General features: G+C 43.0%; 1 protein-coding gene across 1 annotated transcript; it reads left to right on the forward strand.

The window, feature by feature from the left end:
• Window positions 1-10,884: 10,884 nt before the first annotated feature.
• Window positions 10,885-59,638, forward strand: GOLPH3 (golgi phosphoprotein 3). Its single transcript, XM_064139999.1, has 4 exons — window positions 10,885-11,356; window positions 37,962-38,093; window positions 52,658-52,772; window positions 55,822-59,638. Exons 1-4 carry the CDS (start codon window positions 11,144-11,146, stop codon window positions 56,244-56,246), a joined length of 885 nt encoding a protein of 294 aa, XP_063996069.1. The 5' UTR covers window positions 10,885-11,143; the 3' UTR covers window positions 56,247-59,638.
• The last annotated feature ends 12,451 nt before the right edge of the window (window positions 59,639-72,089 follow it).

A 72,089-nucleotide genomic window follows, 5' to 3' on the forward strand; every position in this document is an offset into this window, starting at 1 on the left:
AGAGATTTATTTTTTTCATCCAAAGATAATCTAAAATTCAGACAGATAACGACTTACTGTCAAGTTACACAAGTGAAAATATTGATATGCTGTGCAGCTGTTCTCATTCCTTTCCACAGCCAAAGGCCTTTCTTGCAGGTTTCATAGGTTCCTGGGCTATGACGAGACCACCTTCTCAGGCTGCTGGATGTATTTCTCTTGCCAATCATCAGCCAGGTTGCTCATTAAGTTGTTGCCCCTAACTTCCACCTTTGCAATTGCTAATAATTTAGCTGGTAATCCTTTTTTTATCTAAACTCTCCTCCCTGGAGAAGTCATTGGAGTCCTGAAGGTCTAATCCGGGCTTCCTTGACATAGCTAATTGCTGCATGCATCAGACCATCTCTAGCAGCTGTGGAAAGTAGATTTGTGGAAGGTCCAGAAGGGAGGCTATGTCAGTTAGTTCTGCATCAGCATGGGAAAGTAGTTTGACAGATACTTGCCTTGTTACAGATACTCTTTGCAAAGGGTTTTGAGGCAGACAGGTTTCAGTCTTCTGCCTTAAAGTTCCATTTCAATGATAAATGAATTCAAGAAAAAAAGGAAGCTGCTTCTGCCCTGTTCAAAGCTAAATTCTGTGATGAGTTCATACCTTTAAAACATCCCCAAAGATAATGCAAAAGGAAGGGGCAATCAGCAAAGCACCAGATCATATAACTGAAGAAGCAATGCAAGTACTTCTTGACACTTTCTCTACTTTTACTTTTTGCTTCTCACTTTCTTTCCTTTGAGGAACACTTTTTTTCCCAAAAAGTATTTTGTGGAACTTTTCTCAGACAGTTTGTTGATGCTATTTTTGTCACTCTCATGAGCTCTTTCCTAGTGCTGCTGCATGTCTGGGCACTCAGTTGCCAGCTCATTCTGGAGTTAGTTAGGCATTTGCTTAGTGAGACCCTCTTCCTCATTCCAGGATCCCTAGGAAAACAAACAAAAAAAAACCCTCATATAACATTTGCAGCTATCTTGTGTACTTCTGGTGCTGTTCTAGCCCTTTGGGGCTTAAACAGTGAAGCCCTACATCCCTTGTCATCTTCCTCAGTCTAGTTTTCAGGCTGAGAAAAGGTCCACTGAAAAGCAGAAAGAAGAGCATGCTCTAGATGTGCAAGGCTGGTTGTAAAATTACAGAATTGCAGAACTTTAGAGGTTGGAAGGGACATTCAGAGATCATTGAGTCCAATCCCTCTGCCAAGGCAGGATCCCCTAGGGTAGCTCACACAGGAATGTGTCTAGGAGGGTTTTGAAGGTCTTCAGAGAAGCAGACTCCACAGTCCCTCTGGGCAGTCTGTTCCAGTGCTTTGTCACTCTCACTGTAAAGAAATTTCTCCTCACGTTGAGGTGAAACTTTCTGTGTTCCAGTTTGTAATTTCTGCTTCATTGTAAGTGTTCTGTCAGTTGACTGCTAGTCAGGTTCCTGACCTGTTCGAATCTACTGTAACTACTACAAATACTGGTATTAAAAACTTGGAGATATTCTAAGATCACCTTGCTCTGTGTCTTATGCTTAGATCAAGGAATCATGAAATCCTAGAATGCATTGTTTGGAAGGGACCTTTAGAGGTCATCTAGCCCAACCCTCCTGCAGTAAACTGGGACATCCTCAACTAAATTAGGCTGTGCAGAGTCCCATCAAGCCTGACCTTGAATGTCTCCAGGGACATGGCCTCAACTACCTCCATGATCAACCTGTTCCAGTGTTCCATCACCCTCACAGTAAATAACTTCTTTCTAATGTCCAGTCTAAACCTACCTTTCTCTAGTTTAAAACCATTGCCCCTTGCCCTAGTGCTACAAGCCCTTGTAAAGAATCTCTCCTCAGCTTTCTTGTAGACCCCTTCCTGGTACTGGATGGCTGCTATAAGGTCTCCCAAGAGCCTTCTCTCCTCCAGGCTGAACAACCTCAACTCTCTCAGTTTGTGCTTGTAGAAGAGCTGCTCAGCCCTCTGATCTTTTTTGTGGCCTTTGTCTGGATCTGCTCCATCAGATCTATGTCTTTTATTTTTTTATGCTGAAGACTCCAGCTTCAGAGTAGGACACAGTAAGGGCAGGTGTGGGCAGAGAAGAGTGGCAGAATCACCTCCATTGCTCTAATTCTCTTGATGCACCCCAGGATATGATTGGCTTTTGGGGCTGCAAGTGTGCGTTGTTGACTCATAGAATCATGGAATGGTTTGGGTTGGAAGGGACGTCCAAAGGTCATCTAGCCCAATCCTTCTGCAGGGAGCAGGGGCATCCTCCACTAGATCAGGTAGCTCAGAGCCTTGTTCAGCCTCACCTTGAGTATCTCCAGGAATGAGACCTCAACTACCTCCCTAGACAACCTGTTCCAGTGTTGCAGCAACCTCATGGTAAAGACCTTGTTCCTAACATCCCACCTGTTAAAGAATGTTAAAGAATCTGCTTTTCTTTAACTTAAGCCCATTATTCTTCATTATATTGCTACAGACCTTTGTAAACACTCTCTCTCCACCCTTCTTGTAGGCTCCCTTCAGGTACTGTGAGGCCACTATTAGGTCTCCCCAGAGCCTTCTCCAGGCTGAACAACTCCAGCTCCTTCAGCCTGGCCTTGCAGGAGAGGTGTTTCAGCCCACCTATCATCTTAGTGGCTCTCCTCTGGACCTGCTCCATCAGATCCCCATCCTCCCTGTGTTGAGGGCAGCAGGTGAGGTCTTACCAGTGTAAAGTGGCAGAAACTTCTCTCTCAATCTGCTGGCAATACATCTTTTGATGCAGCCCAGGGTGCAATTTGCCTTCTGCAAGCACACACTGTTGGCTCATGTACCAACCCAGGTGTAGGACCTTGCCCTTGGCCCTGTTGAACCTCGTGAGGTTCAGCAGGACCCACTTTCCTAGCTTGTCCAGGTCCCCCTCAATGACATCCTGTCCCTCTGCCATATCAATCACACCTCTTAGCTTGGTGTCTCCTGAAAACTTGCTGAGGATGTGCTTGATCCCATTTTCAGTGGTGAAGATACTGAACAACATTGGTAGTAGTTTGGACCTCTGATGGACACCACTTGTCATCTCTCTCCATCTGGACATCAAGACATTAACCACTACTCTGCGGATGCAATCCACTGTCCATCTGTCAAATCCATATCTCTCCAACTTAGAAGAATGTTGGGGGGGGGGGGGGGGGGGGATTGCAACTGGACTGCAACAAGTTTTTAAATAACTACCTAACCTGACAGGCAATGTTGTGTTCTATGCTTAAATTCTCATCAGTCTACACTATGCAAGTAACATCCTATACAGCCTTTGCCCCAGCTACTCAGATTAGGACTTTATTTTGAACTACAAATATGATTTTCAGTGTAGATATAAATATTAAAAATAAGCAATTCCCGTAGAAGAGATTTGTATGACTAACAGCTCCTTTTCATCAAATATATTAATAAATGTTTGCATGGATGGTAAAGTGTTAGCCAGTGAAATCTCTTTAAAAGCCATCACATACAAATGATCTAGCAACAATAACAGTTTACAGTGCCAAAGATAGATGCTGCTGCACAGATGCAATCCAATGAAAAGTTAATCCCTCAAAAAAAATCAATCCACATTTGGCTTGTCTTAACCCCATGCAAAAATGTTCACAGGACAATATTCTCAGTATTTCTGCCTCGCAGTTAATGTGCCCCTGGGACAAGAGTCAAACCAGAAAAATAGTGTTGAAGGAGTGTTCTGCTGTTTACAGGATCACAGGATGCCAGGGGTTGGAAGGGAGCAAAGAGATAATGGAGTCCAACTCTCCTGCCAGAGCAGGACCATACAACCTAGCTCAGGTCACACAGGAACACATCCAGGCAGCCCTTGAAAGTCTCCAGAGAAGGAGACTCCACAACCTCTCTGGGGAGCCTGTTCTGGAATTCTGTGACCCCTACAGTAAAGAAGTTCCCCCTTGTTTTGAGGTGGAACCTCCTGTACTGCAGCTTACACCCATTGCTCCTTGTCCTATCCCAGGGAGCAGGTGAGCAGAGCCTGTCCACCCACACACTCCTGACCTCCCAGCCCTCAGATATTTATAAACATTTATTAGATCCCCCCTCAGTCTTCTGAGACTAAAAAGCCCCAGGTCCATCAGCCTCTCCTCATCAAGCAGTGCTCCAGTCCCCTAATCATTCTTGTAGCCCTCTGCTGGACCCTCTCCAGCAGATCCCCGTCCCTCTTAAACATCTTTGCTGAGCCGCTATAACCACTAGTTCCTGGAATCCTTGACTGATGCCATGTCTCTGCCTCACATTTACTGTTCTAAAATTACCACCTGTTTGATTGTCTTCTTGTGGGTCTTTGGCCACAACAAGAGAGCATAAACACACCAGATGTAATGAACAGTTTTTTCTTCACACGCTTCTGAATGGGCAGAAGTACTTTCTTGTTAGACAATAAGAATACTCTTCTGATTATTATTTTTATCTTGTAAATTGCAACTGCATGGAAACATTTACTTTGCACTATCTTTTCTTTGTTTTTTAATGCCATGGTAAGTATCTCTATACTTTAGAAGGAACAGATAGTAACGCATTTGTTACATTTGGAAGTGAAACAAAGATTTGGCAAAACTGAACTAGCACAAAATTCACTGCATTAAACATCTTGAATTCTGCCAAAATATCAATGACAGATTTGGTTGAGGCTTCACAGGATTCATTTTACTCAATGAATATCTCTTATGAAAGCTTTTTTCCTACTGATGCTGCTTGACTTGGACCTCTGTAGAAATGAAACCACACCTTCATTACAAACAGCATCTTGACCAATGCTTTTGTCCTTATGACATGAGGAGTAATGGTTTCACTGAGGATGACAGAGAACTGGAACAGGCTGCCCAGAAGTGTTGTGGAGTCTTTCTCTATAGAGATATTCAAAACCTGCCTGGATGTGTTCCTGTGTGATCTGGTGTAGGTGATCCTGCTCTGGCAGGGGGTTGGACTGGATGATCTTTTGAAGTCCCTTCCAGCCTTTGACATTCTGTGATTCTGTGATTCTTTTCTGCCAGGCAGCTCTCCAGTCTGCAATGTCACTCCTAAAACCAGAGAGAAAGTCCCAGCTGGTCTGCATTGGTCAGTTGCCAGTTGCCATTGACTCTTGCTTCTTCTGACTTACTGCTTCACACATTAGTCCACTCAGTTCTCCTGTACCATATCTCTGAGTTCCTCTTTCTCTTGTCTTGCTGTACCTTTTAGTATCTCAGTTCTTACTGGAAGTGAAAATTCTGTTCTTGGACTCTGAAATCTCAACATAGTTTGTTACTTCCAGTTGTTTTCTAGCACAAAAGCCTACTGTGTCGCTCAAACAGCATGCTTGTAAATCAGCACGGGTTTAAAGATGGTTTGGCCCTCAGAAATACCTGTGTCCCTTTGTTCCTGGATGTTAAGTTCCCTATTTTATACTCCAGTGCTCCTTCAGTAATGACACAGTGCCTGTTTGCAAGGCTACCCCATCAATAGATCCTTGAAATTATATAGGTAAATATAAACTTTTTTTTTTTACCCTTGTTTGTACATTAGATGCCTACAGGGATTGAGAACACAGCTCCACCTGACACTTGTGTGCTAGTTTGAAGCAGGGTAGAATGTTTTGGTGAAAAGAACTAGATCATAGGCTGTGAAAGGAAAACAGTGGTGATGTCTACTCCCCTCAGACTCTTGCTCAAAAAGAAAGGAAAACATTAGATAACACTCTGGCCATTTTGTCGCACTCTGCTTTGGGCTTCTGACTGAGCTGCAGCTCCCTAACCTCACCTTCCACTCACCTTTGCTTCTTAACCTCTTGGCTGAACCTCTATTCTTCTTTGGGACTGGGGTAAGGTTGAGAGGGGCAGGGGGAAGGTGCAGGGATGGTTGAGAGCCCTTCCTGGGGACTCAGGTTTCAGGGAGGGGAGTTGTGTTTCTGTATTATCTTTTACCTTGCATATTTCTGTCTATAACTGTATATACTGTAAATATCTGCTTGTATATTGTGCTAGCTGTAAATAAATAGCTTCATTTATATTCCCAGAGCCAGCCGAGTCTAGGTGGGTATTTCTAAAGTGGGAAGGGGAGGGCAACACCCAAATCATCACAACTTGTCTTTAATGGTGTAACTGGGAGTGGCAAACTTTCACTGAGAGGGAATGGAGGACACAGGCAGGAATGTAAACAAGTTTGACTGGTGAAATGACTGGATAGTGGAGCTGTACCACAGTCGGCACCATCTTCCAGAGCACCACTTCTGTACTCTTGCTGTCAACTTTGACGTACGCACATGCTAATCATCTTTCAAGAGAAAAATCTCTCAAGCTGCATCTCATTTTGATGCCAAGAAGGGTAACACTAAGCCTTGTCTGCTGTGTCTTTAGTAAAGGTGTAAAGATGTCTGTAGACTCATCGGCAACCACTAAAAGGAATTCTGCTGTATATGGTGTACTGGAGGGCCACACAGGCCCAAATAGGCTTACATATGCCTTGCCTGGACATGTTTCTCAGCCCAAAACAGAGGTAAACATATTAATGGACAAAGGGGCACAATAAATCTGGTGCCACTTTGAGTACTGTGTCTATCTTGAGTACTGTGTCCAGTTCGGGGCCCCTCAATTCAAGAGAGATGTTGAGGTGCTGGAACGTGTCCAGAGAAGGGCGACAAAGCTGGTGAGGGGCCTGGAACACAAACCCTATGAGGAGAGGCTGAGGGAGTTGGGGGTGTTTAGCCTGGAGAAGAGGAGGCTCAGGGCTGACCTCACTGCTGGCTACAACTACCTGAAGGGACATTGTAGCCATGTGGAGGTTGGTCTCTTCTCCCAGGCAACCAGCAGCAGAACAAGGGGACACAGTCTCAAGTTGTGCAGGGGGAAGTCTAGGCTGGATGTTAGGAGGAAGTTGTTGCCAGAGAGAGTGATTGGCATTGGAATGGGCTGCCCAGGGAGGTGGTGGAGGCACCGTCCCTGGAGGTGTTCAAGAAAAGCCTGGATGAGGCACTTAGTGCCATGGTCTGATTGACTGGCTAGGGCTGGGTGCTAGGTTGGACTGGATGATCTTGGAGGTCTCTTCCAACCTGGTTGATTCTACGATTCTATGAAGTCTGGCCTGCCCAGGGCCCAGGTTGTATAATGCAGTTGTGTAAGTGCTTGTGCAAGGCCACGCACTTAGCTTATGGCCCTCCAGGTGCAAGGCCCATGCTATCTCCATATTTGGGGGATTCGGCCTGTGGACCCTTCCTAATTTGGTGTGTTTTGGCTGACTGCCAGAAGCCTATTGGACAATACTGTGGCCAAAGGACCATCAATCTCAGCCCACATCTGACAAATAGGACAATCCAGGTGAACAAGGTGCTCTGCCACTCTTTCCGCTTACCTCTCCCTGGGGCCGCTACCTTTGTTGGCTTTATGTGATCCTTTGTTCCACGACACTCTGCACCGATCCAGTGGCTAATCGAACAAGCGTTCCCGGCTGGCTGCCGCATCAGCCTGATCATGTCCATGGAATCTGCTCGGACAGCGCGCCCCAATTCGAATTGAGCTATCAGCTCCACGTGAAATCAGCCACGTGGCTTTTGCTGTATATATTCTGGGGACCACAGACACTGAGACTTCCAACTAGTGAGTATTTGAACTCTCTTGATTCAAGTTGCTAGGGAATTTTACTAACTTTACCCACGGCACTTTATGCCGCAAGACTCTGACCAGAACACTTCTAAAACCTCAACCAAGTTGCTTAATTTGGCTGTAAATAGACACTCTGCAAAATAGTTTCACCAACTGCGTACAAAGGATTTGTGTGGGTTAGCTGTACATAAGTCTGAGGAAAATTCTCTTTGTATGTATTAATAAATTATTCAGTAACCTTTAAACCGGCCTCACATTTCACCCCAAACGCAGACTCTAACCCCTCTGCAACATATGGACTTTGGGACAGAAAAGGATACTACAATTTACTACGAGCCAAATAAAATTATTTATAGCCTACAGCTCCTGCTTTTGCATTGTTACTTCTTAACAGAATGTTTCAAAGATTTAGGGCTTGAGCTGTCAGGCTGGATGCCACTGGCACTGGGACTGGTGAAGGTGGGGAATCTCTACCCAGTGACATGCCCAGTGATAACCCAAACAATACGAACCACACGCTGCACATTCAGTGCCTAACACAGCGTTGGAGGTTACAGCCTTCTGAACTCCTGATAAAGCTACATATGACTCTGAAATAATTTTCAAATACAGCTTGGTACTGTAAAATAAACTGCAAGTAAGACAGGTGTGGTGCGATACATTAGGTCTGTCTAGGTAAAAATCCAACAAGCCAAGTGGGCCCTGTTCACACAGGAGTTCTTGGCTGTGTAGAAAGGTTCAGCAATAACGTGTTCTTTGCCATCCTTTTCGTTCACATTTTGGTTTTGTCTATTGGTTTTACACTGGTGCAAAAAAAAAAAAAATCTAACTGTCTCAGAAGTCAACCATATGCATTCTTGATTTGATTCACACTGAGCTCATTAGTTTAGAATCATAGAATCAACCAGGTTAGAAGAGACCTCCAAGATCAACCAGTCCAACCTATCATCCAGCCCTGTCCAATCAACTAGACCATGGCATTAAGTGTCTCATCCACTCTTTTTCTGAACACCTACAGGGACAGTGACTCCACCACCTCCCTGGGCAGCCCATTCCAGCGGCAAATCACAAACTCTGGGAAGAACTTCCTCCTAAAATCCAGTCTACATCTTCCCTGGCACAACTTGAGACTGTGCCCCCTTGTTCTGTTGCTGGTTGTCTGGGAGAAGAGACCAACCCCCACCTGGCTACAACCTCCCTTCAGGTAGTTGTAGCCAGCAATGAGGTCAGCCCTGAGCCTTCTCTTCTCCAGGCTAAACACCCCCAACTCCCTCAGCCTCTCCTCATAGGGTTTATGTTCCAGGGCTCACACCAGCTTTGTCACAATTCCGTTCAATTTGTAAGGTTTTAAGCCAGAAAGATGACTGTCAAATATAAAGGGCTTCATAGTACGCCTCATCCAAATACAAATGGAATTGACCGACTAAATTAAAAATGTTACCAAATTACAAGAGATCCTATTTTAATCATCCTCATGCTAAAAAAAAATCGGGAAAGTGGGCAAATCCATAACTTAAAAAAAAATATTTTCACAAAAGCAAAAATAATGATGAGTCCTTTGACACCTTTCAGGAAAGGACCCAAGTTTTAAAAGTGCAAGTTAGGAGTTGCTAATGAACATCATTAGGTTAACTTCTAAAAGTGAAGTCAGGACAAAATCCAAATCCAGGTAAAACGTCATACTAGTGTGGTGGGAAAGTGAAAATAATTGTAACAGCCCAGGCAGTGCATTCTATTGATAGAGAGAAAAAAAAAAAGGAAAATAGAATATTGCTTTATTAATTAAATCTAGGAATGAAAGAAAATGTGATTATGAAACATGTTTGTCAACAGGAATCGAATGCAGATGGAAGGCAAATTCTAACAACGGTATTACTAAAGAGAAGTTATTGTTAACAACGCTTTTTAAAAACGTGTTCATCAAATAGCTGGGGAAATTGGTAAATACTATCCCAGAGGACAAAGATTAAATACTTCTGTAATAGGTGATTGTAAATTGTTTAATAAAGAAACATTTTAATAGAATTGTAATAGGTGATTGTAACTGTTTAATAAGGAAACATTTTAATAGAATTGTAATAGGTAATTGTAATTATCCAATAAATAAATATTTTAATAGAATGTTAAGCATGCTTAGCTGCAAAAGTCAGTGTATATACAGCTGTTGCAAATCAGGAGATATGCCTAACCTAGAGGTCATGCTATAGATGGTAATGTGCAAAGAATAAGCTAGCTAATTACTAAGTATTTCAAAGACTAAAACTTTAGGTACATCCTTAATTTTGAGATAAGAAAGAACATGCCATATGTGGGACTCGGGACATTAATCAGTCATATTCCAAGGACTAAGCTTTAGGTGCATCCTTAATTTTGAGATAAGAGAAAACATGCCACATGTGGGACTTGGACATTAATCAGTCATGTTCCAAGGACTAAGCTTTAATTTTGAGAAGTGGGATTCGGGACATTAACCAGCCAAAGGAAGTCCATATATGGAGACGGGTTAACCGGAGGACACCTGAGGAGGACTGCTTACTTCATCTTCAACGACCACCAGAAGGGAAGGAAGACCCTAACCCAAAAGAAGGAACATGCGCAGAAAGGATGGATTTATGTAATTTGCAGGGCGGAACAACGCAGACAACATAGTATAAATATAGGCTGATTAAGAGACCTGACACGGCAGTTGGCGGAGCGGTGACTCCCCTGTCGTCCAGCGCTGTAACTTTGCTCATATTCTACTTGCCTAATTGAATAAATTTGTAATCTGGACACTTTGATTTTGAGTCATTCTCAATTTATAACACTTCCACAAAGGGTGTACTTTAAACAACAGCATTCAAGCTAAGTAGTTTTGTATCAGTAAAGCAGGATAATCCGCGTAGGGGGTTTTAAAAGAGTTTTTCGGAACCTCTTCTTTAATCTCGTTATGACTTTTAAATCTTTGTGAATTCTACAGAACAGGAGAAGATGAGTATGTTGATAATGTTAAAAGAAGGTGGCTCCCACATGACTAAATTATTGTAGAATTGCCGGTGAGAAAAGGCACTTAAAAACCCCAGACCTGGTAACGCTACCGCGGTGAGACAAACGCTTACCCGACAAAGGCAACAGCGCAGGGACAGCCTCTGCTTCGGCTGGACCTGCCACGGCAACGCCCCCTCCGCGGCCCTGCCCCGCCCCGCCCGGTGCCGCTCCTGCCCGCGGCCCTTTCCGGTGCCCCCCCGCGCCCGGCGCTGCCACATCCTCCGCTGACATCAGCCCTCGCCGCCATATTGGAGCAGAAGCCGACTCCGCCAGCTCGCCCGCCGCAGCAGGGGGGACGCTGGACCCTGCTGCCTCCGCCTCCCTGGCTGCAGCCCAGCGTCGTTCTCCATGACTCCCTCCGGTGCGCTACAGCCCCGGTGCGGCTAGGGCAGAGGCGAGAGCGGCTCCCGTCCCTTTTTCTGCTCCTCCTACTCCCTGTCCCGAGTTGTCTCCGAGCCCCTCTCCCCGCGGCGGGCCTCTGCCCTCCCGCTGCCTCCAGCCATGACTTCCCTGACCCAGCGCAGCTCCGGCCTGGTGCAGCGTCGGACTGAGGCCTCCCGCAGCGCCACCGCTGACAAGGAGCGGGGAGCGGGAGGCGGCCCGGAGGATGAAGGCCGCCGGGACGAGTCCGGCGACGACGAGAAGGGCGACTCCAAGGAAACGCGGCTCACCCTTATGGAGGAGGTGCTGCTCCTGGGCCTCAAGGACCGTGAGGTGCGGCCAGAGCCGCGGCGGTGGGATAGGGGCGGGCCGAGGTGAGGGGCGCTGGGCAGGGGTTGTTTGAGGCCTGGAGCTGTTTACAGGGGGCTTCGGAACGGGGACGCCAGAAGCACCGGCCCAGGTGCCTGAGTGGGTTCCTATTGTTCGGGTGCTCGCGGAAGGAAAGGGGATTCTAAGTGGTGCGAGTGCGTGGGTGGTTTGCAGGAGAGGGCACTGCTTTGAGAGTGTTGTGGCCGGTTTGGGGCAGAGGCGTTGCTGGGGACGGGGATTGTGAGGGTGCTGGGGGCTAGTGGCATATACTTGAAATAGGCTCAGTGTTTTGGATGAGGTGAGGAAGGTGCTTGGACTTTAAAGAGGGGGAGCCCGGCAGAGAGTTAGGATCGCCATTGGATGTGGTGGTAGTAGAGGGGCTCCGGTATTTGTAGCGCCTGGAAGAGAGGCAGCCTAGCGGTTAGAACAAGACGAGGACAATGGCCAGGGCCCTCTGGTGTGCGTTGATGGTTTGACCTGGAGGCATGGGTAAATAAGCGGTATTTATAGGCCTTCACAACTTACTCATGGCTCTGCTGTGAAATATTTGTCTCTTAAGCGTTTTGTCATACCGAACCCTCTTGTACTTAAGGAGTTCTCAGGTGCTTTAAGAAGCCCTTTAGCAGCCCTTTCAGTTAAGACTTCCAAACTAATGCATGTGAAAAAATGGCTTTAAATTGGTCGATAGTGGGCAAAACGTGTACCTTGGGTAATAAGCATGTGAAAAAGACGAAATGGCGTTATTATATAATTCTGTCGTTTTGCTGAATTGAAATTGATAGCTCAATTGTCATGATAGTGCGAGTAGCAGTCACAGAGGAGGCTGTACTTTATACAGGGTGTCAGATTTTTGTTTAATTTGAAAGAAATAATGTAATAACCATGGATGCTGCGGATGGTCAGTCCTGTTGGAGGAACAGAATGTGATATATGGTGAAACATAATACCCCTTCATTCTTCTTGTGAGTTATTATGTGAATTTCATTAAATAACTTGCTTTTTTGTTTTAGTGGTAAGCAAGTTGATAAAGTCAGTTCATTGATTTGGGGTGAAATCTCTTAAAACTATGTGTATTCGTGAAGACAGAATAATGGAGGGAAACTAATATTATATTTTCTTTTACAGTATGTTACATCTAAAATAAACTTGCTGATTGATAATGAATGGGTAGTTTTCTTGGTTAAGTTTTTTTGTTTCTTTAAGACATGTGAATATATCTGTATTTATACCTGCTAAAATAACATTTTATTTCTCCCTCAGATTGCATGTTTTAGGCCATATTCCTGAAGTCCTATTTCTTCACATGGACCTTGTTGGTGGCCACCTAATAAAATCAGTAGATATTCACAGGATGTATGCTATTGAATTGAAAACTTGTGCTTGTGTGCATAATTTCCTTTCTACACACCTTAACAGTTGTGGGAAAGTAAGTTATGCATGACAATACTGATACCTGAGAAGATTGTGTAGAAATTCTAGCCTTGAGGAAGGCAGGATGACCTAGGTGATCTTTAATTTTTTTTTTCCTTTGTGTGCTAAATCTACTGAATTTGTGGTGATAAATATTTCAAGAGAACATTCTGTCTGCTTAGAATATGTGGTGTAGATCTTCCTAGAATATCGAAACTATTAGCGTTGGGTGTAAAAATTCAGCTTTTGGTATGCATCAAGATTACAAGTCATCTAACTTCACAAAGTGTGGCAGTAGCACACAGTGCAGAAGTTCTAATATTCCTTTGTATGGAAAAGGAACTGCTTGCAGTGGCATGGATATCCATAACTCCCTGGGGATTTTGAAACTGAGACATCAGACAGTAGGAATGATAATGTTGTGTCTAGAGTAGGGGTCTTAGATTCAGAACTGTAGCATACTCTTGTTTCTGGGCTTTGTTATACATGACTCACTAGGGTTTGTACTTTGTACTAGGGCATTGGGTCTGCTTATATCCCTAAGTACAGCCTATGCTACGAACCAATTCATCGTGTTGTTTTTAATTTAAAACTGAGAATAAAGCTGTAGACCTGCGTCCCAAGATGATTTTTTTGTTGTTGTTGTGATTCTTTAGCGTTCTAATGATAAGTCAGGAAAACTTTTTTGTGCATCTGGAAATGCTTTTCACAAAGTTTTTACTTCTAATAGAATTGATTTCCCATGACATTTGTGTGAGTCTTTCTCATGACAGCAAGCAGAGAAAAGCAATGTAGGATCTTCAAAATACAGTTGTGAAGCCACAAGAAGTCTTAAGGGAAAAGCAAAAGCATGTGTCTGAACTGTAAGTTCAACTGAAAGTCAGTAAACTGAAAGCAGTAACATCCTTCCTGTTACTCCAGCAGGCTGAAGTAATTTAAGTATAAGATTCAATTGGCTAAAGAACATCTTTCCCTAGGAATGACTCTTCTCTCAGAGAAGGGTCTGATACATGCATTGATAAGTTAGTTTTCAGATTGTGCAGGTTTTTTTTTTTTCTAAAAGTAAAGGCTGGTGAATATCTTAGCACCGTGTATACTGTATACAAAATGTCTCACATGTACGGAACTACCATTTATAATTTATAAGCGTAGGTGGCAGAGTTTTTCAGGAAGCTGCAGACAGTGATGGGTTGACAAGTTCAGTTTTTCCAGGAGTTTGTTAGATATTTATGTGAATTCTGCCTTCAGAATAGTGTGATGATTGTTAACCAACACACCAAAACTTAATTTTTTTGCAGCCTGGTTGTCGCTGTGCTATGGGTTTAGTGATGGGAATGTCTGGTTGCCTCAGTCCCGTTCTTCATGCCTGAATGTCATGAGCTGCATTTGTACATACTTCCTGGACATGGCTTCTCCCCACCATTTGCTCTAATTAACTTGTACATGTACTGGTTGCTCTTTAACACTGATGGTTCCTTTTCTGTTGATATCATCTCTGTATAGATAACTATTTCTGTATTCCAAGGTGAAGGTAGGTTAGAAGGGATATGTGCTGAAATGTGCGTGGTTTCATAACGTGACAGATACAGTGTCCTTGGAGGATCAGGTAATAAACTGTAACAAAATACATTACTAGAATTCTTCAGGGAGCATCACAAGAACACCAGCACTTATTTGGAAACCACTCAGGAACATAGCTGGGAAAGAGAGTTGTTCATACTTTTGGAGCAGAGCAGCAGCTTGTTGCTATAGGAATAAAAAGTGCTCGCTGAAATCAAATACTTTGCTCTATTACATTAGAAATAGTAATGCAGTAGGATAGGTCAAAGATGCAGCAAAAGGAAGGCTATTCAATAGAACTCCTGAAGTATCTGGAGTCATCCCTCCCAGCAGGAGGGAGGGAGGAATATTAAGTTGGCATATTTAAAAACAACAGCTTAGAGATGGGTACAGTTCAGTTTGTTCTTTTTAGCTCTTCAAAGCATCATGTAACTCAGACGCACAGAAAACTGAGAGCTTGCTAGATGTCTATGTTCTGCAACTGTTGCTCTGATTAAATTCAAGTAAGTTTTCATACCTGTAGGAATTTTTTTTTGCGTTTGTGGGTTTTGGTACGTGTGTGTGTGTTTTTCTTTCTCTTTTTTGGATCACTGTCTGTATATGTTGGGGACCTATTAAAATACGGCAATGCACACAGCTACTCTGAGTTTCTGTACAGTGTGCTACAACTAAATAAATGGAAGTAGCTATAGAGACATAGAATCATAGAATTAACCATGTTGGCAAAGCTCAAACAAAGTGTGCAGAAATAACTACCACGTACCATGGTCTACTGCAACAGTAAATATTTCTGGCTTAATTTATCTTTTCTTTGGCAAATGCTAAAATCTCATTTGTGAGGGAGAAGGAATGTTAAACCGCCTTGTTACGTACAGAATTATCTTGAATCTTTGCTACTCATGTTTGTCCTTCAGAAGTTTAATTCATTGCTGAAGATAGAGTGTTGCAGCATGACTTTTGTGTAAATAGTTCATGCGGAGGTCTCTAGCTCATGATATTTTTTGTTGCATATGAAATACGTTGTTAAGGAGTTAGTTTGCCTGATTTAGATGTGCTTTCTTGTGTTAATTAGGTTAGTGCTAAAACGTATTTTATTTTTCTTTCTTAAAAATGTAACATCTTGATTTGTTACTGTTTTTTATATTTTAACCCTAAAGAGATCTTCTCCTGAAAGATTAATTTGGAAAACATTAAAATTGTAGGTAGCATTTTCTGTGATACTAAGATTTGGCTTTGTAAAATTCATATGATACAGAATTGTGAGGTTTTTTGCCTATGTAACAAATGATCAAAGTTTTGAAAAGTCTTTTTCATGTAATTTTAGGTTTAATATTTTTTTTCCTTTGGTTCTCCGTGTTAAATTTCAGCAACCGTCTGAATGCCAACTCAAGAGCGTCCAAGTTTTACTGGAAAATTTCTGAGACAAGTAGTGAAACACGAAAAGGCATCTACTGGGAATTCACATTTCAGTTGAGGAATGATGTATGAATGTGTTGAAATTTTGACAAAGACGTGCTTTTTCTCAAGTGCTCAGCTTAATAACAAAGTGTGTAATGTCTGTGCTGAAAAATTCTTTCTTTCATAGTTGCACACAGTTTTGTGGTCTTTTTTATTTTGTTTATTTTATTTCATGTCCATACATAAATTACAGGCCAGGAGAAGATAGGGAGGTGTGGGAAGAGGAGCACAAGGAGCATCCCAATTCAGTGTTACAAGAGGGAGCAAAGTGTCTCTCTACTGTGCTTCTGAATGTATTCTGCTTTGGGGCTCTAAGTTGACTTTATGTGCTGAAGTAGTGTTTGTATTTCATGGTTCTACGTGCAGCTAGTGCAGCTGTCCCTGCTCCTACAGCATGGCTCATCTGTAGTCTATATTAGTTATTCGTGGATAACTTTGAGTTTAGACTAGTGCCTTGTTTCATGTTAAGCCTGTCTACTGTAGGGCAGGAACAAAAACATTGTCAGAGCTTTCCTAGAGTTTTTCTTCCTATAGCAACCTGGTTTTATTTAAGAATTTGCATGAAGTATATATAAGAAAGTATTGTCATAATTGCTAGAAGGAGAGTAACCGTGAAACTGAAGACTAACGTATTAAAGTGTTATTCCAGCTGCTCTTGGATCCTAAAGTAGTTCAAGTACTGCAGCATTTATTTGGATGAGTTAAAGTTACATGTTAACAGGCCTTTTTTGCAAGGCATTGCACCTGGGAAAGAACAACTTCAGGTATCAGTAGAGGTTGGGAACTGACCTGTTGGAAGGAAGTGAAGGGGAAAAGGATCTGGGGGTCCCAGTGGATGGAAGGCTGACCATGAGCCAGCAGTGTGCTCTTGTGGCCAGGAGGGCAGATGCCATTCTGGGGCGTATTGGAAGGGCTGTGGCTAGTAGGGTGAGAGGTTCTCCTCCCCCTCTCCTCTGCCCTGGTGAGACTGCATCTGGAGTACTGTGTCCAGTTCTGCACCCCTCCAGTTCAAGAAGGACACAAAACCTGAGAGAGTCCAGCACAGAGCCACAAAGATGATTAAGGGAATGGAACATTTCTCTTATGAGGGGACACTGAGGGAGCTGGGGCTCTTTAGCTTGGAAGAGACTGAGAGGTGACCTCATTCATGTTTATAAATATGTAAAGGATGAATGCCAGGAGGATGGAGCCACTCTCTACTTGGTGATACCCAACGATGGGACAAGGGGCACTGAGTGGAAGTTAAGGCCTAAGAATAAACATGAGGAGGGAATTTTTTCACAGTGAGAGTGAGAGAACACTGGAACAGGCTGCCCAGGGAGGGGTTGTGGATTCTTCCTTTCTAGAGATATTCAAAACCTGCCTGGATGTGTTCCTGTGTGATCTGGTGTAGGTGATCCTGCCCTGGTGGAGGGGTGGACTGGATGATCTTTCGAGGTCATTTTCATCCCCTGCCATTCTGTGATTCTTGGAAATTGACCAGACTAAGTATCCCAGACAGTACATTCAAGAATGACTTTGTGCTCTAGTAATTATTTATTTTAAGGGTAACCTACTTCCTCTGTGTGGCATTACTGGTGGAAAGAGGGGCTAGTCTGCAGTAAATGTGGTTTCCTCTGTGCAGACAGCATTCTCAATCTGCTTTCTCAAAATCTAAAGAAAAAAAACTAGTCAACTTTACCATGTGCCACTTTTTACTGGGTTTTTCCTGGCTTGCAAACGGCTCTTAAAAAATGTTTAATAAAATATTTATTTTCTTTCGGAAATATTCATTAAGTGTTGCTGTAGAATAAATTCACATACATTTTCAGACATAAAAATTACAAAGTTACACATAAAAATAGCACATGGCTGTCTTTGCCCTCTGAGTGCATTGTATGCAAGCCTAGATGCCTAGAAGCACAAGGATGTGTGGTACTATTACTAGTTGTTAGTCTGAGTACAGACCAGTCTTATGCGTGCTGTCTTTTCTACCTCTGTCAGTATATCCTATACTAATCTGCTGCATTTCAGTGTTTTCATTTTTTTTCTCCTGTTTGTGACAGGCTCCTGAAGGAATTGGGGGAAAAAAAGAAGGTGTATCACCTTTGGAAGGAGGGGAAGGCTTCTCCTGACGTGTTTAAGGAGGTAGCCAGACTATGCAGGAGAAAAATTAGAGAGGCTAAGGCCCAGTTAGAACTTAGGCTGCCACTTCTGTAAAGGATAACAAAAAGCACTTTTATCAATGTATCAATTCTAAAAAGAAGGGCAAGAAGAGCCTCCACTCCTTACTGGACCAGGAGGGGAACATTATAACTGATGACGAAGAAAAGGCTGAGGTCCTGAATGCCTTCTTCACCTCAGTTTTCAATAGTAAGGAGGGAGGAGTTCAGGGCAAGTGGCCTCTTGAACTGGGGGATGGGGTCGGGGAGCGGTGTGTTGCCCTGGAAATTCATGAAGCATTAGTTCAGGACCTGCTGAGCCATCTGGACACCCACAAGTCCATGGGACCCGATGGGATCCATCCTAGGGTGCTGAGAGAGCTGGCAGCTGAGCTGGCCAAGCCACTCTCCATCATTTTCCAGCAGTCCTGGCTCACCGGAGAGGTCCCAGGAGACTGGAAAATGGCCAACATGGTCCCCATCCACAAGAAGGGTGGGATGGAGGAACCTGGGAACTACAGACCTGTCAGCCTGACCTCAGTGCCAGGGAAACTGATGGAACAGGTTCTCTTGGGGGTGATAAGAGCGCACCTGAGGGATGGCAAAGAGCTCAGATCCAGCCAGCATGGATTTAGGAAGGGCAGATCCTGCCTCTCCAACCTGATCTCCTTCTATGATCAGGTGAGCCGCTTGGTGGCTGTGGGGAGGCCTGTGGATGTGGTCTATGTGGACTTCAGCAAGGCCTTTGACACTGTCCCCCACAGCAAACTGCTGACTAAGCTGTCAGCCCATGACTTGGATGGCAACGCTCTGTGCTGGGTTAGGAACTGGCTGGAAGGCCGGACCCAGAGAGTGGTGGTGAATGGTGCCACAGCCAGCTGGTGGCCGGTCACTAGTGGTGTCCCTCAGGGATCAGTGCTGGGCCCCATCCTCTTTAACATCTTCATAGATGATCTGGATGAGGGCATGGAGTCAGTCATCAGCAAGTTTGCAGGTGACACTAAGCTGGGGGCAGATGTGACTGAGTTGGAGGGCAGAAGGGCTCTGCAGCGGGACCTTGACCACCTGCACAGATGGGCAGAGTCCAATGGGATGGGGTTCAATAGCTCCAAGTGCAGGGTGCTGCACTTTGGCCACAACAACCCCATGCAGAGATACAGGCTGGGGTCGGAGTGGCTGGAGAGCAGCCAGACAGAGAGGGATCTGGGGGTGCTGATTGATACCCGCCTGAACATGAGCCAGCAGTGTGCCCAGGTGGCCAAGAGAGCCAGTGGCATCCTGGCCTGCATCAGGAGTTGTGTGGTCAGCAGGAGCAGGAAGGTCATTCTGCCCCTGTACTCTGCACTGGTTAGACCACACCTTGAGTACTGTGTTCAGTTCTGGGCCCCCCAGTTTAGGAAGGACATTGAGATGCTTGAGCGTGTCCAGAGAAGGGCGATGAGGCTGGTGAGAGGCCTTGAGCACAGCCCTACGAAGGGGAGCTGGGATTGTTTAGCCTGGAGAAGAGGAGGCTCAGGGCAGACCTCATTGCTGTCTACAACTACCTGAAGGGAGGTTGTAGCCAGATGGGGATTGGTCTCTTCTGCCAGACAACCAGCAGCAGAACAAGGGGACACAGTATCAAGTTGTGCCAGGGGAAGTACTGGCTGGATGTTAGGAGTAAGTTTTTCCCAGAGTTTGTGATTTGCCATTGGAATGGGCTGCCCAGGGAGGTGGTGGAGTCACCGTACCTGCAGGCGTTCGAGAAAAGCCTGGATGAGGCACTTAGTGCCATGGTCTAATTGATTGGCTAGGGCTGGATGCTAGGTTGGACTGGATGATCTTGGAGGTCTCTTCCAACCTGGTTGATTCTATGATTCTATGACATTGGGAGGTCCTTTCTGGCCCACACCATTCTATAATTTACTCATCTCACTGACAAATTAGTCTGTGGGGCTTTTTTTGCATTCCTCTGTTGCTGACATTCTTTTGAGTACCTGTAAGCTTGTTATAGCTATACACTTCCTAGTCATCTGTCTTTACGGTCTTCCTAGATAGGATCATGTAATAATATTATTTAGTCCTTATCTGCCAGGCTAGGTGTCTTTTGTGCATGGTCTGTACTGTGAGGTTTCTGTTTGGCCAGTAATTCCTGTACAGCATTCTTTTTTTACTTCAGTAGACACTTGATTTTTCATTGGCATTTATGCACTTGACATTCTCTACCATGGGAGAAGCTTTCTGCATGTACCACATTGCTGTTTCAGTCTTCTGTATTGCAGAATGGAGAAAACAGGTACAGCGCTTATTGAGTAGGTTAAGGTCAATGTTCACTCTATGCTAGTCACTTAGGAAATACCTATTCAAACTATTTTGCCTGTGATGGATCTTTAAACAAGAATTCAGCTTTAGGAGCATCAGCAGTCTGTAGCTGAGACAGTTTACAGGTAGTGCATGTTAAGTATGAGTGAAAGAATGTCTTCCTTTTTATGTGAGAACAATGCAGTGAGCGGAAAATTTTAGATCTGTTTCATTTTTAGTCTGTTTCTTGAAAATTTTTTGCACTTGGATAAGTGAGACAAGTGAGATATCTGTACTGAAAGGAAACCAGGGAGAGTGTAGATGGAGAGATAAATCCCTATCTCATATGTATACTTTTTTTTTAAAAAACCCCGAACTTTGAAAATCCATCCACATTAAGGACCACATTAAAGATGCAAATCTCTGAAAAGGAAGCATTGTACAATTCCTCAACTTGAAATAATACAGTGGTTTATACAGTATTTTAAATTCTGGCCCCTGTAGAAGAAAGAGTAGAAGGGAGGGGTAGCTGTTGTATCTGGGGCAGGTACAGTATATTTATAAGCTTGGAGGCAGTTGGAGTTTTAATGTGGCCTGGTAGGTCAAACTCAATGGAACTTCTACCTGTTATTTAGTCAGTCAACATTAGACCCACTTTGTCTGTATTAGAGCCATATACCTTATGCTTTTTGGATCAGTTGACTAGCTATAACAGGGATAGAACTAATTTTCTTCATAGTAGTCAGTGTGGTGCTGGTTTGCTTTGTTTGTTTCTTTTTATCCAAAATAGTGTTGGTAACACACACATGTTTTATCAGTCGCTGAACAGTGTTTGCATAGTGTCAAGGCCTCCTCACCTCTCCCAGTGAGTAGATTGGGGTGCAGAAGAGGCTGGACGAAGGTCAGCCTGGTCAGCAGACCCTAACTGATGAGAGGGATAGATAGTGTTTTATACCGTCATGATCAGCAATAAAAAGGGAGTGGGATGGTGGACAGGTGGTCTTTGCCTGGGATTTGGCTGGGCATCAGGCTGCTTGTGGGACGTGATGAGTGAGTGTTTTGCATCACTTAGTTTTGTGGGTTCTTTAGCTCTTGCTCTTCGTTTTCTCCACCCCTATATTTCTGGGGAGGATTGAGGGAGAGGTTATGTGGGACTTAGCTGCTAGCCAAGGTCAACCCACGACTAGGAGACAGTAACTATGGACAAGGTTTGTTGTGCTAGTTGATAGATTTAAGCAGAATGTATTTTTCAGGTCCTTCTGTGTTTGCTTACTGCCCTGGGTGGGGTGTTTTGAGTGAAATATCTGATGTGGAGCATTTAAGTACTGGTTGTAATTAAAGTTTGGAGTTTTTTTAAAAGTGAATGCATAAACTCAGTGGCAGTTGTTAGTAGCATAGAAGTCAGTTTGCAGGTTGTGAACAAAGTAATTGCATCCTTACTTTGCACGAATTATGAAAAATAGAGATTAGACTCTGATGGAAGGTGGCTTTTCAAGAGCCATGCAAATATTTGTATTCAGCATACAGAAAGACTTCTATGTTTGTCTTTTCATTCCTAAGTGAACAGTCAGACTCGAAGTGTATGTTTCTTCAGGAGTCTGATAAGGGCTCAGCAGTGTACATTTATTAATTGCCTTCTCTTCATAGTTACGATTTTTTACCTTGTTTTCAGTTAAGACGTGTCTGTGTAGCATGTGCCTGTATGCATGCTTGAAAAACGTTTAGGTTGCTTTCATTTTTACCTTTTACTTTCAGTACCTGATAGCAGTTGCTTGTTGCTACTTATTCTTAAATGCATCTGCAGGTTAATCAAACACCTCACAAGTTTCTTGTCAATGATACTGTGCTTGGTAGAATATGTATTCTTGTTTTCCTAAAGTGTTTCTAGTGTTTAGCTGTCAGAACAATTCAGAGACTTTCCTAACTTGTCTGCTGTTTATAAATAGATTGCAATTTACTTTCTGCTAAAATGGCAGTTGCATCAAAAGAGGAAATTATGAGGAACCACGGTCAGACAAAGTCCACACAATGTAGTATTCTGATGATAAACACTTCATCAGTGGTTTGCCTTTTTTTCTTAAAAAGATACTAATTTTCAGAGTGGTGTAGGTCAGGATTTATCATTAAATGTTACTGAAACTTGGGTGATAGCTTACTTGAAAAGTAGCACTTACAGCAAAACTAGGTATAGGTTGGCATAGGCCCTTAATCTCCTGTGAAGGAGAGGGAAGATGAATCTGGTTTATTCTAGAATCATAGAATGTTTCCGGTTTGAGGTGGCCCATTATAGGTTATCTAGTCCAACTTCCTGCCATTGAGCAGAAACACCAGACCACCTTGCTCAGAGCCCTCTCCAAACTTACCTGGAAGACTTCCAGGGATGGGGCTTCTACCACATCTCTGGGCAACCTGTGTGAGTTTCTGCACCCTCGCTGAGAGGACATAGTATTCCAGGTGGGGTCTGAGCAGAGCACAGTAGAAGGACAGAATCACCTGCCTTGAGCTGCTGGCCATGCTATTGACATTCTGGGCAGCAAGCACATAGTGTTGGCTGGCATCCAGCTTTTCATCCCCCTGTACTCACAAATCCACCCTCATAGGGCTGCTCTCAATCACATACTCCCCCAGCATGTACTGGTAATGGAGATTGTTCCAACCCAGGTGTAGGACTTTGCACTTGCCTTGTTTAATGTCATGAAGTTCACACAGGCTGAGCTCTACAGCTTTTTTAGGTCCCTCTGGATGACATCCTGTCCCTCAGACATGTCAGCTGCTGCACGGACCTTTATGGTAGTCTGCAAGCTTGCTGAGGGTGCAGTCAGTCCTGCTGTCTGTATCACCAGTGAAGATACCAAACTGCACTAGCACCAGTACAGACACATGAAGGACACCAGCTGTTAACCACTTCCCATCTGCACATCAGGTTGTTGACCACTGTTCTCTGGATGCAGCCATCCAACCAATTCTTTATCCATGAACAGCCCATCTATCCAATCCGTGTCATTACAAAGTATGGTGTGTGGGGTCATGTCATCCTTAGCTCTTCCAACTGCAAATTGCTTTGAATGTTTTCTATTTGGCAAATGAAAAAATCCATAGCATATCCCTATGTATTGAGGATATTCATAATTGAGAATGTTATGAATATTCTCAAGTTCTGTGCCTATCATTTTCATCTTTTTTTATTATTGAGAAATGACTGATAAAAGGGATGAATCTCTCCTAAAATTATTTTTGTTCTCAGAAATGCATATTTATCTTTTTCCAGTTATATAGGTAGATGGGACCATATTTCTTTTCCTGGATTGAAATTCTATTCTACTCATTCAAGAGCTACCTGAAAAATGAATACCTCAGTTTTGGTTATTACATATATTATATGTTCCTATGATATATACAGTACATTCCTGTGGGGTAAAACTGTGTCATATCTGTAACAAAATATGACTTAAAACAGGCAGGTCCATAGAAGCAGTGGAAAAAAAAAATCTGTCAGATAGTAGATGTGGAAACAATTCTATAAAAAATTGAAAGCTTAGTAGTTTTATATTTTTTCCAGGTAATCCTACATTTTACTGAATCTTACTGCTTTCAAAACAAACAAACTAAATTAGTGTTTCTTGCTATCTTAGAACCTTAATATGGGGAAAAAAATCAGTGTGTTCTCATCTTACCATCATTTTTGTATTTCAGAACTGCAGAGGCTTTTCTTGTCTCTTGTCTTACATGTACATAGAGGAGGGAAGAGGTTGAAATTGTTACTGAAGAGTTACTTAGGCAAGACACTAATGCTGGACACTGTATTTTCATCTGAGTGTGAATAGTTTGGGATAAGACAAGGCTATGTCTTACCAAAGGAAGTTGCCGGAGGACTGCTACAGAAGCTGAATTTGGGGTTGTATTTTAGTCTGTCTGTCATTGTGCAGTACTATAGTGTCATGGAGTATAAGATTGTCTTAGCAGTAATACATCAATCGTTATTAGACTTAGTAAATAGATATACATGCATTTAATGTATTTTAGAAAGTAACATAGAATCTGTTTCCACTTTCCTCCAGCCTCTTGTTAAATATATAAAGTTATGCTGTTAGAAAGACTTCTTACTGGTTCTCAGTGGTGATTAAGGCCTTTACAATCTGCCCAAGGTTTCTGAAGCTGACTCAGAACTTTATGGATGTAGCTGAGGACCAACAAATGCTATCTGGCTTTACAAGGACATCTGAGGGCATCAGATTACCAGGATAAACATATAGCTAATTCTCTTAGTGTTGATTAATATTTCTGTTTACCATTGAGAACTTGAAAAAGCTTGTGGACTTTAAAAAAATTACTGTTATTTTCTGATCATTTTTACAATACCTATTCGCCTTTTTTATGTTGAGAAGCTTCTTGCACATCAAAAGAAGAAAAGACTTTGATTTTTTTTAAGTGTACTTTATTTCTAATGTAAGAATTTCCTACTCTGAAAAAAACATGTGGTTGAAGTTTTTAGGTTTGACTGAAAAATCAGATGTCAGATTTGTTGGGCAAATATTTTGTAAAGTATGCTCAAGAAGTTAAGCATGTATATCATTAGTCTTGCTGACTTTGACCTCCTTCAAGAGATTCGGAAATAGTATTAATTGATCCTTTTAGAATGATGATATTCCTAAATAAAATACTTTTAAAGAGTTTTCTTGTAAAGAATACATAAACTTATTACAGTATGTTACAGACTTTGATCTGCCTGAGATTTTTTCTTATAGTTGTATTACCACAAAGATATTTACTTACCTGCAACAAGGCAGGCATTTTTTCTTTCCTTTTGTTCAGTAATTTTACTTCATCTTAAAGGACTCGAGCCACAGAACAATGTATAGATGTCAGAAGCTGACATTTCACTTATTTTTGTCTTTTCTCTCCTAGTGCTTCATACTGGTATCTCAATTATATAACTTGAATGTGAATATCCAAGAGGGTGTAGTGTTTCTATTGTAGAAGATGATTGATGCATTTGAAATTAGTGAGGCTTCTGAGTGAACAGAAAGAATTGAAATTCTGTGTTAGTTACTCAACCAGGTACTTTGACTATCCTTTCTGTATACTTACCACTTAACACTTTATTTTACCTCTTTGCATTTGATAACAGCTTTAAGGAGAAGTGTTTTAGAAGTTCTTCAGGTGATTTCAAAGTTGTATTGCTAATTCTAAAAACTACATAAAGGAGATAGTACATTGAGGGAATTCTCGAGGGGTTTTTGTGAGTATCATAGAATGGTTTTTGTTGAAAGAGACCTTAAAGATCATCTAGTTCCAACCCCCTGCCATGGACTGGGATACCTTCTTCTGTCAGGGTTGCTCAAGACCTTATTCAGCTTGACTTTGAATGCTTCCATAATTGGAGCCTCCACGGCTCCTCTTGCAGTCTATTCCAGGGCCTCACAATCCTCATGGTGAAGAGTTTCCTCCTAGTATCTAATATAAATCTAGTGTTTTCCATTCTGAAGCCTTTGTCCTGTCGCTATATGCCTTTTTACAAACTTCCTCTCCAGCTTTCTTGTAGGCCCTCTTCAAACACTGGTATGCTGCTTTAAGGTCTTCCCAGAGCCTTACCTTCTCCAAGATGAAAAACTTCAACTATCCCAGCCTGTCTTCACAGGAGAGGTGCTGCAGTCCTTTGATCATCTTCATGGTCCTCTTCTGGACCATGCTCAAATTTAATTTGTGCAGGGGCCTCCAGAGGTGGACACAGTACTGTTGGGGGGGGAGGGGTCTCAGAAGAGCAGAGTAGGGGAGCAAGCTGGGCTGCAAGCATATGTTGCTGGCTGATGCTGAGCTTGTCATAAGTCATCACTAATTAAGTCCTTCTCAGGCTGCATTTGTAGCCCTTTGGTTCTCATTCAATGAGTACTCTTCATGAAAATCAAAACCAACCAATTTGTCATCAACAGTCATAGCTGTGAAACAAATTAAAATTGTAACATTATTTGAAACTCATTTTTATGTTGGAGATGTGGTGCAGGAGGGAGGAAACAACATTAAAACTGCAGCAGATCAAAACTCACATTAAGTTTTACTTTGCTGCAGAGCATCTGGACACTGCATGCTGTTGCTTCTTTCTCCTCCCCAGCAGCCTCTCTGTACATCCCAAAATCACTACTTCAGCAGCCAGCTCTTTGACTAAAATGGAGTTCTATTGCAACTGTGATTATTAAGCCCATTATTAAATGAAACTTACCACATATTTCATGATAAATTATCTCCCCCATTTTTTTGCACTGAGCTTCAAATGGGTGGCACATTACAGTTCCGGCTTATTACTTTCTGTCAGTGCTTTGTGTTGGCTAACAACAGGCTAGTTGGTATGTCTGAAAGAAGTTACTGTTGCTTCAGAAAATTTGAAACGGATACTATTGCTGTCCTGTCAGTGTTAGACAATATAATGTCAAACTTGTCATGATTAGAGTAATCATTGCTGAGGTCCAGAACGGAGAGATAAGACAGTGATGAATATAGTCCATGGTAGCTTTAAGTATTTAAATTTTCTAAGTAAGTTGTGCTTATGAATAGCTATAGTACAAAATCTGAGTTAACCAGGTTGGAAAAGACCTTTGAGATCGTCAAGTCATAGAATCATAAAATCAACCAGGTTGGAAGAGACCTCCAAGGTCATCCAGTCCAACCTAGCACCCAGCCCTGCCCAGTCAACTAGACCATGGCATTAAGTGCCTCATCCAGGCTTTTCTTGAACATTTCCAGGGTCAGTGGCTCCACCACCTCCCTGGGCAGCCCATTCCAATGGCAAATCATTCTCTCTGGCAAGAACTTCCTCCTAACATCCAGCCTGTACTTCCCCTGGCACAACTTGAGACTGGGTCCCCTTGTTCTGCTCCTGATTGTCTGGCAGAAGAGACCAACCCCCACCTGCCTACAACCTCCCTTCAAGTAGTTGTAGAGAGGAATAAGGTCTCCCTGAGCTTTCTCTTCTCCAGGCTAAACCCAGTACATGTAGACCAACAATCACAGAATGATGGGGGTTGGAAGAGACTTCTGGAGATCATCTAACTCAGTTCTCCCTGATAATGCAGGTATGCTTAGATAAGGGTTTTGAAAGGCTGCAGAGAGGGAGATTCCACAACCTCTCTGGGCAACCTGGCCCAGTGCTCCATCACACTCAAAGTAAACAAGCCTCCTTAAGTTCAAGTGAACCACCTTTGTGGTTTGTACCCATTGTCCTTTGTCCTACCACTGGCCACCACTGAGAAGAGGAGGTCGTGGACTTGCTGTTCCTGGAGGTGTTCAGTAAAAGACTGGATGATGCACTTAGTGCTGTGATCTAGTTGATTGGACAGGGTTGGGTGATAGCTTGGACTGGATGTTCTTGGAGGTCTCTTCTGACCTGATTGATTCTATTCTAAGAGCCTAGCCCCATCCTCATGACTTCTACCCTCTCAGTATTTATATGCACTGATAAGATCCCCTCCAAGTCTTCTGATTTCCATACTAAATAGACAGAAGTCTCTTGGCCTTACCTCTGAAGAATCATAGAATGGTCTGGCTTGTAAGGGACCTCCAAAGGTCATCCAGTACAACCCACAACCCCCTCTGCAGTAAGCAGGGGCATCCTCAACTAGATCAAGGCTGCTGAGAACCCTGTCAAGCCTCACTTTGAATATCTCCATGGATGGAGTCCCAGCCAGCTCCATATGCTCTTCTCTAGTTTGAAGTCATTGCCCTCATCATAACACTACCGGCCATTATAAACACTCTTATCTGCATCCTTCTTATAGGCCCCCTTCAAGTACTGAAAGGCTGTTACTAGATCTCCTCAGAGCCTCCTCTTCTCCAGGCTGAACAACCCTATTTCACTCAGCCTGTCCTCGTAGCAGAGATGCTCCAACCCCTTGATTGTTTTGCAGCTCTCTGGACCCACTCCATCACATCCATGTCCTTCCTGTATTGAGGGCTCCAGACCTGGATGCAGTACTCCAGGTGAGGTCACACCAGAGCAGAGTGAAGTGGCAGAGCCACAGCAGGTTAGGTTTTGTTGGGTCTGCATTTTTAAATTTAGTTACCAAATGGCTAAAAATGAAGACATAAGGGAGGATGTACTTTCTCCAGTTAATTAAGGTTAAAATGAGATGCTGTGCCTTTGATTTGAAAGGTCAGTGAAACTGAAAATAATCTCTCAATGGAAGAACTGAAATTGATGTCTCAAAGGAAAAAATAATAGCATGACATGCAGAAAGTGGTGGTTTTAAAAGGATGCTTGTGCTAGGCAAGTAATTAAACACAGGAATGTACTTCTGTGCTCAGTTTCAATCCCTGGATTTTGTTGTTTTGGTTTGTTGATTGTGTTTTCTTTCTGCTGCTTTAAATATTTCTAAGAAAATTATGTATATACATAACACAATTCTCTTTCTCGGTATTGAGATACACCTGCATGCTCACTTTCAGTAGTTATTCTCCCTTCATGACACCTGCTGTGTGAATGTTAGAAATAAGTAGGCTCTTTGCTAGTCATACTATGTGTCATGAAAAATCATCCAAAACATATGATTTATACCAGCAGACTACTCAGTTCGCTTTGGTGGGTCTTACAGATGACCTAGAGCTGACTTCCCAAGTTCTCAATTTTTTCCAAGTTTAGTCCCTTTGACAGCTGTTTCTTCTCATTAAAACTGAACAGTTTGTTTTACAGATCTCCAAATTATATTTTTATTACTCTTACATGTGGATTTGATGAGGGTGACTAATTGGACCCAAGATATCCCATCCTGAGTAACTTCCTGTAGTGCCAGCAATCATGGAATATTTTCCAGTATGTTTGTCATTTGTGATTTTGAGAGCATACCATAAAAGTAGGTCTGCTGCATCCAGGAAAGAATAGATGGCAAGGAAGATGACCTGTTTGGAAAATCTAAACACTTGTTTGTGTATGTGTCACTCATGCAGAAATACAGTAGTAGCAAACTCCATCAGAATTTGGAAAGTCTTGTTTTCCTGTCTTTCAGCATCCAGGTAGAGCCGATTGAAATGTTTCTTTTCTAATGGAAAATTACCTGTAATTCAGCATTTATTTTTTGACAGAGGCAGAGCTGTTTTTAACCTAGATTGTGCCTCCTAGATGAGAAAGCTGAAGTTGGGAGGGTTCCATCTCTTTTTGGTAGGCTGTCTGATTATTGCCTTGAAGCCAGGACTTGAAACTCCATGTTTGAGTTTGCTGTTTTCTTGGCTTTCCGTTACTTTTCAGGTTGGCCATCTTCCCTTCTGCTGGAGCTACCATGGCTGTAAAGGGTTAAACCAACATTTTATTCCTCCTGTCTCATTGTGAAGCTATAGAAACTGCGTTCTTTTACTAAATTTTGAAGTCTTTTTGTTTGTGCCTTTCATAAAAGAAGAATTTGAAATTTCCTAAGAACTGGCATTCAGGGCTTTGGGCAGCCATTCTGATGTTCCTTCTTCAGAAAATTCTGGTTTAATTGTTGATTTATTTCAGTTTGTTTGCCACAGATCTCATCTTTTGTTTTTATGTAGCAGGTCCTACGTGAGGGTTTAAGGAGTGTTATTGAGTCTGAATGTAAAGTGGAAAAGGTTCTTAGTCATAGAAGTATAAACTAAGCAGTGTTACATGCTTTATGACAGAGAGGCTTTGCTGTTGTGGTTCTTCATAAATGTAAATTGGTTCTGAGTCAAGGCCAAAATTTTGACCTGATGCTAACCTCTAATGCTGAATAGGAGTCTGTGGATCTGAAGATGGGCCTGAGGTGCCCTTTTGTTGCTGAAATAAATACATTTTTTTTTTCCCTCTGGTAAGCAGGGTCTTTTACCCCTCAGTCGTCTTCAGACTATTACATGGCTTTATGATGCTTTTAAAATAGATTATAAAGCTGATTTCTTTTTGCCATGGCTTTGTGGTCTGCTGAGTAGTTTGTAGTAGCTTATTACTCACTGTGTTAGATCAGAGGATACATTGGCAGCTAGAATCTGTGTTGTGCTGCACAACATTCTGTAAACAGGTGGCCTTAAATAGCTAAGTTAATCACATTCTTTTGATTACCACATGCCAATCTTGAAGCCTCAGGGTTGGAACTTTTGAAGTACTTATTTTCCTTTCCTCTCTTTTGAATATCAGAGTCTTGAATGTTTTGGGTTTTACTCATTCCCACTCTCCACTGGTCTGTGCCAGGTATAGTGGAACTGCTGCTTTTCTATTCTAAGTGACAAGAATGTTTATTTCCATAGTGGGAAGACATTTTTAGTACCTCTTGTGCAAACCCCAAAATATTCTAAGTAAAAAATTACCTGCTTTTGTGTGAATCTGTTGTACTCAATACTATGAGTTTTCATTTGTTTTAAACTTCACTTGATAATCCATTAAATTTGAGGTAGTGTCTACAAATGTAGAGTGGCATCTGCGATTTTCCTGAACTGTTTCTTCTTGATGGCTTTAATTTGTATTTTAGAAACAGAAGATACTGAGGTGTGTTTGTGTGGGGCTTTTCTATTTGTTTGCTGGGTTGGGGCAGTGGGAGTAGTGATGTTGTGTTTTTTTATTTTAAATAGTTATCCTGACTTTTTTTTACAAATAATCTTTGAATGGTAAAGTCTGATGGGTAGCTTATGATTTTAAGTATCCAGAAATTTAAATTTTGAGTGTCTTGAAAAGTTGGCTATCATTGTGTTCTATCATAAGTTTATCTTAATAATTCTGCAGCAACTCTTACTCTGCCATACTTAGTATTGAGTGCTTCAACAAAATATTGGAATGGATATTCTGAATACAGAATGCTATTTTATCATCAGCGCTAATGTATACGTGCTTTCTGTCTTCTCATCTGATTATGCCTTTGTTATAGTTCAGGGCAAGTGGCCTCTTGAACTGGGGGATGGGGTCGGGGAGCAGTGTGTTGCCCTGGAAATTCATGAAGAATTAGTTCAGGACCTGCTGAGCCATCTGGACACCCACAAGTCCATGGGACCAGATGGGATCCATCCCAGGGTTCTGAGAGAGCTGGCAGCTGAGCTGGCCAAGCCACTCTCCATCATTTTCCAGCAGTCCTGGCTCACCGGAGAGGTCCCAGGAGACTGGAAAATGGCCAACGTGGTCCCCATCCGCAAGAAGGGTCAGATGGAGGAACCTGGGAACTACAGACTTGTCAGCCTGACCTCAGTGCCAGGGAAACTGATGGAACAGGTTATCTTGGGGGTGATAAGAGCACACCTAAGGGATGGCCAAGGGCTCAGGTCCAGCCAGCATGGGTTTAGGAAGGGCAGATCCTGCCTCTCCAACCTGATCTCCTTCTATGATCAGGTGAGCCGCTTGGTGGCTGTGGGGAGGCCTGTGGATGTGGTCTATGTGGACTTCAGCAAGGCCTTTGACACTGTCCCCCACAGCAAACTGCTGACTAAGCTGTCAGCCCATGACTTGGATGGCAACACTCTGTGCTGGGTTAGGAACTGGCTGGAAGGCCGGACCCAGAGAGTGGTGGTAAATGGTGCCACATCCAGCTGGCGGCCAGTCACTAGTGGTGTCCCTCAGGGATCTGTGCTGGGCCCCATCCTCTTTAACATCTTCATAGATGACCTGGATGAGGGCATGGAGTCAGTCATCAGCAAGTTTGCAGATGACACCAAGCTGGGGGCAGATGTGACTGAGTTGGAAGGCAGAAGGGCTCTGCAGCGGGACCTTGACCGCCTGTACAGATGGGCAGAGTCCAATGGGATGGGGTTCAATAGCTCCAAGTGCAGGGTGCTGCACTTTGGCCACAACAACCCCATGCAGAGATACAGGCTGGGGTCAGAGTGGCTGGAGAGCATCCAAACAGAGAGGGATCTGGGGGTACTGATTGATACCTGCCTGAACATGAGCCAGCAGTGTGCCCAGGTGGCCAAGAGAGCCAGTGGCATCCTGGCCTGCATCAGGAATGGTGTGGTCAGCAGGAGCAGGGAGGTCATTCTGCCCCTGTACTCTGCACTGATTAGACCACACCTTGAGTATTGTGTTCAATTCTGGGCCCCTCAGTTTAAAAGGGACGTTGAGATGCTTGAGCGTGTCCAGAGAAGGGCGATGAGGCTGGTGAGAGGCCTTGAGCACAAGCCCTATGAGGAGAGGCTGAGGGAGCTGGGATTGTTTAGCCTGGAGAAGAGGAGGCTCAGGGGTGACCTTATTGCTGTCTACAACTACCTGAGGGGTGGTTGTGGCCAGGAAGAGGTTGCTCTCTTCTCTCAGGTGGCCAGCGCCAGAACGAGAGGACACAGCCTCAGGCTGTGCCAGGGGAGATTTAGGCTTGAGGTGAGGAGAAAGTTCTTCACTGAGAGAGTCATTGGACACTGGAATGGGCTGCCCGGGGGTGTGGTGGAGTCGCCGTCCCTGGGGCACTTCAAGGCAAGGTTGGACGTGGCACTTGGTGCCATGGTCTAGCCTTGAGCTCTGTGGTAAAGGATTGGACTTGATGATCTGTGAGGTCTCTTCCAATCCTGATGATACTGTGTGATACTGTGTGATAGTATAAACAGATGATCTCATTAGGTTTTTTGCATCTGATGTAATAATTTTTGAGCTGCTGGATGACATTATTTCTTTGTCTATGAGGAGTTCTCATCATTTCCAGCCAACCTTACAAACATTTTTTGCAAGTTCTAAGACCTTATTCCTTTTTAAGTATAGCTTTGTCAAGTTTGAGAGTTGAAGGCAGGCTGGGAAAAGGCATTGCTTGGGAACAATTTTCAGTTCCAGTTTTAAGATACTTGGGTTGTATGTTTTCACTCAGGGTCTCTTCCCTGTTCTGTCTTTCTTTGCAAGATACACATATACATCTTAACTTCTGTTGCATTCTGCATACCAGCATCTGTAGGAGACTAGTAGTTGTTCTTGATGTTTTGTATGCAGATCTGAGCTGAGGTATTCCTAGAGTAAATAGGAAAGAAGTTGCAAGAGCTTGCACTTTGCTCAGCAGAGCTAGACCCAGCATATCAGTAACGGTTACTTCTTGGTAAGTCTCCGTCTCTCGTGTGGCTTCGTCTGTTGGAGCAGAGACAAAAATAAGATGGCTGTTCACCATGTATATGCTATCTTGTATGCACCATCTATGTGAACAGATGTAAGGAAGTCCATGAGGGTTGTAGAAATGCAGATCTTTATAAATCTGTAAGTAGTAAGTTTATGCATTGTGTGTCACAGTAAAATGAGGTGAGGAAAATGGCACTGTAGGAGAGAGAGGGTGTCACGGTTTGTTAACAAGGACAGTTCAAGGGGCAAAGTAAAATCAAGGACTGGAAGATAAGGTAGGTTGGGTAACACAAAGCCATCGTAAGGAGAGGGAGTTTCAGGTAATTAATGGCTAACTGAACAGAAGGGCCTGTGTGAAATGGGAATTAGGTAAGGGACATGGGAACAGGAGAAAGATTTAATGCTTTAGGGGATGGTGGGAGAGAAGTGGCCCAATGAATGTGGATTTTGGATAACTTGTTCTTAACAAAAAGAGGATCTTCATCTTAGCTCTGTGCTTTGCTATGCCTGGGTGGGAAACACGAACTTTCAAAATTAACGTAGAAAAGTTTAAGTTTCTTTTGCAAACTTCTGTTACAGACTTAATTCTCATTTCCCTTTATACTTGTCTAGCAAAACTAGTTCTTACTTGAAAGTTTCTAGGTCAGCTCTGATGAAAAATGCCTTTGTAATGTGCTTGTGTAAATAAACATGACAGTTGTAAACATTCTTTCCATCTTATCTTCCAAGTTATTCATAGCTTAAAAATAATTCCCTGCCTTGTGAAACTTTTTTTTACCCCCTACTGCTTAGCAACGTTCATGAAATAAATATTTTATTGAATTAGCATAGTTGCAGATTTTTGAAAGACCTGTAGAAGATGGATAAAATAAAAATACTTCTTGTATTTTTGGGAGAACCAGTGTGATTTAAGAGCATTAAATAATGCAGCGACTTGTATCTGTAAACACAGAATCACAGAACTGACTAGGTTGGAAGAGACCTGTAAGGTCATCCTGTCCAACCTATCCCCCAGCCCTATCCAGTCATCTAGGCCATGGCACCAAATGCCTCATCCAGTCTTTTCTTGAGCACTTCCAGGGACGGTGACTCCACCACCTCCCTGGGCAGCCCATTCCAATGTTTTATCTTCAATATCAGTGTTTTGCAACTGTTAGGTATTTGGAATGACAGTGAGAACAGGTCAAATCAAGTTCTTACCTTGTTCCATAACCTGTAACAAGCAATGGCCAGGCCATGTTCAGGGAATGGCTGTGCACAGAATTACAACTTCTCTTCTAGAGCACACTGGTTTCAGCAGTTGAGAGCTCCTAGGCCTTTTGTGGTTTATAGATCCATTGCTATCTGTCAAAATGCATTATCAGTCTCCAATGAATTCATACTATTTTTTTCCAGTGATTTTTAAAAAAAATTGCTTCTCTGTTAAAACAGTTTAACAGAAACATCGAAAAGAACTTGATGTGATGTTCTAACACATTGAGCTCACTATTTACCACCTTTTAGTCCATGTCTGTGGAAAAAAGAAAAGAATTGTTTTCTGTGCAAATAGTACATGATTCCATATTGCTATTCTCCCACTCCATCTATTATTATTCTCTGAACTCCTTTTCCTTGCTGTACATCTGTAGCCTTTTTAACGGGCAGTGGCTTTATAATACTGAACATTATTGTTGCTCTTTTATGCACCCTTTTCTAGTTATGGTTTATGCCATTTAAAATAGGTATCAAGAAGCTGTTTGCAGTGTTGAAGAGAAATATCATCTTCTGCTCATTTTCAGTTACATCAGAAAGTCTGAGTTAATTTAAATCATATTTTAGACTGTTGCTGTGTGCTAAACTAACCTTCTGTGACATTTCCTCATTTGTCTGAGGGTTTTGGTAGTAAGTGCCAAAACCAATCAGTAAATCTACCTGAACTACCTGGAAAGACCTGTTTAATGGGTTTAAAGATGTTCAGCCGAACACTAAGTATTACAAAATATCTCCCTCACTGCGTTGGTAGCAGTATAATCTCATTGTATTGAAATGTTCCATCTCTGTTGGATCACCTTCAAACTTGCAATGTGGTGATGCAGTATGCATTCTCATGACTTTAATGTCATCTAACCCACTAGAACAAACAGTTCCACATAGTAAAAATACAATCTTCCACAATCACTTGAATAAAAATCCATGAATGTTTGTGCATTCTAAATCTGTGGATGTTTCAAAGGCTTGCCTGAATAGAACCCTGAGCAATTTGACCTGACTTAATAACTGAATATTTTTTTAGCAGGAGGTTGAATTAGACATCTCCTGTGTCCATTCCAACCTGAGTTATCCTATGATCCTGTGTTTCTTTGCAACCCACAGCTCATAACCATATGTGTTGAATAACGGCTGGAGCAGAGGAGCTTACATGTGGTAAATGCTGCCAGGAGCAGTGTAGCTAGTGTCTCTTCATTGCTAAACATGTATTTAAAAAATCAGTTTTCCCTGCTAAAACAAACTAAAGGAAAAGTTGCTTCGGTTATTTGCATAATGGTTATAATACTTTTTGTGAATAGAAAGTAGTATATATTTGTCATACCACATAAGTAAGTTTGTGGAATAAATTTTTAGTTTGTGTATGTGTTATTTGTTTTTAAAAAATACTGTGTAAAGAGGTTGTTTGAAGTACAAAAATGTAGGAGTAACCTTCTTCTCTTTTTTTTTTTTTCAATCAAGCAAACATTACACCATATCTTGTTTGTTCTTTAGCAAGGAAATGTCTAGTGCCAATCAAAATCTTCAGTTACCGAATGGCTGACTTGTGAGAGTAGCTGATACTTGCAAAATATCAGTTCTGAGTAGAAGGCTGATTAGATAACTTCTCAAATACCATTCCAACTTTGTATTTATGGCATTTTAAATAAATAACACAGCACGATATCTGTGATATACTTCAGCAATTACTTTCTAGAGATTCAAAGCTTTTGTAGACTTTACAGAAGTAATGGTCACCTTTGCTCTTGAAAATAGCAAAGTGCCAAATGGAAACAATACCAAGTTTCTGAAAAATCTATATTTAATGGCATACATTAGTTAGGGACTCGTTTGTAAGGTTTGTGGACTTTGTGTATCTTGTATCTCTATACTTGGGCAGTACCAAATGTTTTCTGGAAGGCTCCATAAGCTTGTTTGATGATGGTAGTGCCAGTCTCTTGAGGTCCTAAAAATGTAGTAAGTGTATTTTGACTATATAAAGACTGTACTTTTATATCTCACAGTTATTAATATTCACAGAATGGCTTGGATTAGAAGGAATTTTGAAGATCATCTAGTTCCAACCACTGTGCTGTGGGCAGAGACACTAGGTTGCTCAAGGTCTTATCCAGCCTGACCTTGAAAAACTCCAGGGCTGGGGCACCCATGACCTCCCTGGGCAACCTGTTCCAGTGTCTCACCACCCTCAGGGTAAAGAACTTCTAAATCTGCCCACCTCAAGCTTCAGTCCATTCCCACTTGTCCTACCACTACAAAACTCTAGTGAAAAGTCTCTTATCTGCTTTCTTGTAGGCCCCTTTCCAGGTGCTGGAAGGCTGCTACAAGGTCTCCCTGGAGCCTTCTCTTCTCCAGGCTGTGCAAACACTTACAGCCTGTCTCCATAGGGGAGGTGCACAAGCACTCTGATCATCTTCGTGGTCCTCCTCTGGACCTGTTACAAAAGTTCAGTGTCCTTATGCTGGGGACACCAGAACTGGATACTGTACTCCAGATGGGGTCTTATGAGAGCAGTGTAGAGGGGAAGAAACACTTCTCACACTGCTTTTGGTGCAGCCCAGGATATGTTTGGCCTTCTGGGCCAGTGCACATTGCCAGCTCATATTGAGCTTTTTGTCAAGTGACACAGCAAAATCCTTCTCCTTGAGATTGCTCTTCAGCCACGTCTTGCCCAGCCTATACTTGTGCTTGGAATCACTGCAACCCAGGTATCAGACCTTGCGCTTGCTCTTGCTTGACTTCATGAGTTTGGCTTGCATCCAACTCTTCAGCCTGTCCAGGTGTCTCTGAACAGCATCCCTTTCCTCCAGCACGTCAACCAAACAATACAGCTTGGTGTCATCCTCAAACTTGCTGAGGGTGTATTCAATTCCACTGTTCATATCACCAACAAAGAGGTTTCTACTCTGGTTTCAGTACTGATCCTTGAGAGATGCCACTTTCCACTGGTCTACACTTGATTATTGAGCCATTGACCACAATCCTCTGAGTATGGCCATCCAGCGAATTCCTTATCCAGTGAGTGGTCCATCCCTCAACCTCATGCTTTTCCATATGCTTTTGCAAAGCCTTCAGGGTGATCTGCTCCATTATCTTGCCAGGCACACAGGGGAGACTGACAGGCCTATAGTTTCTGGTGTCTTCCTTTTTTCCACTTTTGAAGAAGCAGGTTGTGTTTCCCCATTTCCAGACAGCTGGAACTTCACCAAATTGACATGACTTTTCAAATGTGTTGGATATATCACTGTTTCATTTTCCTGATGTTTCCCTGTTCTTGAAAGAGCAGAGACTAAGTGTCAGAACTAGTAGGGAGTGAATCTATTCTTCTTCCATGTTCTCAGTAGAGGAATGGTAATTGACTGGTGAGGGTACTTTGGAAGTGTATAAAGGCAGGAGAACTACTTAGAGAATGCAGTAAGCTTCTTTTTCTACTGGTGTTAATGTGGAGATGAAGATATCTAAGATAACTGCCTTTCGTTCTTCACAGGGTTACACATCATTCTGGAATGATTGCATCTCCTCAGGATTGCGTGGCTGTATGTTAATTGAATTGGCATTACGAGGGCGTCTTCAGCTAGAGGCTTGTGGAATGAGGCGCAAAAGTCTATTAACAAGAAAGGTAAGTGGAGGAAAACTAGCACATTTACTTTTGTGTCATGATCGATGCAATACAGTAGTTCTAAAGGGCAGCTGATTGCAGCAAAAAGACTGGTTTGCTTTTCCTTTTGCATGGGGATAAGGATTCTGAGTAGCAGTCTAAGTTGTGGATACACAGAGTTAAAAGTGTTGTCCTGGTTTCGCTAGGATAGAATCATAGGCCAGTCGTGGTACGCAGGCTGTTAGCAGCTTTGAGTTAGCCAGGAGCTTAAAGTGGACATAGGATTTGGGAACACGACAGTGATGACTATGGCACCAGCCATGGCAGTAGTCCCAAGATGGTTCACAGGTGTATCACATACCACAAATACTGTGCTTATTGTAAAGGGAGAAATTTGCTGAGGATGAGGACTCATGCTGCTCTTCCTCTTCCTTCTCCTGCTGCTTATCCTCATCTCTGAAGGGGCTCACTTGTTGTACTGCTCCTGAGGGCTGCCTTCCCATTTCATTCACCAGGCTGGGTATAACTCCACATACTTAATATTTGCATTAGAATTAATACTTATTTTGCTGGTTTTTAAAATCTGTTTTTATGTTAACCCATGAGCCTTCTCTCCTTTTCCTGATTTTTGCCTTCCTGGCTGTGGAGGGGTCATTGGGTGATAGAGCAATTGGTGTAGTTTAGCCCTGGATACAGGCAATATGTAGACAAGTGATCAAATGATGAACTCAAGTTACTTGGAAAAATCTTTTGTACTTGTTCTCTGCTGTTTGTTCCCTTGACATGTTCCTCCTGCTGTTGGGAACCTTGCACAAACAGTTGGCAGTGCCTCTGGCCAGGGTGCGGCATCAGCAATTACTGCTGAGAGCTGGTGGCACCAGTTGTATCTGCAGAAGGAACTGGCTTTTGCAATAATGGTGAGATGTGGACTGAGAGTGAAAGCAATGGCTGAGAGCCTGACAGGTGCATCCTGTGATCAGTTTAATTCTTGTGAGTGCTGTGTTGCAGTTTGTGCTTGCAATACCTGGAAAGGAAGTGATCCTTGTACTTCAGGCCCCTTAGAACACAAAACCACATCTCATTTAAGAATGCCAGCAGTATGTTAAATTTGCTCTACTCAGTGATGTTTGGGCATGTTTTTAAGGTCTTGTATTGAGTTACACTAAAGAGTTGAGACTGTAAGTTACTACTTCTTCTGCTGGGTTTTTCTTTTCTACAAAATGTGCTGAGTCAACTGCTTGAAAACTTTTTACTTAATCAGCATTGGAGGTTATTTTCAAAGTAAGCTTATTGAAAACATGGTCAAATGTTGTCCATCCTCCATGGATAAATTTTCTTATGGCACATTAGTGCAAGGGCTAACCTGCTTGCTGCCCCAATACAAGTGAGGGGAAAAAGTAACACACAAAATTCAGGGTTGAAATAAAGAGAAGAGAGTTTATTATAACATGAGGTATAGTGCACAATTACCTTAGCAATTAATCTAATAATACAATACATGATTATCTTAGCTTAGCCTATTAGCAGAAGCAGCAGAGTGAAAAGACAGGGAAAAAAACCCAGCATAAAACAGAAGCTCAAAACCAGCAGTTACCCAGCTCCCACCTGTTCCACTGCCATGCCTGTAGGAAAATAGCCAACAACCAAATACTGGAACCCAGAAGCAGCAACTGGAACAAGAAAGCTCCCATGTTGCAAATTGAACTTCAAGCCCCCCAGTCCTTCGATCCAGCTAGTACTTTCACTTTTTAAAGCTGGCATGTCTGCAGTGTGATATGAATAACAGCAGCAGGTTCAACTTGGAAATCAAGTTTTTAAGGGAAATTTCTTTAAAGTTCCCCAAGCAGCACTGTTTTCTGTAGCTTCTGCCTCTCAGATCAGCCCTTCTTTTTCCTCATACTGGGTCCGTCCTCAGATTTTGTGGGAAGATAAAACCTCCTTAAAACTTGAGAGTTTTGATTTGAGAATCATCTTTGTCTGTTCAAGCTGTGGTCTGAAGGGAGGACTTAAGGCTTCAGTCCATATTGCAGCTAACAAGGATATTCCTGTCTTTGTGGAGAGGCTTACTGAAGTCTCTCTTGGGTTGTTACTGGTATTTGTGCACCCTTGTCACATAATCTCTGTGGTTTAAGACTAATTCACTGGTTTGATCTGTTTAGTTTCTACTTAAATCACTTTCTCGATCTTGTCATCAGATGGGGACTGAGTGAGACTGCTGGCACAATCAATAAGGAGAGAACAAGAAGAGGGTAGAACCTAGTTATTTGGGAAGTAGCACAGAATTGTAACAAGCTGATTGTGGCTTTAGACATACAGCTGACTTAAAAGATTGCTAAATACAGTGATGTCCACTGAAAGCCTCAACTCAGGTGTATCTTTACAGATAATTTTTTGCAGTTTCTATGATAAAACTTAAGATAAAGATGCGTTAAATCCATTATTGAATGCTATAGAGAGAAGAATGAGACTGAGAAAATGGCAAACAAAGACTTGATGAATATTAGTGAATCTTTTGACCATATTTTATGGTGCCACATTCTCATAAGCCTGTGTCATGGTTTAAGCCTGCGCAGCTGGCAGCAAAGCACCATGCACCAAGCAGTCTTTTCTCCCTCTAGTGGGATAAGGAGGAAGAAATAAAACACAGAGATGAAAAAAAGACAGGAAGGACACGGTCACCAGTTACAGTTATGAGCAAAGAACAGACTTGGGGTATGAGTATCAATTTAATTTAAACAGTACGAGCAATTTACCAATCACATCATTGAGTGTGTCCAGAGAAGGGCAACTAAGCTGGTGGAAGGCCTGGAACACAAACCCTATGAGGAGAGGCTGAGGGAGCTGGGGTTGTTTAGCCTGGAGAAGAGGAGGCTCAGGGGTGACGTCATTGCTGTCTACAACTACCTGAAGGGAGGCTGTAGCCAAGTGGGTGTTGGTCTCTTCTCCCAGGCAACCAGCAACAGAACAAGGGGACACAGTTGTGCCTGGGGAAGTATAGGCTGGATGTTAGGAGGAAGTTGTTGGCAGAGAGAGTCATTGGCATTGGAATGGGCTGCCCAGGGAGGTGGTGGAGTCACCATCCCTGGAGGTATTCAAGAAAAGCCTGGATGAGGCACTTAGTGCCATGGTCTAGATGACTGGATAGGGATGGATGATAGGTTGGACTGGATGATCTTGGAGGTCTCTTCCAACCTGGTTGATTCTATGATTCTGTGACCTCTAGAGGGCATCTAGTCTGGCCCTTGTGCAGTCAGCAGGGACATCTCCACTAGACCAGGTTACCCAGGGCCCTGTCAAGCCTCACTGTGAGTGTCTGCAGGGAAGGCCGCTCAACAACCTCCCTGGGCAACCTGTTCCAGTGCTCCACCACCTTCACAGTAAAGAACTTGTTCCTAACATCCATTCTAAAGCTGCTCTTCTCAAACTTGAACCCATTGCTCCTTGTTCTGTAACTGCAGACCTTTGTAAGCAGATTGTCTCCATCCTTCCTCTAGGCCCCCTTCAAGTACTGGAAGGCAGCTGTTAGGTCTCCCTGGAGCCCCCTTCTGTTCAAGCCAGCTCCCTCAGCCTGTCCTCATAGCAGAGTTGCTCCAATCCTCTGATCGTTTCTGTGGCCTTCCTTTGTATCCACTCCATCAGGTCCATGTCCTTTCTATAAGATGCCTCCAGAACTAGACAGAGTACTCCTGGTGAGGTCTCACCAGAGCAAAGTAAAGTGATAGAATCACCTCTCTGAATCTGCTGGCCACACTTCTTTTGATGCAGCCTGGAATCTGATTTGACTTCTAGGCTGCAAGTCACCTTCTCGTACACCAGCACCACCAAGTCCCTTTCCATGAGGCTGCTCTCTGACACTTCATCCCTCATCCTGTGCTGATCGTGAGGATTATTCTGTCCCAAGTGCAGGACCCTGCACTTGCTCTTGTTAAACTTCATGGGATTCACCTATGCCTACCTCTCCAGCATGTCCAAGTCCCTTTGGATGACCTCCAATCCCTCTGATGTGTCAACGCCGCCATGCAGTTTGGTGTCATCTGCAAACTTGCTGATGGTGCCCTCAATCCCACTGTCTCTGTCATTAATAATAATAAATAGCACAGATCCCAGCATGGACCTCTTGAGGGACACCACTTGCCACTGGTCTCCATCTGGACTTGGAGCCTTGGACAGAAGTGCGTCTAACGTGGAGTCAGAAGTGTTTCTGGAAGCTCCATATAGGAGCAACCTCAGTGGTGCCTGCCCTGCTGCCAAAATCCCACCAAACAAAGCCAGGAGTATGTAGTCATTGCATCACTCTGGAGTTCTGTCTATGGGTATCAGTTTTACAGGCAAATAAATGCATATTGGAATTTATGTATGAAAAAGTAATTTCAAAGACTGGTGGTTATTGAAGGTAATAAATAGTAGTTTTTAATGCCTTACGGCCTCAGAAAGCAAACTAAATCATTAAGAACTGTGAAAAACAAGAGAAATAGCAGCAAATCCTTGGTGGATTAATGTCAGTATTTTATAGCTGGCAGTTCTGAGTGATTCATGCATGAGTGGACTTTTGATTAGAACCAAATAATGAAACTTACAGTCAGCAAAGTGTAGACCAGGAGCACACCTAAGTTCATTCTGCAGATCAAGAGCAGTACTCCTGCTTCTAGTGATTTCACAGTGACCTCTTAGGAGACAGTACTGGGTCCAGTCTTGTTCAACATCTTCATCAATGACCTGGATGAAGGGACAGAGTGGACCCTTAGCCAGTTTGCTGATGATTGTTCCGGTTTGGGGCCATGAGCGTACCTGGGACTGGAAGACAGAAATTACTCTTACTCCTTTTCAGGAATAAGAATGAGGATACTGCACACTGATTGGAAGTTTAAAGAGAAACTCTATTTACAAGAGCATATATACAAAAGGCAATCAGATAGAATAAGTATGAAACTCATTGAGCCCAAACTGGTCTTGTAGAATCCTCCACCCCTTCCACCCGCAGTCGGTCTGAGGATAGGCTGAAGCTGCTCTCCCCAGAGACGCAGCTCCATTCCCTGCCAGCCATCATGCCCACGAACCATGAGATAAAAATGTGCACTGTGGAAGGAAGAGATGCTGGGAAGAGACAGGGCAGAGATCAATCAGGCACTGTCTTTTAAGCTGTGATGCTGGAATGCAGATTAGAATAACAGTGTTAAAATGTCCTGGGAGGAGCAGGTCCATCCCCCTGGGATGGGCCTCTATCTCTGTGGTTTTGTTAAGGTGGACGTGGGTTCCCTCAAACTGCCACAGTAATACAGAACTGAGAGGAGTGGCTGACATCCCATCAGGCTGTGCTGCTGTTTAGTGGACAGGCTGGAGAGCTGGGCAGAGGGAAGCCTCATGAAGTTCGACAAGGGCAGGTGTAGGGTCCTGCACCTAGGTGGGAACAACACCAGGCACCAGTACAGGTGAGGGGGCTGACTTGCTGGGGAATAGCTCTGCAGAGGGCACCGTGGTACTGCTGGTGGGCAAAACCTTCACCATAAGCCAGCAACATGCGCTTATGGCCAAGAATGCCGATCGTATCCTGTGGTGCACTGAAGAAGAGTGTGGTCAACGTGTCTGTTTCTGCTGTGCTGTAGTGAAGCCACAACTGGAGTACTCAGTACATTTCTGGGCTCCCCAGCAGAACTACTGCATAGAGTCCAATATTTTTCTGAGGGAAAAGGCTGAGAGGCCTGGGGCTGTTTATTCTGGAGAAGAGCAGCCTGAAAGGGGATAGTCTCAATGCTCAGCAAGAACTAAATGTCAGGAGTTAAGAGGATGGAGTCAGGCTCTTTTCATTGGTACCCAGTGACAGGACAAGGGGCAGTGAACACAAACCGGAACACAGGAAGTTCCACCTCAACATGAGGAGAATCTTCTTTGCTGTGAGGATGCCAGAACCCTGGAGCAGGCTGTCCAGAAAGGGTGTGGAGACTCCTCTGGAGGGTTCAAAACCCTCTTGGACGTTGTGATCCAGGGTATCCTGCTGTGGGTACCCCTGCTTTAGCAGCAGAGTTGGACTGGATGGTCCTCAGAGTCCCTTCCATCACCATGCTGTGATTCTGTGCAGTAAAATTGAGAACCCTGAAACTGAAAGTATTGTTCTCTTAAATACCTGTGAGACGAGGGAGAATGGCTTTTGTGGGAAATCAGGAGGGATGACAGAGATTGTTGTGGCTGCTCTCTATTGAATTCCAAGAGTCATGGCAGTCCAGTGAAGCCCTTGCTGACTGGAAAAGAGGAAACATAACCACCATTTTAAAAAAAGGATAGAAGGACGATTTAGAGAACTAAGGCCAGTCAGTCTTACCTCCACAACAAGTAAGATCAAGGAGCAGATACTCCTGGAGGCACTGCTGAGGCAGAACAATAATGAAGAGGTGATTGGGTGCAATCAACAGGGCTTCAACAAGGGAAAATAGTTGGGTCCCTGCCAATGTCATGATTTCAACCAGACCAAGTGCAGGGCCCTGCGTCTGCGTCAGGGCAATCCCAGGCACCAATATAGGCTGGATGGTGACTGGTTTGGCAGCAGCCTTTGAGAAATGGACTTAGGGGTGCTGGTGGGTGAGAAGTTCTGTATGAGCTGACAGTGTACATTTGCAGTCCAAAAAGCTAACTGTATCCTGCATAAAGAGAAGTGTGGCCAGCAGGTCAAGGGAGGTGATTCTCCCCTTCTAAACCGCTCTTGTGAGACCGCACCTGGAGTACTGCATCCACTTCTGGAGTCCCTGTTATAAGAAAGATATAAATGTGCTGGAACATGTTCAGAGAAGGGCCATGAGGATGATCAGAGGGCTGGAGCACCCCTCCTGTGAAGATAGGCTGAAAGAATTGGGGTTGTTCAGTTTGGAGAGAAGACTCCGAGGAGACCTTATTGTAGCCTTCCTGTATCTGAAGCAGCCCTGCAAGAAAGCTGGGGAGGCACTTTTTAGGATGTTGGGTAGTGATAAAACTGGGGGGAATGAATCCAAGCTGGAGGAGTCATAGAATCAACCAGGTTGGAAGAGACCTCCAAGATCATCCAGTCCAACCCAGCCCTATCCAGTCAACTAGACTATGGCACTGAGTGCCTTATCCAGTCTTTTCTTGAACACCTCCAGGGACGGTGCCTCCACCACCTCCCCAGGCAGCCCGTTCCAATGCCAGTCAGTCTCTCTGTGAAGAACTTCCTCCTAACATCCAGCCTATACCTACCCCGGCACAACTTGAGACTGTGTCCCCTTGTTCTGCTGCTGGTTGCCTGGGAGAAGAGGCCAACCCCCACCTGGCTACAATGTCCCTTCAGGTAGTTGTAGACAGCAATGAGGGTAGACTTGAGATGTTAGGAAGAAGTTCTTCACCATAAGGATGGTGAGACACTGGAACAGGTTGCCCAGGAAGGCAGTGAAAGCCCCACCTCTGGATGTTTTTAAGGCCAGGCTCAATGTGGCTCTGGGCAACCTGATTTAGTGTGCCCATGGCAGGGGAATTGGAACTAGATGGTCTTTGAGGTCCTTTCCAACCCTGACAATTATATGCTTCTGTGATTCTATGATAGATTTGATTAAGTTGCGGTGGGAAGTTGATGGCTTTCTGGAGACTTTCCCCACTTTTTTTTTTTTGCATGAGTATATTCAGAGTAAGAGTTTTTAATACAGGAGGTGGGCACCCTATATATAGAGAAATAACTCAAGATAAACCAGAACGTAGTTATCTACCGCACTGCTGACTCTGTAAATATTTTTTTGTGCTTTTCCCCACCTGTGTTGAAGGACAAACCTGTAGGAACTGAGAATCTCTCTGAGCAGGGTCACTGTCCTCCTGGACAGAGTGTGTCAGAGAAGAGCAACTAAGCTGGTAAAGGGTCTAGATAACAGCTCTTATGAGGAGTAACTGAGGGAGCTAGGATTGTTCACCCTGGGTAAGAGGAGGCTCCTCACTCTCAACAACTCCCTGGAAAAAGGATGGAACCAGGTGGGGTCAGTCTCTTCTCCCAGTTAACAAGTTGTAGGACAAGAGAAAATGCCCTCAAGATGCACCAGGAGAGGTCTTGAGTTTGATATGAGTAACAGTTTCTTCCCTGAAATGCTTCTAAAGGCCTGGAACAGGCTACTCATGGCAGCGGCAGAGTCCCCATCCCTGGACGGATTGAAAAGTCATCTAGGTTTAGTTTTCTTGTGGTGATCTGCAGCACTGGGCTAGTGGTTGGACTTGATCTTAAAGGTTTTTCCCAACCTAAACAATTTCATGACTCTTTCACCACTGAATAACGGAAGATTGATGGATGTCGTCTACTTTGAAATATTTTAGACCTTTTACCTGGTGCCCCTCAGTATTCTCTGCTCTCCCTTTGAGTATGAAGAGTCTGCATCCTGGTGGATCTCTGAGAAAGAAACAGTGGGATGCATGGGGACATGTGGTTTAGAGCAGGTGAAGCACCCGCTGAAGCCCCAGGGCGGGTGGCTGGAGGACAGAGCAGTAAAGGTCATTGCTGCTTTCTGCATAGAGCCATGTCTGAATCCTGTCTGTCCCACCATGAGGCTACTTGCCATGGGGCAGGTGCCAGGGCAATGGCCTTCCTTGAGTGCCGGAGTGCTAGAGATGATGGAGGACTGGGGATGGCTTGTTGTCCTTGAAACTAGGTGGATCTGATTTGAGGATCAGTGGTATTTTGGCAGCTCTTTGGTTCTGTTTCCTGCTACCTCCTGCCACTCTTTCTATCTCAGGCAGGTACAGAGAGGCTCTGGAGAATGGGTTTTATGGAAAAAGAGAGAACAGTAATCAAAGTGAATATAACATCAGCAATCCCACATGCTCTCCTCAGAAGCATCTGATCCCTTTAACAGGCCTAATCCCACCCTCTCTTCCACTCCCTAATCACTGCCTCATGCTTCCGCACTGGCTGCAGGATGCTTGCACTCATGGCCACCTCTTGCCAGGAGCTGTTGTGGTGCCTCTGGCCATACTTCTCCTGCCTTTTGTGCTGGGACATACTGTCTGTGGCTGGTGGTTGTTTTTCCCTTGGATGCAACCTTGGCTGTTCAGAATTCATTTTAGTAGTCTTGAGTTGATCTGTGCTCTGTATGGGTTTGGCCATGGTGGTGTTAGATTGACACTTGAACTCAATGGTCTTGGAGGTTTCTTCCAACCAAAACAATTCTGTGATTCTTTAAATCCACTTAAAAATCAGTGCCAAAAAGTCCTTAATCTTTGGCATTGGTTAATTGCAAAGCTGCATGGTGGAAAATGAAAATTAAGTATAATGACATTTTCTTTAATGGTTAGATAAAAGGCAAGTATAGTACCTTATAAATCCCTGAAAATTTAAGAGAAAGATTTTGTACTAAAAGCCTAAGCGCCATCATCTCTGAAAAGCCAAGATCTGAGCGTCTTTCTCTACCTTGGGTCCTCTGTTAAAAAGGGAGAAAATCCTCCATGTGGATGCTGCATTTTCTGTGTTGATTCACTTCAAAGGAGCCCCCACCCACTTGATTTCCCGCTATTCCTGTACTTTTATGGAGGCGAAGAGAGTTAGCCAAGTAGCCATCACCAGAAAATACTTCAGGAAAGAGCAGATCTTGAAGAAGGAGATAGGTGGGTTTCTGTTGTTGCCTGTTTGAGACAGGGATAATACAATCTGTGCAGTGAAAATGCAGTGCTGTAGGCCTTACTGCAGGGAACAATAAACTTAGAAACGCAGTCACTGTGCCTTGTGACTTCACAAGAACTTAAGAGGTCTCAGTCGATTTGAACGAGGGACATCTATGATAGTCCTTACAGTTCTTTCCCCTAAATGCTCAAGTTTTGAGGCCCATACTGTCATGGTGCCTTACAGTCAGGCTAATTTCTTTTCAGTGGTACAGAAAAGTATCTCAAACCCAAATAAGTAAGGAAAGCTGATTTCTAAATTAAAAAAAAAAAAAAAAAAGGCAAACAGTCTCTTTCCTCCCCCTCCCAAAAAGGGCACAACAACAACAAAAAGCCTCCATCCTCCAAAACAAACTAAAATAACAAATCAAACTGAAAAACAACCCTTACGAATGTCCTACACTTAAATGTGTTTTTGTATCTTCAGATGAGGTTTGTTTGCTTGATTTCTTTAAAAATAGATCCAAAAGATGACTTCACGTCTTAGTGAGTAGTAGGACACTAATTGCAATAGGCTGGAGTTATCTTACGGTTACTATGAAACTAATCATATGGGACACTTCAAAGAAACTAAAATACTACTGGAGTTCTAAGAAGGAAATAAAAATAAGTAGACTAGACTCTTACTCAAGGGAATATCTGAAAGGTGGCTATTCATAGCCACAATCTAGCATCTTAAAAACCTAACTTGAAGTATGCACCTGTGTAAATACAGAAAGTGCAAAAACTTCAGAATTTGTCAATAATACTGGTAGATATCATTTATGTGGTTAATGGAGTTTTTGAGTACTGCTGTGGTGCAAGCTTGTAAATCGTAGGGATATAGGCACATTGAGGCTCAATGGGACTGGGACTTCGGGCAGCCTCGTCTAGTTGAGGATGTCCCTGCTGACTGCAGGAGGTGTTTGCTCTAGGTGACCTTCAGATGTTGCTTCCATCCCAGACCATTCAGTGACTTTTGCGGTCTTAGTTTCAAGTACAGGTTATCAGTATTAAAATATAGTTATGTTCTTAGAATCAAAATTCCAGTTTTTATGGTTAGAGTGATTTCTAGCACTCCAAAATGGAGTCATGGACAGTATTTCAAGAAACAGTGTAATCCTGATGCAGTAACAGATAACGAGGTTTCTCTGGTCCCTCACTGTTACATGCTTAGTCTTAAAATTCTCCACTGAATGCAATTCAGCAGTTCCCTGAGTTCTGAACTGTATATCCTGCATCTTCTGTATTTTCAGATTTCATGGTCATCTTTTATATTTCTCAGTAAATACTCTGAAATACTGTTTGCTACCCTCTTTGTAAAAATATCTTCTATACTTCCTTTCAAAATCTAAACTAACGTTGTTCTTTTTAGCCTGGCATCATGGACTGGTTCATTCTTAATGATTTTCGTTTTAAAAAAAAATCTGTGCTTTATGTGTACCATGTAAATTGGAAATAGTGTTCTAGCTGTTACATATTAGAGATGCAGAATGCCAGTGACTTTTAAAATGTTATCTATCCGTCCTCTTTTTCCAAAAAGGAAAAAAGGAAGATCCCAGAAACTATAGGTGTGTCAGTCTCGCCTCTGTTCCTGGCAAGATCATGAGGCTATCATCCTGAAGGCTTTACAAAAGCATATGGAAAATGAAGAAAGGGTGATTGTTGATAAACAGCATGGCTTCACCAAGGGCAAATCATACCAGATGAATTTGGTGGCCTTTTATGATTGAGTTACAGCATCAGTGGATAAGGGAAGAGCAACTGGTGTCATCTAAAAGTGTAAAGTATTTGGCATTGTCTAGCCAGACATTCTGGTCACCATAATTGAAAAAGCATGGACCTGAGGGGTAAACCATTTGCAGGAAGAGAAGCTGCACACTCAGAGTCATGGTTGGTACTGGGACCGGTGCTGTTTAACCTCTTTGTGAGCAATATGGACAGTGGAATTGAGTGCACCCTCAGTAAATTTGCAGATGACACAAATGTATGGTTCAGTTGACATGCTGGAGGGAGAAGATGGCATCCATAGGGATTTGGGACAGGCTGGAGAGGTGGGCCCAGGCAAGTCCAGCAGCGTTGTGCACCTGAGTTCAGGAAATCCCAAGTGTGAGTACAGGCTGGGCAAGAAGTGGCTCAAGAACAGGCTGAAGGAGAAGGACCTTGAGGTGTCAGTTAATGAAAAGATTAACATGAGCTGGCAGTGTGCACTTGCAGCCCAGAAGGCTGCATATCCTGGACTGCATCAAATGTAATGTGACCAACAGGACCAGTGAGGTTGTTATCCCTATCTACTGTGCTCTTGTGAGACCCCACCTCATGTACTCAGTCTAGTTCTGGTGTGCACAGCATAAGAATGACATTGAACTTTTGGAATGGGTCCAGAGGAAGGCCTTGAAGATGGTCAGATGGCTGGTGTACCTCTCCTATAGGAACAGGCTGTGAGAGTTGGAGCTGTTTGGCCTGGAGAAAAGCAGGCTCTGGAAAGACCTTATATCAGCCTTCTAGTACCCGGGGGCCTACAAGAAATCTGGGAAGGGACTATTCATAAGGGCTTTGTCATGGTAGGATGAGAGGGAATGAATTGAAGCTTGAAGAGGTCAGATTTAGACAGAATATTAGGAATAAATTCTTTCCAGTAAGACATTGGAACAGGTTGTCCAGGAAGGTCATGGGTGTACCCTCCCTGGAGGTGTCCAGGATCAGGTGGGTAAGGCCTCACAGAACCTGGTCTAATGGAGGGTGGCCCTGCCCATGACAGGGTGGTTGAAACTAGATGATCTTCAGAGTCTCTTCCAGTCTAGATTGTTCTATGAATCTCTCCAACATTTTTCCTTTATATTTTGTCTTGTTGACTTTGTACACATGTCCAGTTTGGGATCATCTTGCTGGTATTGAAGCTGTTGTAACTCATTTGAGTGTCACCCATGATAACCTGTTGTACTCCTCTATTGTTTGTGATAAGAATTATTAGAAATATGAAACCAGGGTACTCAGAGCTTCCCCAAAATACTGTGAAGCGTTATGAGAAACAAGAGCTTTCAGTTACTTTTTCCTATGTATGTGGGATTGTGTTGATGTGTTAGTTTTTCTGTAAACTGCTTTTTTACACAGTGCTTAGAAAGTGCTAACCTGTTAAATTTTTTGTTATTTTCATAAATAGCTTTAAAACTGTATCAATTCTTATTTTCCTAAAGAATAATGTATTTAACTGTTACTTTGCTTTTATTCAAATGTATTAACTTGGCTACTTAGAATCATAGAATCAGTCAGGGTTGGAAGGGACCACAAGGATCATCTAGTTCCAATCCCCCTGTCAGGGGCAGGGACATCCTACTTTAATCTGTACATTTTAATTTGGTGCTCTTTTTTTTGTATATGTTAAAAAATGTAGTTTAGGAAACTGCTTATACTGGTAAGCAAACAGTCACTCATTCTTAAATTTTATTATCTTAGTTTGAGTTATTTTTGTTGTGCTATGCCTTCTTGAGGGAGGAGCTCAAACTCAGTAAAATAGATTGCCATCAGAGAGTAATTTAACACTGTGCTGTACTTTGTTTTGGGGAGAAAGTAAAGGACCTAGCTGGGTTAGTAGATTATCTTCATGAGAAGTTTAGTTATTAAGCATGTTTTTAGTACTATTGTTACAGTCAGTTGAGGTTAATTTAAGTTATGGATCATAGAAGGGTAAGAGTTTGAAGTGACCTTTGGAGATCAAGTCCAACACCTCTGCTAAAGCAGGTTCACCTAGGACAGGCCACACAGGAACACATCCAGGCAGGTTTTGTAAATCTCTAGAGAGGGATACACCACTTCTCTGGGCAGCCTGTTTCAATGCTCCGTCACTCGCCCAGTAAAGAAAGTCATTCCTCCTGTTGAGGTGGAACTTCCTTTGTTCCTGTTTGTATGCATAGTCCCTTGTCCTGTCACAGGACACCACTGAAAAGAGATTGGCCTCATCTTCTTGACAGCCACCCTTTGTATATTTGTAAGCATATTATGATCTCCTGTCACTCTAAACAGTTCCAAGTCTAGGCAGATGTACCAGTCCCTTCGTCATCCTTGTGGCCCTTCCTTGGACTCTCTAGTGCATCCCTGCCTCTCTTGAAATACGAGCTCTTGCAGAGGGGAAATTAATTGATGTGAGATTATAATTTTCCAAAATGAATATTGTTTATTAATGTAGGTATTGAGAACTCTTACCACTCCCAACACTAATTTTAATAGTATTTCAGTTCTTACACGGTCATGGAAGCATTCTATGGATAATATCTAGATGTAGTAATAACCAGCAAAATATTTAAACATTAATTGAACTGGAAGAGAAGATTCCCATGGTCAAATGCTGCTTGCAGTCAATGTACTGCTTGCCCACTAGATGGGCTCAAGGAGCTCTTTCTGCTATGGCAGAAGGCAACAGAGAATTACAAAGAGACAGTGAAGCATGTACTCCCAAATCTGGGAAGAGTACAGGCCTTGCACTAGGTAGGCAAAAGCTAAGTGTGTGTACCTCACCACAGGACCCTGGGCAGGCCAGACTTAGTGGCTACAGGTTCTTTTGTGTCCTTTTGTCCTCTTTTTCCATGCTTGCCTCTCTGGTAGAGCAGAAAAACATGCCTAGGCAAGGCAGGACTTGTGTAAGCCTATTTTGGGCCTATCAGGCCTACCACAACAAGAGCCCAGAGGTGGACATAGTACTCCAGACATGATCTCACTAGAGCAGATTAGAGAGGGGAGGAGAACCTAAGTCTTAACATAGTTTTGTAATTAAAATCCTATATAGTCTGATTTTTCAAACAACTAGGTGTGTTATTTTAAAGTTGCATAGTCTTAGAGGTGGGTTTGGTTTTATTTTATTTTTAATATTCTTCCTTGTTCTATCAGGTATATTTTTCCTAGTTTTTATCAATGGATGTTCATGATATATGAATGAAGTCAAAACACACTGTCTGCATTTTATTCTGTCCTAGGTGATTTGCAAGTCAGATGCTCCTACAGGGGATGTTCTTCTAGATGAAGCTCTGAAACACATAAAAGAGACTCAGCCTCCCGAAACGGTACAAAATTGGATTGAACTGCTTAGTGGTAAGCCTTGGACCTAATGTATTTGGGCTTTTTTTCTTCTCAATAAAGCTAATTTTCTGGCATCACTAGAGATTACACTATAAGGTTTATTTGGAGGAAGTATGCAAAAATATTGCTTATTCTGTCCTCTAGGGTAGTCTTTGGTTGATTGTAGCCTTTAATCATATATAAGTAACTGCTCCTTTTGACTTGGTACAGCATGGAAGTGTCAGAGGACATCTCAACTCTGTGGAAGAGGTGTCTTCCATAGACTGAAGTAAATTAGGGCTGCACCCTGGAGACACAAGTAACTGTCTCTGTAATTGGAAATGACAGTGGAAGTTTGGAATGTAGGCATGTAGATCTAGTATTCAGAATTTTTTATAAAGAAAGGAGATAAGAAGTTCACCACTCAGCCAAATCATCCTCATGTTTCACATCTATAAATCATAAAGAAACAATGAGTCAGTCAGGAGTTCTGTTTTTCCATTAATAGGAGAATTGTAGTAAATATTTTCAAATACTCAAATTTTTGTATCTAAGTCAGCAGTGTAAGTCCTTTGCACACAGCTCTTCCTGGAGAGCTAGTGGGGGGAAAAAAGGGCAATTACATTTTATCTTTACAGCTGCAGTTAGCATTTCCATCTATGTCACCAACAGTTGCATCCTCAGGATACATAAATTAAGGTGAAATTAACAGTAGCCATCTTTTAACAGGTAGTGTGCTTTTATTGTTTTGTTGGATTTTTCTTTTTTCTATAGCCAGAATTCATCACCAGGGTTTGGCTGTTTTTACAAAATACATAAAATGCAGCTTCTTTGGAGTAGATCAGAGCTGTTGTGCAAAGAGTGCAGGAAAGAACCCCACTGTTTTGTCAACAATGTGACTCTGGGTAGAGGGTAATGAGACTTGAAGTTATCTATCTAAATCTGTTACTTGTAACAGATGATAAGAGTTTTAAAAATGAGCAAAATCTCTTGCCTTTCCCTTTCTTCTTACTTGTTTTCATTATGTTCTTTCCATTTGACCTGTATCTCCTTAAACAGCCTTTCCTGCACATCAGTTTGTACTCCTGTCCTTGCCATCTCTTCTCCTTTGCTTCTTGTCTGTCAGGCAGGGAGGGGAGACAAGGGAAAACAGCAATTCTTGTCAGTATGCTGCTGTGCAGTTCAGTTCTTGCTCGGCTCTACTTCAGATTTTGCATCCTGCAAAAACAATTCATTTTACTTGTCCTAAATGCGTAATTTGTGCTGACATTTCACCTTCTTTCCCAGTGTGGGGCACATCAAGTTACTGCCGATTCAAAAAAGGTCAGCTAATAAATGAACAATGTTGTAGGTTTTCTTTGAGTTAAGTAAAGGTTTTCCTGACCTACTGAGCTTTGGCTCTGGGAAGATAGTTATTGTCGGTGCTGTGGCTAAGATTTGAATCAATCATTTTTACTTATGGTTATTAGTTACTAGTTCTTGGATGGCATTAGGGTTTTGAATTTCCCATGGTTTAAAAGACTGGCTTTTGAATAAAAATATTTTTATGTTTTGGTTGTTTGTTTTTTTTTTTTTAAAAAAGTTTTTTTAGAATTTTGCCTTAGTGCCTTTAGCTACTTTAGCTGTAATTATCTGTGATGTGAAGAATGCTTCTTGGAGTTACCATACACTGACGTCCAAGCCATCATGGAAATACTTATGTGGACGTGCAAGGTGATGTGTGTGCCAGACTCATGCTGTTTCTAAGATACCTCTAAGGAAAGTAAGCGTAGTGAATACAGAAGCTTGGATCAAAATGTCAAGTCTTCTGTACATGTAGCAAAGATCTATCTTGTGTTTGGGTAAACACGTGACTGTAATTGAGGGAATTGGTCACAAGGTGTCACCACAGTACTGATTTTTACTACAAAATAGTGACGTCCACTTAACAAATGTATCAAACTCTAGGACTAAATAGCCTTTGCTCTGTGAAATATTGTTAAGGAAACTACTCCTTTTGGTGGGAGTGTGTGATAGTTTCATTCCTGGTCAAACTGGAGAGCCACGTTCCATGAAGTGTGGATTATAGAGGATCTAATAAATGTACATAAGTATCTGAGGGCTGGGTGTCAGGAAGGGACAGGGATAGCCTCTGCTCATTTGTGCCCTGTAATAGGGCAAGTGACAATGGATGTAAACAGCAGCGCGGAAAGTTCCACCTCAACATGAGGAAGAACTTCTTTACTGTAAGGGTCACAGAGCACTGGAACAGGCTCCCCAGAGAGGTTGTGGAGTCTCCTTCTCTGGAGATTTTCAGGACCTGTCTGGATGTGTTCTTAAGTGACCTGAGCTAGACTCTATGGTCCAGCTATGGCAGGGTGGTTGGACCCAAAGATCTCCAGAGGTCACATTTCTCAGTGCTTAACAATGTTGGCTTTATCAGTAGCTTTTGCTGCTGATTTTGTGCCTTTTAAGCTCCCTCCTCTATGTACTCACATTAACACACTCTGAAGGTCTCCTGCCTTAACAGAATTCATTAGAATAATTTTAATAAAAACATTAAAGCCTCTGTGTGCATGCACTCCACACAATGTGTGGCCACTGTATCACCTGGTCAGGGCAGGAAGGGAAAGAAGAATCAAAACCTGAACTAAAAAAGAAATGCTATTGGGTAGCTGTGCATTAGCTTGTCTCTGTAGCACAAAACATGCCATTGATGCTTCTTCCAACCTCCAAAATAGTAAAAGGCTGGAAGCAGACATGCCAAGACTGGAGGGGATGCTTATTTTTATTATTAAAAGTAAATGCCTTTTTCATTTTTCATGACTTGTTTGAGTTTGGGGTTTATTTTTCTTTTATCTTTAGTACAAAACTGCTTAATTGTCATGTACTTAACCATAGCATGGCTCAGAGAGTGTTTTATCCAAACTTCAAATGTACACTGAAGTGCCTCCAAGAAGGCTTTCATGGTCTCTGTCTCTATGCTTAATTTCTGTGTAGGTCAGATATGAGAGGATTGCTGACAGCACAGTGTGTTGGTGTAATAGTCAGTTATATGAATTTGACAGCTCACCTGACTTGGGTTTTTTTCCTTGCCTTTTAGGTGAAACATGGAACCCTTTGAAGTTGCACTATCAACTAAGAAATGTCCGTGAACGGTTAGCTAAAAATCTAGTTGAGAAAGGTGTATTGACAACAGAGAAACAGAACTTCCTTCTTTTTGACATGACTACACACCCTCTCACCAACAACAATATCAAACAGCGCCTCATCAAGAAGGTTCAAGAAGCAGTTCTTGACAAATGGGTGAATGACCCTCACCGCATGGACAAGCGCTTGCTAGCACTTGTTTATTTAGCCCATGCCTCAGATGTTCTGGAGAACGCTTTTGCCCCTCTTTTGGATGAGCAGTATGATCTAGCCACAAAGAGAGTGCGTCAGCTTCTGGATTTAGACCCTGAGGTTGAATGTATGAAAGCCAACACGAATGAGGTGCTGTGGGCTGTTGTAGCAGCTTTCACAAAATAACGGCATTCAGACTGAAGCATTCTCTGTTCTTTCATGTGAAGCAATTGTTCCTCTTCTATTGACTATCCATATTTTCTGTAATTTGTACCTTCTCACATGATGAATTGGCTCTTGTTTAATGGGAATTAAAAGTGGTGTATTCCCTCCTTCTCTGTGTATCTCTATACAGGATTCTGCTGATGCAGGAAACCTTCCTGTTTAAAAACAACAGAAAAACGTTTTCCTGCCATATTGGCATTCCATTTCCTATTCAGTTTGAGTTATCTGAAATACTTTGTTTAATCTATTTTTCATTGTATTGTTATTGAAGTGCTTTAACATGGAGAGCACCTCAAGGAGGGAATACGCATGCAGCTGGAGCACTAGTCTCAGCTGGCACAGATATGTGCATGCATCAGTACTTCATCACAAATCAAAAAGGGCCTTTTTAAATCACCAAAGCTCCACGTTGAAGTGTCTGTCAGGACATTTTATACATAGATGTCATTTCAGTTACATCTAACAAAATTACTTTCAAAACAGAAATGCCATTAAACAGCTCTGTCAGTAGTTCCTGTTAGATGCCCTTTAAATCTTACTTTACATACAAGTCTCTCGTGCACTTATATTTTTGTTAGAACAATAGCTGAGACGTATGGCTAGTGTAGAAAGGTCCAATTGTTTCACAAACCAATTTGGGGATGAGATACATTCCATTGTACTGTATATATCGTTCAAATGTATATTAACTGCTGCCCCATCTTAGTATTTTGCAAGATCTACTTAGTTGTACACCTGATGCCCCTTATTTGCTGTTAGCCATTGCCGTTTGATGGAAAGGCCTCCTGTAAAGCATGTTTATCTGAAAGCTGTTTGTTGCCAGTGTTTCAGGTATTCTCAGTCTATGCATTGCCTTTGATAATTAGTGTACTGAAAGAAACCGTTTTCTATCACTGTTTGTACGGTTTTTCCCCCCCCCCTCCTGTATGGACGGTGCTCATGACCAGTACAATTCTTGAGTGCAGTCTTCAGTTTTGCACACAAGTTAATGTTTGTCTCTTAAACGTCAATTTACTTTACACTTCAGAAACAAAAAGTCATTCCTAGCAGGTGTTGCATGTGAACAGTTAGCAAGTAATGCCTCCAGACAATTAAGATTTCTGTAATGGGATGCTCTGCTATATTTTATTTATCTATACAATTACGCTGATTAGCACACTACTGTAAGCAAAAATCTATATATAAATCTTTGGCTTTTTAAAATTTGTTGCCACTTTGCCAGTGCTTGTTACCTCCCATTGGTTTCACAGTGTAAATAATATACATTGAAAAAAACAAAAGAACATTGATTTCTATATTTTTCTTTCCTCATCACAATGCAGATTTACAATGGGGCTTACAGGTGTTTAGAAACTTCTTTGGTTAATATTCAGAGCAAGAATACTAGATGGTGTATAACTGTAGAGTTGAAATTTAAGGGATCCCTTAATCTGTATACTAGCTTTTTACCTACAGTAAATAAACTATGATCTTGAAAGTGCCTGAATCAGAGCAAGCATGTAATTTTTATTTTTTGTTGCTAATTAGAAATGTTTTATTGCTTAACTGAAAGCTTTAGTTAATATCCTTCTTATTAGAAAGGAAGAGTTTATATCAAACTGACCTAATCAGCAACATTGCTCAGATCTGCTGATCGCAAATCACTCAGAGTTAGCTTGTGAGTGTGCATCTGTGCCTGTTGTGTGTAGACTTCTCTCTTGAGCACAACTCTACAGCCTCATCTGTGACTGGACTTCCAATTTTACACTTCTTTTTCAACCATATAGACACTTAAGTAGTTGACTTCAAAATACAGCTTAAATTCATCATACCAATATAACCATTTTTTACTAAAGGTTTTTAAACTATGGTCCTTAACATTTAATGGCACACTGTTCTTTCAGTTCTTAAATGCTGTTTCTTTAGAGAAATGAAGTTAAAAGCATATTGTAAGATATTTTGAACTCTTTAAGTTTACAAATAAAAAAGAAAATAGAAACTCTCAGTTGTAAGATGCTGTATTAAATACTTTGAGGAGCTTGGGCATGAACTGTTAACATCTTTTTAAACATCTCAAAATGTGATTTAAGTGGAGGTAAAATTAAGTTGCTGTGTTGCTCTTACATTTGACAATTTACAGAATAGCTTATGTACTCAATAGTATCTCTAACTCACTACTTTGCTTTCTGAGAGGATAAGTAATTAGGTTTACAGATCAGAAAACAGAGTATTCAGGAGCAAGTGAAGTGCACAGAACATTAAATGGCTTTGAAATATGCTTTAGACCAAAAGTGTCTTTCATAGTTCCTTTTCTGTCCTCTCATCTTCATGCTGAGAATATTTTCCATGTTCCTGCTGGTTTCATGTTAGGTTGTACAAAGTACTGTGATTTTTGTCACCCTCACAGCCAACATGATTAAAAAGAAATCACACTTTTAATTTCCCCCAGACAGAGAATTTGGGGTTTTGTGGTCTATTCTTCCTCACCCCCAATATAGAAAATAACTGCCAACAGTATTTATCATCTTTATTTTGTTCAACATAGAGCCTCTATGGCTGGGGAGTTGTGTCAAAGAGCTCTAATGTAGGTAATGACGGTTTTGTGAATAGTGGTAATGTCTTTTGCTAGATTACCTGGTGTAAGCCTGGATGCAGGGGATGAACTTTTGGAGTCTTGGGTCTTATGTCATGCTTTAAAAAACCAAAGCCACATGAGTGCTACCAGACCTTACGTATTACAAGGAAGATGAGTTTGGTAGATTAACAGGAACTGATTTAGCCAACATCCTTGCCTTTGTTGCTATTTCAGGTTCTAATAAAACAGTTAAATGTTGGAAACTGCTTTGTTCTGCTGAGATTCAGGTACCCTTCCTCCTGTGAGCTGCTGCTGCAGCTCATGGAGACCTGGTTTTCAGACAATTTTGTCTGCTCCAAGTCCTGATCTCTCAGTGGCTGCTTGAAGCAAAGACTGCTATCTGTAGCCTGAACCTGAGCATGTGCCTCAAGGAAGGATGTATATTATTCAGGGACACAGTCTTTTGAAACAAACTTTGAAGTTGATGTCAAACCAGATTTTGAAAGCTAAACTCTCAAGTAGTGTATATATGTAGTTTTACAGTCCTTGAAATTTACATCCTCCTCTCTTGTGTTTGTAAAAGAATGTTACAGTGCTCCTGTAAGGGATGTTAGTGAAACCTTCCTGCCGTACACGATGCTTTCAAGGCAAAGAGCTGCATCAATTGCCTATAAAAGCCTGGTGACTGAGTGCTTGCGTTCATGCCCATTTCTCCTACAAAGATATGTATTAACTGATGTGTTCTCTGTGAACTGGACTGAATCTGTACTGAAACAAAATAAAGCACCCTTTCAAGCTGTGGGCTGCAAATGGTTACTGTGTATCATATGCATGCAATACCTAAATGAGTTCATACATACATATATATATATGTATATGCTAACTAATTTCCAGTTTTTCTTGAGACTCTGGTCATCACCAGTTTTGAAAATAGAACTGTTAAGATTTTTGAAGAAGTCAGCTGGACTTCAGACACTTAAGGCAGTCAAATCCTGTTACATCCTAGTTTCCCCTATTGTCCGTCTATCTTTAAATACAGAAGGGGGTTTCCAGTTCCAGAGAAGTACAGATTTCTTGAAAAAGATAACTAGGTTTGTTCTGTGGTAATGCTTAATGTATACAACAGTTTAATTAGGAAAGTAGATGCTCTCGAGAGTTTTGTGTGAAACAAAACATGATCTCAAGAGTATGTAGGAGGTGGCCTTTAGGAGGAGGGGACCTTTGAATTGGGAAGTTGCTACCTATGTTAATAAGATCTGGAGTTTCCTCACATTTGGTCTTGTTTTTTTCCGGCTTAAAAAGCAGCAGTGTGGAGTCTATGAAAAGCTGATGGTAAGAAAAGCCTTCTGACAATGGAGGAGAAAGAGCTTTTGTAGAAACAATGACAAAAAAGCTGTGTCCTCAGACAGCAGAATAGAGCAAGAAACGCATTTGGCTTGCGACCACCAGCAGCAGCACCACCACCTGCCAGTACTTAAAAATGATTAGTTGTTTGGCTTTTCACTCTCTTGACTTTGGTCAATGCAATTTCTCTCTTCTCTTGCTTGGTGTTCTCCTTTCTGGTGCCTGTGAACAGCGTACTGATTTCCAGCCTTAGATGTGTTTCCACTCTTGCCTTCTATTACTTCTTTTTGTTCTCTGCTTTACTGCCAACTTGAGCTTGACTCTGTTACCTTGTCCTCAAGAGTCACTTTCCCCTCTTATTCCCTGAGGATGCCTCAAGGAATCTCCATCACACACATTTGTCAGTACTGTCTGCCTTGGTGTCTCAACTGAAGCAGCTGGCCACCAGCCACAGCTTATGACACATGGTTTGTTAAAGTGAACAAAACCGATGCTAGTTTACCTTGAAACTGCTCTTTACTTGCTTCAAAAGAAAGCTGCTGTTCATGTGGCAGGCAGAACTTCCAGCTGAGGATGGTGATTTTTGCCAGTTCTTTAAGAAAGTATGTCTTGTTCCTGAGCCAGTGCTCTTGGACTTGCTGTCTCCTGCTCAAGCTACTCCTACAGTGACAGTATTATATACAAGAGTAATTTCCCCCTTCAGCCTCTGCTTGTTAAAAACAGTTGACTTCATGCTGCATCTCCAAAAGGCATCTTCTCTGTTTGTCTGTTTATTCTTATGGATCTTGTAGACAAATTATTTGAAAGGTTTCTTTACTTTCATTTAACTTAGTTAAAAGAGGGGAAATGGGAAAAGAAACAGACTCTTATTTAGAATGTGATCACATAAGTTGTTTTCCTGGCAAAATAGACAAAAATTAGTCTAGTTTTTCATGTTTGCTTTCCTAACTCCCAGTGTCATTCAGTTCTGTTCTATCTAGTGCATCTGATGTCTGCTCAAAAAGGGGTTCCAACATTTAATGCACCAGTCCCATCAGCACTCATCATCATTTGCCCCTTCATTTTGTACATTTATTGAAATCCTGCCTTTTATTATTCTTTTGTCCTGGGGCTGATTTTGAAAGCAGGTGTTAGGAGAAGGCTTTGGTGTTTGTAAAGTGGAAGGCCTGGCAGTTCACAAGCTTTCTTTGCTACTGTCAGGGTGTCCTTATAGGTCTTCTTTTGTTTCCTGTCTGCTCAAATGAAACCAAATAATCTCTCAAACAGCTTTTAAAATCCTGCTCAGACTCCTTTAGCTCCTGAGGACCTCAGTCACTTCTGAAAATAAAATTTGGCTAAGTCCTGTGTAAGTTTTTCAATGCTGAACAGAACAATGCCTACACACCATAGAGAATCTTAGACCTTGTACGCAGAGGACTTGCAGAAGGGGTTTAACAGAATCAGATCATTTCTCCAAGCAGCAATGCCGCAGTAACCCACTTCAGCTATGACAGGGCAGAAGTCACACTGGTCCTCCTGGAAAGGTCTAAGATTCCTGAGGATGCTATTTGTCTCAGTTCTAGTTTAAATTTCCCAGAGATTCAAATATAAGTAATAGAGCCAATAGCAAATCACGGGATGCCTTTCCCTGCCTTCCCTCCCCTGTTTGCAAACGAAAAATAAAAAGGAATTAGATGTAGAGAGGAAAAGGTAAAACACACCCAAATAAATAGTCTCACTTTGATTTGGAAGTTGAAAGAGGAAACTTTAACAATAAATAAAAGGTATTTGAGGTAGAGAAGTTGCAAAAGAGGTACAGGGAAGGGAAAACAAGATTAAAAAAAATCTGGCAATGGGTTTTCCACCTTGTGCACTGATGGCCACATAGTAAAACAAAGAGCAGCAGGAAACGGGAAGATGGTGTTGTCAGGCAGGGAGGCAGGGCAGGAGAGCATGAAACAGGAATCATAGAATCAACCAGGTTGGAAGAGACCTCCAACATCATCCAGTCCAACCTAGCACCCAGCCCTGGCCAATGAACTAGACAATGGCACTAAGTGCCTCATCCAGGCTTTTCTTCAACACCTCCAGGGATGGTGACTCCACCACCTCCCTGGGCAGCCCATTCCAATGCCAATCACTCTCTGTGAAGAACTTCCTCCTAACATCCAGCCTATACCTGCCCTGGCACAACTTGAGGCTGTGGTGTTGTTCTGTTGCCGGTTGCCTGGCAGAAGAGACCAACTCCCACCTGGCTACAACCTCCCTTCAGGTAGTTGTAGACAGCAAGGAGGTCACCCTGAGCCTCCTCCAGGCTAAACAACCCCAGCTGCCTCTGTTTTCATAGGGGGCTAGACAGGAATTAGGAGTGGGCTAAACACTACACCTGGAGTAAGGGTCAGACCCACCCCCGAGGAGAAGTCACGGTCAAGACCACTCTCCCAGGAGGGTTAACCCTTTACACTAATCTTATGCACTGTTGTTACTGATTTTTTTGAAAAAATTTTCTATGGATACATGATTCATTACCTTTTCTCAGGTGAAACTGAAGTTGATCACGGACTAACAGCTAGGAAGACTTCTTCCCATCTTGGGTGATGTGGGAGCTGTGCTCTCCACCTGGGCAGGCCGTGAACCATCACAGCCATGATAGATCTGAACATCTTCCCCTAGAGGTTGCTTTCACCTCGGTGGTCCTACACAATCTGTGCCAAGGGGAGAATTAGGGTAGAAGATTTTCTCCAAGCATGGTAGAGGAGACTGGAAAGCTGTGCTTCAAGAGGTCTGGCTCATGCCTACCAGTTGATATGCTGCAGATGTGTCTGGGGCTGGGCTTGTGTCTGCATGGGAGAAGAAGAGCCAGCTGTTCACAAAGGTCTTGGTCACCCAGCAGAACACCACATCGTGTGAGTGAGCACTTGTACTTGAAACAAGGGAGTGCGTGTGACCTTCCTTAAACTGGAATATGCACAAAAAAACCAGGCCTGAAATAAGATGTAATTATAAACACATTTGGAATAACAACTGAGGTCTGTTTGTTGGACGCGTTGCAAACAGGAAATGGAGCTAAATCCCCTGCATTAATAAATGTCGTGCTGCAAATACGTTGGCTGATGGTTGGCCCTAGTTATTGAGAGCTTCTTTCTGAGATCCAGTTGAGGATTTACACAGATTTTAATATACTCAAATCTGAGACAACAGCCAGAGGCACAGAGAGTCCCTTCTGTACAAGCAGCACTGACATGCAGGAGAATTTGTATGCAGCGTTTCATTTAAACTAACTTCTTACATTTTCCTTTAAGAGGAGGAACAGTAGGGGGTTTTATCTGACTAAAGTATCCTCAGTTTTTGTTCCTCTTTCTTCTGCAGAGAATGAACAGGACCTGCTGCCAAAATCACATATGGCTGACAGCACAGAGGTTAAGGATTTGTGAGCCATGAACAGCAGAAATGTCTGACACATTTTTGTTTACTCTGCACAGTGATGGAGAGAAGTGCCATTATTGCAGCCTTATTTGAAGTGTGTCTTTAGAAGATAATTGCCTAGAAGATAACGAGAAGTACAAGCAATTGTTTAGTATAGTTTGTGACTATCCTACTCCTGGCCTGTGTTGCAGGTCCTGTTCATAGGTTGCACAGAAGAAAGAACTGAAAGCTGATCCCTGTAGGATTACTACAGTAATGATCAGAGTTCAGGTCTACTTGGTCCTCAGCTCTTTGGTTACACTGTGAAATGAGTCCCAGCTCTCCCACTTTGGTGTCTTTGAGCTGCTCAGGGGCTTCACAGGTTTGCCACTTACCAGTTTCAGATGTGCAGCCAACTGTCCAGGCTGCTCTGGAAGTAAACGTCCTCCCCCAGGCTCATCTCCTTTCCTAAGGCTAGGAGCCCTATGTCTATAGGCTTCTTGCACTGAGTGCTGGCAGATTTGCAGCTGCACAAATGCGGTATCCAAATGAGGCAGCACATAGCAAACGCTGTGGGTCCATCAGTGAGTGGGGGAGACAACAAAGTGATGGAAAATATGGGCTCTTTGCCTTCCTGAGAGCTGAATGTGTTCTCCAACAGCTTGGGAAGGAGGGGAATGGCCAGCAGCAGTGATTGCTCAGAGAGGATGGGTATGCACAGCCAGAATGTAGGGCTGGAACTCACTTCAGGAGACTGACAGCAATCTTCAGCTAGGAAAAAAATATGGCTAATTCAAGGAAGTCCTTGGGGACTAGGCCAGTGTTGCACCTGTCTTTGAACTGAGAACATGGTACAGTCAGCCTTGTCTAAAATACTGGGGAAGTGAAGGAAGCACAGCCTCATGAGTCCAAACATGTAGCAGGGCAGGAAGACACGAGGGAATAGTCAAATATCTATGAAGTGCAAATTGAGCCTGACCAACAAAGCTGTCTTGTGTAATGAATTGCCTGGCTATGGGGACAGTGTGGGGGGCAGTGGATATAAGACTACTTGGCTTCAGGAGAGCTTTCAACACTGTCTCTACAGCACTTTTGGAAAGAAGCTGTTGAAGTACAGGCTGGAAGACTGGGCTGTTAGGTGAGATGAAAATTGGCTGGACCTATGGGCTCCAGTAGTGGACTGGGACAAATACTGTTCAATAGCATCATTAACTACCTGTAGGAAGAGAAAAAGGTGATATTGTTAGGGGAGAGTGATTGACATACCAAATAGAAGAGCTTCAGTCCAGAGGAACACAGAGAAGCTAGACAATGGGACAGGAGACACTTGAGGAAGTTCAGCAAGGAAAAGTGAGAGTTCTGTGCCTGGGATAGGAAAAAACTGATCTGTTAGTGCAGTCTGGGAGCCAAGTAGGAATGGTGCTGCTGGAAAGGATGCGAACCGTGCTGGATATGGTTTGGACACTGGAATGGGCTGCCCGGGGAGGTGGTGGAGTCGCCGTCCCTGGGGCACTTCAAGGCAAGATTGGACGTGGCACTTGGTGCCACGGTCTAGCCTTGAGCTCTGTGGTAAAGGGTTGGACTTGATCTGTGAGGTCTCTTCCAACCCTGATGATACTGTGATATGAGGCTTCAGGGCATTCTCATCGCAATACTTGGCAGCAGTCTGAGGGAAGTTGTTAGCTGCCTCTTCTCCACACTGGAGATCTCATCCATATAAGTGATAGTGTCCAGCTTCATGTTCCCTGGTTCAAAAAGCATGTTGAGGAAATAGTGTCTAGCAAAGGGCTATCAGGATGGTTATGGGCCTGTGAGACAAGAAGAGATAGAAGGAACTGGGATTGTTTAATCTAAGGGAGAGAAGCTGTAGGGGTCAACTGCTTGGTGGGAAGTAACAAAAAAGTTGTGACTTGGAGAGGGACCTGGGTGTTCTGGTTGGCAGACAACTAAATATGTCAGCAGTGTGCCCAGGTGGACAAGAAAGCCAATGTTATTCTGGCTTGTGTTAAAACAGTGTCTCGCAGGAACAGGTAGGTGATTATCTACTCCTAAATGCAGCACTGGTCAGGCCACACCTTGAGTGCTGTGTTCAATTCTGGGCCACTCACTACAAGAGGAACGTGGAGGCTCTGGAGTGTGTTCAGGTAAGGGCAGTGAGGCTCATGAAGAGCATGTGACCTACAAGGAGAGTCCAAGGGAGATGGGGTTGTTCCTTGTGGAGAATAGACAGCTAAGGGGAGACCTTATTGCACTCTACAACTACCTGAAGGGAGATTGGAACAAGGAGGGGGCAGCCTCTTCTCCTTGGTGGTAAGTAACAGGGCTGGAGGAAATAGTTTCATGCTGGTCCAAGGTTGGTTCAGGCTGAATGCCAGGAAATACTTCTTTGTGGAAAGAGTTATCAAACTTTGGAATGTTTTAGCTCAGGCAGTGTTGGAGTCACCATCCCTGGAGGTGTTTAAGCAGCATGTGGACTGGCACTGAGGGACGTGGTTTAGTGCTGGGTTGAAGGTTGGACTGGATGATCTTTGAGGTCTTTTCAAACCAGATGTTTCCTGTAATTCTGTGGCTCTGTGAAAAATCAGAGATGCACTGATCTCAGTAGCAGCAGACAATATACCAGTGGGTGATAACATCAGACTGCACCTTTGGAGTATCAAACTGGACTTCAGCAAGAAGTTTTCACTGGGAAGGCAGTGTGGCCCTGGGACAGACTACTAACCAGGAGTGTTGTGGTATCTCCACCCTTGGAGGTCTTACACAGTTGTCTAGACAAAGCCACAGCTGACCGGATCCAGTGTTGGCAAAAACCCCACTCCAAGTGGGAGGTTTAGCTGGATGACCTCCAGAGGTCCTTCTCAGCTACTATTTCTGTAATCCTGTGATCAGCTTCATTACTTTGACTGTGACTGCTAAGTTGAACAGTCCAACAAGCTTCCCACTGAGCAGGCTGGTCAAATAGCAGAAAGAGAAACCAGGAAAGAGGGGGTGGTCTTGTTTTATACAAGAAGAAAAGCAGTCCTCACAGTATCATCCAGCCTCATCCTACGTGCCTCAGAAGTTTTACACATGCTAGAAACATTATTCAATTAATTCATGGGACTGAACTTACATGCAGATTTTTAATGTCTAATTTCACTGATAGGCTGGAGATATTGCCAGCCAAACTGACAAAAGGGTTTTTGGTGAGATTATGTCAGTGTCAGACAGGTAATGCCTCAGTGTGGTATCAGAATCAGACAGGGTTGGAAGGGACCACAAGGATCATCTAGTTCCAACCCCCCCTGCCATGGACAGGCACACCCTACCCTAGAGCAGGCTGCCCACAGCCTCATCCAGCCTGGCCTTAAACACCTCCAGGGATGAGGCTTCCACCACCTCCCTGGGCAACCCATTCTTGAATTTCACAAGTTGCATGGTGAAGAACTGTCTCCTAACACCCAGTCTAGCATTGTTCCATTCCCCCTGGTCCTATCACTACCTAACATCCTAAAAAGTCCCTCTCCAGCTTTCTTGTAGGCCCCCTTAAGATACTGAAAGGTCACAATTAGTTCACCTCAGAGCCTTCTCCTCTCCAGACTGAACAGCCCCAACTGTTTCAGCCTGTCCTCACAGGAGAGCTGCTCCAGCCCCTGATCATCCTCATGGCCCTTCTTCGAACATCTTCTAGCACATCCATATCCCTCTTGTAACAGGGGCTCCATAACTGGATGCAGTACTCAGGTGGGGTCTCACTAGTGTGGAGTAGAGGGGGTGGATCACTTTCCTTGACCTGCTGGCCACATTTCTCCTGATGCAGCCCAGGATCTGGTTGGCTTTCTGGGCTGCAAGAGCACACTAACAGCTCATATTGAGCTTCTTGTCCACCAGCACCCCCAGGTCCCTCTCCACAGGGCTGCTCTCAAGCCAGTAAGCATCCAAGCAACTAACTCCAGGCAAGGCACCAGACCTGCCTGCAGCACGGCATGAGGGATGTGGGAAGAGAGATAAGCTCTGCACTTTCACTCACTGCTGTGAGAACTGTGTGGACTGAGAAGTGTTTTGAGGTTTGGCAAGCCCCATGCAAGTGTGTGAGTGTTTTTTGTGAAGTTGCTTCACTATTTCAAGCTCTGAGGCGCTTATTGTGGACACTTGTGTGCAACACATGGAAGTGAGAAGCTGTTTTGCAGAAGGATTAATTTCCAGTGCAAATACATACACCTGTCACTTTCTTCAAAGACAGTATTACATATATGCCCTGGTGAAAGACTTCCTTTCCTAAGTAATACCTCTCCATATTTATGAATGAATACCAAAGATCTCAGTGGTGAAGCATGAACATGTATTCTCCTACTCTACCAGTCTGTGCAATAAGAAACTCTCTCATTTACACCATGGTGTTCAACACAGGCTCTTGTCATCTCTTATTTTTCAATTCAGCCTCATTTAAGTTCCACAAACAAATTGCTACTTCCATCCAACCAACTCCAGGGAAAGGAAAAGGCTGATACCACTTCAGAAATGAACAGCCAGAGCACCTACCAAAACCTGCCTTTTGTTATTCCACCAGGAGTGGTGGAACATCAGAAGGTGAAACATCATCTGGGATCATCTGCAGAGAACAAACAATAAAATGAGTCAGAAAGCAAATCAGTTGCCATCCCAGTTTGCTAAAGAGCTGGATTCACACAATAAATTGTGGTAATTGTTTTTTAATTTAATGAAGTGCACACATAGCAGTGTAATTAAAAAGCATGTAGGCGTTCTAGATTTCTTTAGAAGCTACACACCAGTTTCAGTCTTGCTATCTGTCTGCTTTGAGTCACAGGGGATGTGAAGTAACCTTTCTGAAGAGCATTAAAATCTTCAGGAAAAGACAGGGTACGTTTTAAAGCAGGTGTCCCATGTTAACATAGAGAACGAGCTACAGATGCTACTGCAGTCTGGGTCTCCAGGCGCACACTGGGATGCACCAGCGGCAGGGTGGAGCAGAAAGCAAGGGAGAGAGCTGAGAGCTGAGCCCACTGAAATCACAGACCAGCTTCAGCGCCCAGAGAAATCAGCACATCTTGCCAAGAGCTCCTTGCCTTTGCAAGTCAGTTTCTTCTTTTACTGCCTTTGTTTGTGTCAATGTGAGGTCTCTCCTAACCAAGAAGCTTTTATCACAGGACAGGCCATGTGTGGTGCTTTTAGGCAAGCACCTAACTTTTAAGTTGCTGAATTCCCTAATGCACAAGTGCAGCTTCACAGGTTTTCACATAATATATAGAATCAGAGAATCACAGAACCTTAGAGGTTGGAAGGGACCTCCAGAGATCATCGAGTCCAAACCCCCTGCCAAGGCAGGATCCCCTAAGGTAGTTCACACAAGAAAGCATCCAGGTAGGCTTTGAAAGTCTTCGGAGAAGGACACTCCACAACCTCTCTGGGCAGCCTGTTTCAGGGCTTCTGTAATGAAGTTTCTCCTCATGCTGAGGTGAAACCTTCTCTGTTCCAGTTTGTAGCTGTTGCTGCTGACCAGTGAAAAGAGATTGGCCTCATCCACTTGCCACCTCCCGCCCCCCTCAGATATTTGTACACATTGATGAGATCTCCTCTCAGTCTTCTCTTCTGCAGACTAAACAGCCCCAGGGCTCTCAATCTCTCTTCGCAGGGGAGAAGCTCAGGTCCCCCAGCCATCCTTAATCTGGTGCCTCGTACTTCTAGAACTGAAGGGGAAATTCTTGACCGCTTTGCTTTCTTTTTAGGTTTCCTTTGTGACCTGTGATGGCACAGCTCTTAAAACAAAAAACCAAACAAAGACTCTAGTCTATTACACAAGTCAGGCGTTCCAAGTTGTGGAGATTAACTGAGATATTACTAAACACCTGTGTCTTCACTAGCTTTGCTCTGAAACAGCTCAGCTTCTTGAAGCCACAGAGCTTGTGAAGCGGCTGTTAATGAAGGTGACTTTGAGGGTCAGGGTTGACAGTCAGTAAATATGGTCCAGTCTCCTGACCAAAAGCTGTATCTGTTTCCTACTGTGCATCACAGTTTTTGGCCAAATCAGATTTTCTGGTAAGACATTCTGCCTTGAAACGAGGTTAAGAAGAGACTGAGAGCCTTGTGCTACCTTTTCATGTGTTGCTACCTTTATTTGGATAAAGTTAACCTAGTGCTGATACTATGCAACTGTCCTGCATTTCTAAGGTTGGTATCCTGACTGTAACTCCCAGATGTTAAATTGTGATATTTTCCCTCTGAAGATGTATTTACATTGCAATTAAGTCACCTCAAAGACAGACTGAGCTGCTTGTACTCCTTAAGGGCATGCTAGTACAGAAGAGCACACATTCTTCTGGCACAATTACCAGTAAAATGAAGTGCCAGGCACCAACAGAGTTTCCCACAAGGACGCTGTTGTTTTGGAGTAGAATTAGATTTTATTTTCGTTTTCTTTTAAACTCTTTCCAAAAGAATCTTGGAAGATCTTCTGGTGCTCACTCCTGCCTGGGGCAGGATCAGGGGGTGGGCGAGCAGCACCTGAGCCTTTGCAGCAGCTTCACCACAACCACCAGGTGTAATCGAGAGGCACCCTGAGTCCGTGACCCTCTTGGATGTGGGACGTGAGCTTTCACGAGGACTAACAAAAGCTCATGACAGTCCTTGGCACTACTTATCCTTCCAGGCAAGCCCAGGACCTAAAGCCTCGCTGAGACTCAACTTGGCCCTCGCAGCCCACAAGACTCAGGAACTGGACTGATATAACTTTTTTTTTACAATCACTTATACAGCACAGGCATTTCTGATTTAATATTCAAAGGCAGAGTTGCCTCAAAGGTTTTAGTTGCTTGTTGGGTGTTTTTTTTTTTCCCTCTAAGTTAAGAGTAACCTGAATATTAAGGCATGAAAGTTCACTGGAGCCTGTTTGAGCCTGTTAAGTGGGTCACAAGACACCAAAGCACTGAGTGAAATAACACCCACACAAATCAAGGAGTAACTAACCTGTATTTAAATAGAATAATCTTTCTAGATTCTTTAGTCATAGATGTCTCAGCCATGAAAAATTGAAGACACCAAGCACTTAGTTGAGAAATGGCCACAAAGGGTGCCTCCAAACCTAGGCACAAAGTTATCAGACTGACATAAGCAGTTAAATCAATCTCCCCTTGATGCTCCAGGAATGTGGGATGTATGCAATTTCCACTGAAAATAATGAAATTCATGAACACCTTGGAAGTGGTATCTAGTGAGGGCTTTAGTGGACAAAAATCTTACCACATTATCTCAAAGAAAAGGGGGTCCTCAAAAACAAAACAACCAACCAAACCCACAAATCACAAAAAGGGCCCAAACAAGTCCCAGATAAACAAACAACAAAACAAAAAAAAAAAAAACACACACACACAAAAAGAACTGAGGAGCAGACAAAACTGCACGAAACTCTGCGTGGTGCTCAACTGCCATGGCTGAAAGATGGATGCTGCTGCAGAGAGCAGTGCTCAGCTGAGCAGAGTTGTAATCTAAATACCTTGAGAGCCTGCCTAGAGGTTTTCTCTTTTCTGCTTGTAATTACAGCACAGCCTCAACCATCACCACAGTTTGCCTGTAATTACTGCAGTCATACAGAGTTCCTATAGGATGTTCTACATATTCTGGTGACTGGGTCTGACTGCTAAGAGGCTGCAGGCAGACAGATAGCGGTGGGTGTGAGAAGCTGAGTGGCATGGAAGGGCAAGGATTCATCTCTGGAGTGTGTCTGCTCGCAGGAGTGAGGCACAAATGAGGAGCCTGGCTGGGAAGAAAGAGAGGGGAGGTGATGAGTCCCATCCTAGATGCCTAGAGGAGTTAGCTAATATGCCAACAGACCTTTCAGTCTCCTTCTTGCTGGGGATGGCAGCTAGTAAAACCCTGGCAAGCCTGCTCCAGACTTGCAATATCTGCTTATGCTGCTCTTAGGGTAGGCAGTGCAGACCCCTGTGGTCTCCCCACTGGTGTGTTCCCCAGCCATGCTGCTTGGGACAAAGAAGTCCAGCTGCTTCCAGCTGCCATCCTGCAGTACAGCAGTGAGTTTGGGACTTCCCTGTGTTACTTGCTCTTAGTTTTGAACAACAGAAATGGGATTGTGCCACAGTGGTTGATCTGGGTTTTGACTACCTGTCGAGGAGAGGATTCTGTCACCTACACCAACTGTGGCAGAGGGGAGAAATTAATTGGTTAGTGATGATATTCTATAAAAATATATAACTTATTAACTTCAATATTCTGAACTCTTGCCACCCCCAACCATTGAATTTAATATTAAAAGGATCTACACGGTTATGAAAGACATTCTAGGAATAATATCAAACCATAACTTGTTAATAACTAACAGATATTCAAACTATTGTGCTAGTTTGAAGCTAGCTAGAATGTTTTGGTGAGAACAACTAGATCATAGGCTGTGAAAGGAAAACAATGGTGATGTCTGCTTTCCCTCAGAGTCTTGCTGAACAAGAAATGAAAACATTAAATAGCACTCTTGCCATTTTGTCTCACTCTGGCTTGGGTTCTGACTGAGCTGC

This window comes from Pogoniulus pusillus, chromosome Z (genome assembly GCF_015220805.1).
Source record: "Pogoniulus pusillus isolate bPogPus1 chromosome Z, bPogPus1.pri, whole genome shotgun sequence".
Lineage (NCBI taxonomy): Eukaryota > Metazoa > Chordata > Aves > Piciformes > Lybiidae > Pogoniulus > Pogoniulus pusillus.

Excerpts from the sequence above, each read along its gene's own strand:
- GOLPH3 (XM_064139999.1), top strand. The coding sequence starts at position 11,144 with ATGACTTCCCTGACCCAGCGCAGCTCCGGCCTGGTGCAGCGTCGGACT. Across the intron at positions 11,357-37,961 it reads TGGGCCTCAAGGACCGTGAG|GGTTACACATCATTCTGGAA; the intron begins GTGCGGCCAGAG and ends CGTTCTTCACAG. Across the intron at positions 52,773-55,821 it reads TTGGATTGAACTGCTTAGTG|GTGAAACATGGAACCCTTTG; the intron begins GTAAGCCTTGGA and ends CTTGCCTTTTAG.